Source organism: Vigna unguiculata, chromosome 5 (assembly GCF_037176805.1).
Source record: "Vigna unguiculata cultivar grain cowpea cultivar isolate G323 ecotype 2 chromosome 5, ASM3717680v1, whole genome shotgun sequence".
Lineage (NCBI taxonomy): Eukaryota > Viridiplantae > Streptophyta > Magnoliopsida > Fabales > Fabaceae > Vigna > Vigna unguiculata.
Window position 1 is genome coordinate 39,752,434 of NC_140796.1, and position 72,089 is coordinate 39,824,522.

Below are 72,089 nucleotides of genomic sequence, written 5' to 3' on the forward strand. Positions count from 1 at the left end.
TCATTCCTCAGGTCTGTGGACTTGGATGTCCGCTTAGCTTTCTCTGTGTATCTTCTGAGTGTTCTTAGTTAAATTCTTGCCTTTATCAAGCCTAACCAAGTGATTTTCTGTGTGCCAGTGGACTATGGCACCTCCTCGCCGAGCTTCTCAGTCATCCCAGGGGGACACACCAGATATCGCCAGAGCCATAGAGGCAATGGTGGCAGCTATGGCGCAGCAGAGTGCTGATGCAGCAGCATGAGGCATCTATGCAGCGGCAGGCGGCATCGCTCGAGCAGCAGCAGGCTGTGATGCAGCAGATGGAGGCTGCGAGGGTAGCTGCTGAGGATGCTCATCGGCAGCACATGGAGGCCCTCCGCCAGTTGGAGGAGAACAGGGCGGCTGCCCCTGTGTTTGGTCCTGAACCACGACCTGCAGTTAGGGAGTGGAGTCTAGAGGACTTCCTAAAGCACCACCCGGCGAAGTTCGACGGGAAGACTAGTCCTGACGCCGCAGACCAATGGCTGAAGGACCTGGAGCGCATCTATGATGCGAAGATGTGCCCTGCGGAGAACAGATTGGCGTTCTCAGTTTATATGCTCACGGGAGAGGCGGAGCATTGGTGGAGCAGCACCAGATCCATCCTGGAGGAGAGGGATGAGCCAGTGACGTGGGAGGCTTTCAGGGAGAGATTCCTCTCCGAGTACTTTCCCGACAGCATCCGATACGCCAAGGAGGTGGAGTTCCTCCAGTTGACCCAGGGAGGGAAGACTGTCACTAAGTATGCTGAGAGGTTCAAACACCTCAGCCGTTTCTACACCCTACCACTCGATGAGGAGTGGCGATGCAGGAAGTTTGAGAATGGGCTTCGCGGCGACATCCGCTTAATGGTGGCACCCTTGTCCATCAAGGACTTTGCTGCTCTGGTAGAGAAGGCTAGAGTGATGGAGAAGATGAAGTGTGAGGTGGAAGGTCAGCGTCCACAGCAGCCACAGCCGCCTCAGAGGATCGGTGGACCATCTGGGTCCAAGCCCAGGCATGAGGAGCGGAGGAGACCGTATGATAGGCCCCACCATCAGTCTCAGGGGTCTAGGGGTCTTCCTCCTCAGCAGGGTCGAGTGTAGTGTTACACATGTGAAGGACCCCACCCGAGGTACGCTTGTCCACGTATGGAAGGCTACCGCAGATGCAACAACTGTGGCAAGGAAGGCCACTTTGGGAAGGATTGTCCCACCCTTGCTAGGGCATCAGCACGCCCTCCAGTTCAGACTCCTCACCAGCACCAGCGGAGAGATAGAGGCAACAGGCCTCAGGCGACGGACAGAGTGTATGCGATGTCAAGGGCTGAGGCATCAAGCTCAGGTAACTTGGTTATGGGTAGTTGCATGATAGCTGGTTCTTCTTGTTGTGTGTTATATGATTCTGGAGCGACACACTCTTTTGTGTCAAATGCATGTGTGGAACGGTTGGGTCTGCCGGTGTGCGAGCTGCAGTGTGAGCTCGCGGTGTCTACTCCGGCGTCGGGTTTGGTCAGGACGTTGTCCTTGTGTGCTAGGCTTCCAGTGGAGGTAGAGGGACGCAGGTACAAGGTGAACTTAATCTGCCTACCTCTACAAGAGTTGGAGGTGATCTTAGGGATGGATTGGCTCTCTGCCAATCGTATTCTGATAGATTGTCGGGAGAAGAAGCTGCTTTTTCCCGACGCAGAGGAGCCTGAGTTGGTGTCTTCCCAGTGTGTTATGAGGGAACTACAGGACGGAGCGCAGTGCTACATGATCTTCACGCATATGGAGGTGGAGAAAGGAGAGGCAACGTCAGTGATACCGGTTGTCCAGGACTTTGTGGATGTGTTTCCGGAGGAGGTACCAGGGTTGCCTCCCAGTAGAGAAGTGGAGTTCTCTATAGATCTTGTACCAGCGACAGGTCCGGTATCGATGGCTCCATATCGCATGGCTCCGGCAGAGTTGGTGGAGCTCAAGAAACAGATAGAAGATCTGATGGAGAAACAGTTCATCCGACCCAATACTTCGCCTTGGGGAGCACCAGTGTTGTTGGTGAAGAAGAAGGACGGGAGTTCGCGTCTGTGTGTGGACTACAGGCAGCTGAACAAGATGACGATCAAGAATAAGTATCCGCTCCCGAGAATTGATGACTTGATGGATCAGTTACATGGATCATCAGTGTTCTCGAAGATAGATCTGCGCTCGGGTTATCATCAGATTTTGGTAAAGGCTGATGATGTACAGAAGACAGCCTTCAGATCCAGGTATGGCCACTATGAGTACGTGGTTATGCCGTTTGGTGTGACCAACGCTCCAGCAGTGTTCATGGACTATATGAACAGGATCTTTCGGCCCTTCCTAGATAAGTTTGTCGTGGTCTTCATAGACGACATCCTTATCTACTCCAGGACTCAGGAGGAACATGCAGAACACCTAAGGTTGGTGCTTGGTGTTTTGAAGGAGAAGCAGTTGTATGCCAAGTTATCCAAGTGTGAGTTCTGGATGGATGAAGTTCAGTTTTTGGGGCATGTGATATCTGCTCAGGGGATTGCAGTGGACCCGGCAAAGGTCGAGGCAGTGGTAAAGTGGGAGAGTCCCAAGTCAACTACAGAGATCAGGAGCTTTGTGGGGCTAGCAGGCTACTACCGGAGGTTCATAGAGGGATTCTCCAAGATAGTGGCACCTTTGACTTTGCTTACGCGGAAAGACCAACCTTTCACTTGGATGGACAGGTGTGAGGAGAGCTTTCAGGAACTAAAGAGGAGATTGACGAGTGCTCCTATATTGGTAATTCCGGACGTGGGGAAACCGTTTGAAGTCTACTGTGACGCCTCTCACCTCCGGCTTGGGTGTGTTTTGATGCAGGAAAAGAAGGCAGTGGCATATGCTTCGAGGCAGCTTAAGATACATGAGCGTAACTACCCCACTCATGACTTGGAGTTGGCGGCTATAGTTTTTGCCTTGAAGATCTGGAGGCACTACCTGTATGGTGCTCAGTTTCGGGTGTTCAGCGACCACAAAAGTTTAAAGTACTTGTTTGATCAGAAGGAGTTGAACATGAGACAGAGGAGATGGATGGAATTCCTGAAGGACTACGATTTTGAGCTCCTGTATCATCCAGGAAAGGCGAATGTGGTGGCAGATGCTCTGAGTAGGAAGATAGTACATACTGCACACCTTATGATTAAGGAGGTGGAACTACTAGAGAAGTTCAGAGACATGAGGATACAGGTGGAGTTGGGGTCCGAGTCCATTAGGTGTAGTACCCTTACTATATCTAGTGACTTCTTGGGCTCGATCAGAGAGAGGCAGTTGTCGGATGCTAGCCTGAACAGAGTTAGAGAACAGATTGGGTCGGATGAGGCTAGGGACTTTGCTTTGGGTGATGATGGTATACTACGGTTTCAGGGCAGGGTATGCGTACCTGATGATACTGAGGTGAGAAGGTTGATCCTTGAGGAAGGACATAAGAGTCGTCTTAGCTTGCATCCTGGCATGACTAAGATGTACCAGGACCTCAAGGAAACCTTCTGGTGGCAGGGGATGAAGAAGGATGTGGCACAGTTTGTATCCGCTTGTCTGACGTGTCAGAAGGCGAAGGTGGAGCACCAGAGACCCGGGGGAAATCTACAGCCTTTAGAGATACCGGTGTGGAAATGGGACAGCATCTCCATGGATTTTGTGACTCATCTTCCACGAACTTTCAGAGGGCATGACACCATTTGGGTGATAGTGGACTGATTGACCAAGAGTGCTCATTTCTTGGCGATGAACTTGAGGATGTCCATGGCCAAGTTGGCTCAGCTGTACATTAAAGAGATAGTAAGACTCCATAGAGTGCCCTCGAGTATAGTTTCCGACAGAGACCCGCGGTTCACATCCCGGTTTTGGCAGACGTTGCAGAGTGTTATGGGTAGCAAGCTCACCATGAGTTCGGCTTATCACCCTCAGACCGATGGCCAGTCTGAGAGGACGATCCAGTCATTAGAGGATTTGTTGAGAACTTGCATATTGGATCATCTGGGTGCTTGGGACGAGGTATTGCCTTTGATAGAGTTTACCTACAACAACAGTTTTCATGCGAGCATTGGCATGGCGCCATACGAGGCTCTTTATGGCAGGAGGTGTAGGACTCCTCTTTGCTGGTATCAGGACGGAGAGGCCGTGATGGTTGGACCTGAGTTGTTAGAGCAGACCACCAAGAAGGTGAGGATGGTGAGAGACAGGATGCTGGCTTCTCAGAGTAGGCAGAAGGCCTATGCGGATCGCAGGAGGAGGCCTTTGGAGTTTGCAGCGGGAGACCATGTATTCTTGAGGGTGACCCGAACCACGGGCGTGGGAAGGGCTCTCCGCTCAAGGAAGCTTTCGCCCAAATTCCTTGGCCCGTATCAGATCACGAGGAGGATTGGACCAGTGGCTTATGAGATAGCCTTACCCCCGCAGTTGGCGAACCTTCATCCAGTGTTTCACGTCTCACAGTTGAGGAAGTATGTATTCGACCCGGCTCATGTGTTGGAAGCTGAGGATATACAGATCAGCGAGGATCTCACAGTGGAAGTACCACCCATCGCTCTTGAGGATAGCAAGGTTGAGGAACGACGTGGAAAGACCGTTAGTCTTGTTAAAGTCATCTGGGATCGGAGGACGGGTGACTCGACTTGGGAGTTAGAGGAGGACATGAGAAAATCACATCCACATCTGTTTACCTGGTGAGTCTTTCATTTTCGAGGACGAAAATTTTTGTTGTTGGAGGGAATGTAAGACCCATTTTTATTCCTGCCCTAAAAGTTAGTGGGCTGCCCTACAGTATTGGGCCTAAAGGCCGGCCCATAGGATAAAAACCTGTTTCAGTTGCCCTAACACTCACACTTTCTGCATTCTCAGATTCGTAGCCGCCTCCTTCCCTATTTCCGCACTAGAGCTCTGCTAGGGTTCCAACGTTCTTCAGATTTACGTTTAGCTTGGCCATTGTTCTGCTCACGTAAGTACCCTTAACCCTTACCGCCTCTGTTTTGTATAGCTTTCACAGTAATAGTGGAGACTCTTTTATAACTCGTTTTACCCACTGTTCCAGTTGTGAATTGGGCCCTAGAGCTGCTGCACTCCTTGGTTACGCGTCGAAGGTCCTGTACGAACCTATTTCAAGGTACGGGAAGTTAGGGTTCTAGTTTCGACTCTTTTAGAACTGTTTTTGTGTTGGTTGTTACCTTGTATGGTTGGAATCTGTCGTTTTGATGTGTGAAACGCTTTGTATGTGTTGTTTGGCCGGAAAACATGGCGGTACAGCGAAGAACAGTGGCGAGACCTGTTAATCTCGCCCAAGCGAGTTCATCTCGCCTAGGCGAGATGAAACAGGGAGCTCGCCTAAGTTTTTTTGCGCGAAAAGTCGCCCAGGCGGCTTGCTCAATTTTTGAGCGAGCAGGCAACTCGCCCAAGCGAGAGGGATCTCGCTTAAGCGAGATCCCGTGTTGCCCATGCCCTAGTTTTTGGCGCTCTCGCCTAGGCGAGGACGAGGCTCGCTTGAGCGAGACCCCTCAGCCTGAGCGAGATGCTGGGCGAGACAGTGTTGTGATTTGGATGTTTAATGCTTCTCGAGTGATCCATGTTGGTTGAGTATGATTGTATGATGATGAACATGTATGTAATGGAACATGAAGTATATTTTGGCATGATTCATGAATTGTGGACGAATGGGTTGGTATGAGGCTTCACGTGAAAAATGAATGTGTGGTTTGAAAATTAAAGGAACATGATATTGGCATGAGACTAGGCCCCAGACTCATTGGGGTGGTGATGATCGGAGGTATGGATTTGAGATGTGATTGATATGAGGATTAAACTTCAAGGGTTGCTATGGAATTGAAAAATATAATTCAATATTCTCTTATTGCTGATTTTTGACTGTTAGTCCGTGTCAGCGTGTAAATTCCTTGAGGTCTCTAGGTGAGACCTCTGGGGTTGCGCTTCAGTGGTCGGGACGTAATTCCATGGCCCTTGTTAGTGGGTGCCCATGGTGGTGCCCCATCTGTACAACTAGGTAAGGATTCAAGGTAAGGACTGCATCCTGACACTCTAAGGGGCCAGTTAGTCTCACTTAGAGCAGACTGACTCCTGTGGTGAGAGTAGCAGGAGGCCTGAAAGTCATTAAGGGCTAACCTTGTGGTGAGGGAGATATGATTCATCGTAACACTTGTAACACATAGCTCGGAGATGAGCAGCTCAGAGTCGAGCAGGAGTATTCACCACAAGTGCGAGCGTCCGCTGAATCCGACCAAGTTATACGTATCCGGATGAGTCGAGTCGAGTCGTAGTGTATTGGATGAAGAGTCATAACATGTGTGGTTGCTATGTGGTTATGAGATGAGGAAAAATATATTTGACTGCATGATGAATATGTTGTTGGCTCTAGCTTACCCGTTTTATTGCATGGTTATGATGTATGTGGCTGTTCTCTCTTGCGATGATCATCAATTTGGTAGATGGGAGCAGATGGGCGAGGTTCTCACGGTCAACAGGCGAATGGTGATTCCGCTGCTTAGCCATTTGGACTGGAGTTTTCCTTGTGTTTTATTTAAGGCTATGGCCCATGTATCTCCTTCTGTATTTCTACGCTACACTCTAAGTTGTATTCGTATTCAGCTATCCTGCTTTTTGGCATCGTGGTGTGCCTAGTTTTGTAGGGGTGATGTTGGGAACCCCAGGACTGCGTTGTTATGCTATCTTATGTGTGGCGTTTCCTTTAATTGCATTTATAAATTAAATGGGACGTTACAATAATAATAATAATAATTATTATTATTATAATAATAATAAAACAAAATATTAAAAATAGAAATATTAATAATAAAAATAATAATAAAATAAAATAAAACAGTAATCATAAAACAGTAATATTAATAAAATAAAATAATAATAATAATAATAAAATAATAATAATAGTAAAACAATAATAAAATTATTAATAAAACAAAACAATGATAATAATAACATAAATAATAAAATATTAAAATAAATAATATAATAATAATAATAATAAAGATAACTATAAAATAAAATAAAATGAAAATAAAAATAATAATAATAATAATAAAATAATAATAATACAAATAAAAACAGTAATACAAATAATAAAAATAATATAAATAATTAATATCATAATAATAATAATAAAACGAAATTTTAAAATTAAAAATAATAATGAAAGTAAAAATAATAATAAAATAAAAGAAGCAAAATAATAAAACAGTAATATTAATAAAATAATAATAATAATAATAATAAAATAGTCAATAAAACAAAACAATGATAATAAAAATAATATAATAAAATAATAGTAAAAAAAATATAAAATAATAATACTAATAAATATAATTATAAAATAAAATAAAATAAAATAAATAATAATAATCAAAATAATTATAATAATAAAAATAATGAAAATTTAAAAAATTTAAAAAAATGATAGTAATTATAATAATAATCGTAAAATAAAATATAATAATAATAATAATAATAATAAATAATAAGGATAATAACAATAATAATGGTAAAATAAAATAAAATTTTAGGTTAAATTATACTTTTAGTTCCCATTTTCATAGCAAAATTTGAATTTGGTCCCTCAATTATTTTTTATTTCAATCTGGTCCCTATTTTGGGAAATTTGACCCAATCAAGTCCTTTTCGTTAGTGGTGGATAGGGATGGCAACGGGGCGGGACGGACACGGGTTTCGCTATCCCATACTCATACCCGTAAAAAAAATTCATCTTCATCCCCATACCCAAACCCAACGGGTATTAAACTTTTGACCCATCCCCATCCCACCGGGTAACGGGTATAATCTCGTACCCATACCCATACCCATTTTCTTACTACTTCAATATTAATTTTAATTAATTTTTATAAAATAATAAAAAAATTATGATAAAAGAAACATAATATTATCAAATATTCAATATTAGAATGATGATTGTTTCTTCGATATTAAATACTTTAAAATAAATTATAATTATTTACATTTTATATAATAATACCAAATAAAATTTCATGAGAACTAAAATAATTATTAAATTTGCAAATATTAATGAAACATAATTGATAAAATTTAAAAATATTTTTTAAAAAATATAAAAGAAAAACAAATATTCAAATTAAAATATATTTTAAATGTTTGTTTACTTCAATCTTTTAAATTCTAATAAATATTTTTTTTTATACACTAATAAAAGTTATAGTACATCATTTGATCAAAATGATACAAAGAACATAATTGATATTTTAAATGTTTGTTTACTTCAATCTTTTAAATTCTAATAAATTTCTTTTTTATACATTAATAAAAGTTATAATACATCATTTGATCAAAATGATACAAAGAACAAATAATAATCATAATAAAAGTTTAAAATAAATAATAATTGTTTACATTTTAGATTATAATACCAAATAAAATTTCATGAGAACCAACACATTTATTAAATTTACAAACATTAATGAAACCTAGTTGATAATATTTAAAAATATTTTTCAAAAAATATAAATGAAAAACAAATATTCAAATTAAAATATATTTTAAATGTTTGTTTACTTCAATTTTTTAAATTCTAATGAATTTCTTTTTTATACACTAATAAAAGTTATAATAAATTATTTAATCAAAATGATACAAAGAACAAATAATAATCATAATAATAAAAATATTAAAAAATTAAAAAATGTTTACAAGCAATTTGAGAGACTATTGAAAGAAATCGTATAAAGGAAAACAAATGTATAATTAAGGGTATGATAAGTTGAAAAATATCTTAGAGATCTAAGAAAACTTTTCAAATATCAACATATATACTCAGTAGTTGAGAAATAACAAAAAATGTTTTAGTGAAATAAAAAAGTTATTCAAATGAAACAAAAACTAATAATAAGAATAATAAGTGAATGATTTTTTTTATATTACCTAGTAAACGAAATGTTTGTGTTATTAAATACTTAAATTGAGAGTATTAAACATTTTTATGTGAAATAAAAATATACATTAAATAAAAATATTAAAAAATAATAGAAATATTCAAATGTGAGACATAAAAAATTTTAATTAACATACATATTTTTAACATAATTACATAAAGATTATGATAAGATGAAAAATATAATTGAAATGCAAATGAGTTTCATGACAAACCAAATAATTAGAATAAATAAACAATAATATATATATATATATATATATATATATATATATATATATATATATATATATGTGTGGTTATTTAATTAATTAGGAATATTTTAATAATTTAAACGCGGACGGGTAATATGGCGGGGATATGTACATCCCCATACCCATCCCCATACATGTAAGATCCAGGAAAATTAAATAGTTATCTAATTAATTATTTAATTAGGACGGGTAATGAGAACATTTAAAGCAATAAATGTGAGGAGCTATGATGTGGAAAAGTGCTAGCTCATGTGGTTGGGAGTACCTTATGGTGTGTGAGGACTTGGGTTCAAGTCCTATGTGTGCCACTTGGATGTTATTTAAATTATGTGTTTTTGTGTGTTTATATATTGAATGCGTAGTGTAATGATAAACTCCTAAAATTGTAGGAGTTATCATGAAATATGAATTGGTTGAGTGGTTATGTACTTAAATTGTTAATTGATTGGTTATGGGTTCAATCCTTGCTAAGAACAAAACTAATTTTCTTTTTGGCAATTTTGGGTTGCATGGTATTGAAGGGAGCTAGAAACCTAGCTGCAGATGTAGGCAGTCCAATGGGTAAGAAACCATTCAATAGTGGTTCATGAGTAGTCCTTAGCAATGATACTTAAGGTATTTCCGTTTTAGTATTGAGCACATTTATTTTGGGTGATAAGTGAGAGAGAAAAAGGCCAGTTGGAGAGGCAAAGAGTACCACAGTGGGTGTAAGGGTCGAATAATAGATTTTCAGAAGGGAAAAACTAATCGTAAGAGGGTGGAGTGGCTGGAAAACATTGTGGACGTGCAAGAGAGGGTTAAGGAAGCTTTTTGGATTAGAGATACATCAAGAATTCGTGGTTTAGCAAGAAATTCCAGGTAAGGGGAGTTGTTTTCGATGCTTTAGATACATATACATTGTATTGTGCTTTGGTGATTGAAACTACATGCCTTTCACCTGTTTTTCTGCACTGTTCGATTGGGTTTCTAGGTTTTTGCCAGAAATCGCCTGGCGGTTTGATCCCTACCGCCAGGCGGCTCATCAGAGGTGGGCGTCTGTTCTTGTTTTGGCTTGAACCGCCTGGCGGCGATGAATTCCTGCCAGGCGGCACGACAGCGTTCGCGTTCCTTTTGATGTTTTTGATGCTATTTGTACAAGTGTGTATGTGGTTTCTGTGATTGATGTGTGTGGGTGTGATTGAATACTTTGCTGGACCGAAATTGAATACCAATTTGAAGTATGGCAAGGTTAAGAGACGATTGTGTATGAATCGATTGGGGTTACACATGAGTGTAAACATAGAGACACCTTTATGAATCAAATTGAGAATAGAAACTAGCGCGTAATGTAGGTCTGTTGCGTCTTGATGACTGGAATTGATAGGAATGGAAACTGGAAAATGGATTGGGTACACCATAGGAAATGGGAGTCTGCGCTGCTGCAGAACACTAGTGTACCGCCTGGCGGCGTGCTACTTGCCGCCAGGCGGCGATGGGTGCAGGTCTGGCTTTATGTGTTTAAAAGAGGGAGAAAATGATGGAAAGGAATAGAACTTGGACGAGTCATGTTTTTTTTAGTCAACTATTGATAAAACTGTATGAGATAATTAAGCTGTAGCATATAACTAGGGAAATTGGATTAATCATGAAGGTATGAGCATGGGGTGGAAAGATTGTAAGAAGGTTAGTTTGTAATAATAAGAATAAGATTTTAATGACAAGTCACAGGTCTGAATGAACACACTTGTTGGGGTCGTATCGCTGGAATACGAGATAGTGAGATTAAAATTCGAGGTAATACTATGATTTGCGTACAATGAATTATAAAATTAACTGAGTAGAGAGTGTGGTACTGTGATAATGCCATCTGAGCAGGGAATGTGGTATGAGGAAAGGTACTGTGTGGTTTCATTAGGAATTTGGAGAACTTATGGTATAGAGTTGGAGGGAATTGATGAATCGTAAGAGTGATAGGGAAATTGGGAATGGGAGTTATAGGCAATACGATCAGTCATGAGGCTGGTTAGGAATTCAGAATGAGAGTGGGATTAACCAAGGTTGTTTTGTTACTTTGGAGATATTAGGAGAGTGTGAGTTACTATGAAAGAGAGGTGAAATCAGTGAGTGGTACTGTACTGTCACGGCGCCTGGCGGCTGGATTGGGTGCGCCAGGCGGTGGAAGACCCATTAAGGGGGTCTGTAGAGGCTGGCGCCTAGCGGTGAGGTGAGATCCGCCAGGCAGACGCGAGGCAGCGAGCTTCTGTTTGAGGACATAGCGCCAGGCGCTTATGTGGCAGGTTATAAACTGTGTGTGTTGTTTTAACTGATAATGATGCTTTGCTTGGATCGAGAGATGCTGTGCCATGAGCGGGTAGGTTCATGGATGGCGGTTGACATGTGATGATATGAGCGGGGAGGTTCATATCCAGTTACTCTCACGTAGGGATACGAGCGAGGTAGGTTCGTATGTTCCGTGCTCACGTTGAGAGATGCCACGTGCGGGGAGGTACGGGGGCTGGTGGATCACATGTGTTGGACTACGGGCGGGCAGGTCCGTAGAGTAGGACTACGAGCGGGGAGGTTCGTAGAGGTAGGACCACGAGCGGGCAGGTTCGTGTGAGCATCATGTTCCCGAGTCCAAGGCTAACTAATTGTATGATTAGAAGACTGATAAGTCTTGGGGTTAAGGTCTTGGCCAAGAATTATGTAGAATGGATATGATGGATGTACACTTTATTTTGAATACTGTATATCTCTTATTTTATTTTTCTCAGCTCACCCTTTCTTGTTTGTGTGTTGTGTATGGCGATAATCGTGTGATTCATTACACGGGAGCAGATGTTGATACAGGTGGTGCTGAGGATATTCAGATGGCAGAGTGAGGGCTAGCATGGGATTAGAGCTAGGATTTTCTCTTATATGTATTACTTTATGTTTTATTATAAACACGAATAATGGGAACTTGTAACATTTGACTGATTATGTTATAATTTTTGGCGCATGCGTTCATGAAATTAATTTTCCCGCATTGGGATTTTTATTGAGATGACTATTAATGTAATTATTTCTTTTATTATTTATTTTTAAGTAATATTCCCTAGGGATGTTACAATACACAATTGAAAAAGTCAGAGATTCCCCATACCCATACCCATACCCAGTTAATGCGGGGATTCCCCGTCAAAATGGGGACGGGTTCGGACAATACCCACGGGGACGGATTTATTTGCCATCTCTAGTGGTGGAGTAACGGTGTTAAATGGGGTGTCACGTGTGAGCTTCTGGATTTTTTGAATTTTTTTTTTGATTTTTTTTTGAATTTTTTTTGAATTTTTTTAAAATTTTTTAAAAAATTAAAATTTTGCCACGTGTCAATCTAACATCGTGTCATGTGGCAGTGACAGTGCTACGTGTCATTATTTGGGATGTGTCATTTTCTCATTCTCAATTTGGTCCCTATATTTTATTTTTTGTCTCAATTTAGTCCCAATTTTTGTAAAAATTATGCAATTTCGTCTCCCTCCAAATTGAAACCAAAATTATAAAATGTTATACAAATATTTTTATTAAATTTGATTTTTTTGTTCAAATTGATATTTTTATTATATATTTTCAATAAAACCAAGTTTATTTAAATTTGTTTCACATTAAATTTTACTTAAAATTATTTATAAATTTTAAATTTATTTATTTTTTATTGTTACATAAACTTGTTAATTTTTAAAAAATATTATATAATTGTTATTTTTATACTAACTAAAACATTTGTATAGAAATTATTGAATTTTACACATTTTAAAAATATGCAATTATTTAAAATATAAATTTAAATAAAAAACAATATTAAAGTATAATGTAATAAAATATCAATATAATTTATGAGTTTTTTTATTAGTATTATTTTCTATTAACAACTTTAAAACAATTTTAAATAAAGTTTAATGTAAAATATAAATTAAAATAAACTTAATCTTGTTAAAAATATTTACTTGAAATATCAATTTTGATAGAAATATTTGTGCATATTTATATAGAAATTAAATTTGGTTTCAATTTGGAGAGGGACAAAAGTGCACAATTTTTACAAAAATTGAGATTAAATTGAGACAAAAATTAAAATACAAGGACCAAATTGACAATAACAAAATGACACCTCACATAATAGTGACATGTAGCACTCTCATTGTCACGTGGCACGATGTCAGTTTGACACGTGGCAAAATTTTATTTTTTTAAAAATTTTAAAAAAATTAATAAAAAATAAAAGAAAATTCAAAAAAAAATAAAAAATTCAAAAAATCTAGAAGCTGACACGTGGCACCCCATTTAACACTGTTACTACACCACTAATGGAAAGGACTTGATTGGATCAAATTTCCCAAAATAGGAACCATATTGAGATAAAAAACAATTGAGGGACCAAATTCAAATTTTACTACAAAAATTGGGACTAAAAGTATAATTTAACCAAAATTTTGATAAGAATAATAAGAAGAATATTAAGTGTGTTGTATTTAGAAGAAAAACTTTAAACATCTCGTCAAGTGAAAAAAAAATCATGATAATCATAGTAATGATTGGATCACAAATGCCAAAAAGAAAAATCATGATAATCATAGCATTGATTGGGTCACAAAGAGAACTCAATACAACAGAAACAACAAGCACACACATACTCTCTCTAAAACGACATACGACAAACATCAAGAAGTTAAACGATACAAGAATTTGATTCAGGAGAAAACTTTCATGCATCAATATATAACGCAATTGCATATAATATCATTAAAAGAGGAAATGACAGCTCCCCTAACTTGGTACTCCTTGCTCAAACTTGATGATTTTAGAGTTTCTTCCTTGATCACCAATGTCTTCCTTTGCTCTTCCTCAATTCAGCTCTCCTTCTCACTCGCTAAACACTATTGTTGCTCTGCATTTCCTCTCCTCTTAGTACTCACCAAAAGCATCCTTCAAAACACACTTTATCCCTCTTAATTTTCCCCTTAGCTATCCCTTAATTGTGGTTTATTGCAAGAAAACGAAAATGCATTGAAATTGGGTTTAATTGCCATTCAACAACTATTATGAGATGGTTTTCCAGCCCTTCCATATGCTCTTCAAGATGGCTAGGGTTTTCTGATCCCCTCATTCATGCCAAAAATAATTTTAGCAAGAATAAAACTTCATCCATATCTACCAAGGTTCTAACCCATAACCATGTCAAAGTCAAGTCAATGCACCACCATCAAGCCAATTCATGTTTCTTAACATTTCATGCGCACCATGCCTTATAACCTCTTATCCCACAACCATGCTTGTATGCAAAATAATTAAATAATAAAAATAATCCACAAATGGCATTCACAATACTCAAACCCAAGTCCTCCCCATACCATCAACATACTCTACCCCTTAAGCTACCATTGTTCCTTATTTTCTCTCTGCACATTAAATAACTTAGGGGTTTCCACTATCGCATTTATTAAATAAATAGTTATTAATTTATTTAATTGTCTTGGGTCTTACACTTTGTGTGCAAATTTTTTTGGTAAAATGGCCTACAAAAATTGTGAGTTTCTAAACTTGTTTTTGGCCATTCTTTTGGCATCCGTTGTGCTTGCGAGACACTTCGTTTTAGCACCTACTTTGTGTTCCAAATTTTAGTTTTTTTTCTTCATTGTAATTGTGGCCTACTTAGGTACAAGGTGTTCAATCCCATCTCTTAAGTAGAACCTTTCTCACCTATAGTGAAACGCTTTTAGTGGTAAAAGTGTTGAAAGTTCTAAGTGCTTTCTCACCTTGCCTTAGGCCCCATAGTTTAGATTCATGTTTTCACGTTGCATAGTGCTTGATTTGTGAGACCAAATTCTCTAATATTTTGCCAATTAGGGGTCCATTTTTAATGTTAAATTTTCTTTGTTTTGTTTGTTTGTGTGCTCTGTGTCAAGTGATTCTATCTACTTATTACTTGAAAATTTGTGTGAACTTTGAGTACTTTTGCAAGTGTAACCTTGGCAAGGATTAGCCTTGGTACTTAAGAAGTCCTTGAGAGTCACCTCGCTAACTTGGAGGTACACTTGTGCTAGTCCTCTTCTTTCACCCTTTTATGCAAATGCATAAGTTCCTTAAATCACCATGAGTACATATTCATATAGTCCTAGGTAGCATAAGCATGGTAGTCTCGAGTTGCATCATACATTTCATAGTGACATTCCATTCTTTGGAGAGGATATAGGTCCAATATAATTCATAGATTGGATGTGGGATACAGAGAAGTTGGTGCAATCATTCTTTAATAAATATAGTCAGTCTGACATTCTTAGGTATGTTATTTCTAAATTTGTAGGACGTGCATATGAGTGGCGGCATAAAAGGCAATCTAGAGTAGAAAAGGGAAGAGAATCATGCATTAGAGGTTTTTATGAGTTGAAAACATGCATGTGGACCACATTTGTTCCTTCTTCCTTGGGTGAAATTGAACCGGTGCCAAAAAGGGTTTTCTACTTTGGTTAAAAGTTAAATTAAGGACATAAGTTTTATTAGGGTTCAAAAATGTGAATCAATTTTCTTCTTCTTCTTCTTCTTCTTCTTCTTCCTCGCGCCTACGATTTCTCTCATCCCGCCTTGCTTCTCGCGCCTGTTGCTGTTGTTGCGTTCCAGCCACTCACGCCACCATAGGTCTGCTGCTTCGTCTACCTCACACTACTACGTCACACCGTTGGGTCTCCTTCCCCACCAACGCTGCTACAATCCACGGTGTTGTTGTTCATGGTGCAAATTTAGGGTGAACGTTGGTGGTTCTGTCTTTGGTGACCGTTTCGAGACGATAATGGACTCATTGATGCATGAAGGTGCGAGTGGCTGAGGTTCCTAGGTGGCGTGGTGGTTTTCGGTGAATCGAAGATGGATAGCGGCTTCCATGGTGGTTCGAAGGTGGTGGAAGAACCTAGGGTTGATTTTCTATCGAACCATACTTCGGTTCTCATAAGAACCGGGTAGAATGTGGGGTTTCTACTTTGGTTCACACCCGAGGCCAAAAGCTGACCCTATTTGGCCTCGTCCTAATATGCCTCGATTCTGAAATCAGGGCAGAATGGCAAAAATAATCGCTGCCAAATCCCTTTCCTACACTAATATTAAAAGAATATCAGTAAAATCAGTTATCCCAAGTTGGTTACTTCAATCACCAAACATAATATTTGAAGAATATCTCAAAGATATTGACCTTCGTAAGATTAAAATATATATATATATATATATATATATATATATATATATATATATATATATATATATATATATATATATATATATATATATTCAAGATATTTCAGCACAAAATCAAGTACAAAATTGTAGGCTTAGTCTAATTCAAAAACTCTATAAATAAGAGGTCTGACAGAGGTGAAAGGCACAACCCTTTTGGCAATAAACACTCCTTTTGGGGAAAAACCCCCCTCTAGGAGAGAGGAAGACACACTTTGATAGAAAGAAACTTGATCTAAATTCTTTTGACATTAGAAGGACATTCTGAAGGTTGGAAGCATTCAATTCGATCATCATTCAAAGTTCAGTATGTTTAGGAGTAGCTAACTCTCTCATTCATGGGGTTGGGTGTAATTTATTCTTAATTCTGTATGAATTCTTCATTCAATATATTTATTTTCCATCATCTCTTATATTTTATTCTTGTTTTAACTACATAGTCTATTATTATTTACATTGTGTTAATTTTTGTTTATTATTTACATTTAATTTAAAATTTAGTTTTTTTGTTATATAAACTAAAAATGTTTTGTTCTTTGTACATTTATTAGCAAACAATCCATTAAATTTAAATCACGTCAGTTTATGTGGGACCGATATCTAAAGTTGTCCGTTGTATTAATTTGGTACACTTGCGAATTACACAAGATACTTTAATGGATTAAGTGATATTGATACTGTGAGTCATGAAGACAGAGTTAAGATCATTGACATCTTTTATATATATATATATATATATATATATATATATATAAACATATTATTTTTTGCTGGTAAAAAACATAACAATAATTAGAATTTAGAGTGTTAATGTAATATGACATGACAAGAAATGTCTAAAGCAACGATAAAGATAATAAAGATCATAATATGTGATAGATAATAAAGATCCCATATTATGCATACAAATATTCTTTACATAAACCTATTTTGGATTATCATTAGATAGAACTATGATGTTATTTTAACTTGTCTATTGTTCATACAACCCTTATAACTGGTGCGAATATATCTTCTTTCCTAAATAGGATGCTCTATTCTCATGTTGTCTCTGTTGGACTTTCCTTCAAGTTTTCCACCAAAATAGTCTTTAAAATACCGATTCACTCTGATACTCTTGAACTGTGGTGGGGTATGATGAGTAATCAAACATGGCCAAGGACCAATGACAATTCTCTAGGGCTATAGAATGTTCCAAATGAAATTCTTTCCTTCTCAGAGTTCACTGTTGCTCTCGATGCTCAACACTTCGATATGTTCCATTGGTAATAATCTAGGCCATATAAAACATGCAAAATTGGAAGTAAATCTCTTTAGCAGTAACTTCTGTAGTATAAGTATGAAATACATTTTTTTTTTTGTTTTAGATTACTTTCTACCATGTTTCTGACCCTTGGTTCTGAAGTTTGTAATTTTCATTCATATGATGAATACAATGGCTTTCGCGTACCAACAAAAAACTGGTTAAAAATTGAAATCAATCATTATTTTTTAAAAGCCCAAGTGACCAAAAATTTTTAAATAAAAAATGAAAATAACTTTTCAAAATTTAAAAAGCTATTACGAAATCTTATAATCAAATAAAAGATTATAAATATATGAATATGTTAATATATATATATATATTATAAATGAATGAATAATTTACCTCCTTATGTCACCAACATTGACAACAAAGGCATTAGGTAAGGGTTTAACAGGAATCCACGTGCCATCTTTTCTTATCTGCAATCCTTCTACTTGATTGACATGTAAGAGGATGGTTAGAGCTACTCCATCTGAATGATTTGTTAAACCAATGACCTTTTCTGGTTGAGGAAAAGGCGGATAATAGTTGATCCTCATCATTTGTATCCCATCTTCAAATAATTCTCTCATTTCCCTTTCTTCAATCTCCAAAGCTTTTCCCATTTGCCCAATTATGATCATCGCCAGATCTTTCATTTTTTGTGAGTATAGCTCTAGATTCTCTCTGCATATCAAACATTACTTCTTTTATGTTAGTTTCCAGAATTTTAGAACTTCAAAATATTAATCAATTTAGAATTGTCTTTTAATCTCACATCAGATTTGATCAATTTTGATTTTTATTTGTCTCAGGTTCTGCTAAGGACATTAGACTATTTAATAGCATTTTATTGGAAATGGAGGTTGGTTATGAAAGATAATGGACTATGCAAAGAAATTTTAGAATCCAAGTATGGATTTTGGAGAAACATGAATGATAAGGATAATATTACACATCAATCAAGATGGAGGAATGATTTGAGGTCAGTGTGGGAAAATGGGGCTAATACAAAGTGGTTTGATGAAAATGTGGTGTGGAAATTTAGGACACATTCTAAGATTAGTTTTCAAAATGTTAGATGCTTCGGAGATTCTCCTCTTATGTATAGCTTATAAAAGGTTGTATAGTAGCCAAAGAGAATAATGCTTTGCCATCGGCCTAACATTTAGTTTGAAGCCGACATGAATAAAAAAAATAAAAAAATAATAATGAAGAAATAAATAAAAATAAAAATAAAAATTGTAACGTCCCATTTAATTATTAAGCAAAAATAAAAGAAATGTCACACAATAATAGTACTGTAGCGTAGTCTTGGGGTCCTTAACACAATCCCTACAACCTGGGCACACCACGATGCCAACGGGAAACCAGATACAAGTTTAACAAAAGGGAATAGAGCAACAAAGTGTAAAACAATACATGGGCCATAACCCTAACGAAAACCATGAAGAAAATAAAATCCAGTCTCGATGGCTAAGCAGCGGAATCTCCATTTCCTTGCTGACCACGAGAACCTCGCCCATCTGCTCTCATCAATTAAATTGATGATCATCGCAAGAAAGAAGAGCCACATACAAGACAACCATACAATAAACAGGGTAAGCTAGAGCCAACAACATTTTCATCATACAGTCAAACGTAATTTCACCATCCAATATCCATACAACAACCAAGTATGTTATGACTTTTCAATCAATACACTACGACTCGACTCGACTCATCCGGATATGTATAACTTGGTCGAATTCAGCAGATGCTTGCACTTGTGGTGGATACCTCTACTCACCCCCAAGTTTCTCACCCCCGAGCTATGTGTTACAAGAATACAATGAATCAATTTCCTTCACTACAAGGTTAGCCCTTAATGAATTTCAGGTCTCCTACTACGCTCACCACAGGAGTTAGTCCGCTCTAGGTGAGACTAACTGACCTCTTAGAGCGTCAGGATGCAACCTTCCCTTGAATCCTTACCTAGTTATACAGATGGGGCACCACCATGGACACCTACTAATAGGGGCCATGGAATTACGTCCCGACCACTGAAGCGCGACCCTAAAAGTCTCACCTAGAGACTCCAAGGAATTATGCACTGACACAGATCAACCATATTCATACAGGCAAAGAATATTCACCATGCATAGATATACATTAATCGTACCAACCTTTAAAGCCAATGCCTTTCATGTTTCAGGCCCAACCCATTTCAACTCATCATAAACCATCCATGCATAAAGGATTTTCATCTCATCTCATTATCATGTCACTTTAATAATACCCATCTAATTTAGTTCACATGCCAATACTCATACCAAATCTATCATTTATAATTCATGAATCATGCTATGTATACATCATACTCCATTATATACATGTCCCTCATCATAACATTCATACCCAAACCAAAACCAATCATCCAAGAATAAACAAACATCCAAACACAGCATTGTCTCGCCCAGCACCTCGCTCAGGCTGAAGGGTCTCGCTCAGGCGAGACAGTCTCGCTCAGGCGAGTCCCCCTCTGCCTAGGCGAAGGCTCAAAACAGGAACAGGAAAACAACGCGGGATTTTGCTTAGGCGAGACCCCTCTCGCCTGGGCGAAAAAGCTGGCCGCTTGGGCGACACTTGGCGAAAAAGGCTTGGGCGAGCCTCCGCCAGACTCGCTTAGGCGAGTCCGACTAGCCTAAGCGAGGTTATCAGTCCTCGCTATAGCCTCACCTGCAACAAATGCATCATTCAACCCAGCCAATCACACAAAGCATCTCACAATCCGAGAACAACGATTATTCCATACAAACGATTCACAAGCTCAAGAACAGGCATAAAACACAACTTAGACTCAAACACTAACTTCCCGTACTTGGAAAAAGGGTTAACAGAACCTTGACAACACGACCGCGAGCACTGCCACCCTTGGAACGCACTAATGAGCTGAAAATAGAAGGTACACGGGACAAAGGGGCGGATTAACACGAAACCCTAACTGTGAAATACAAAGGAACAACAATGGAACTCATATGATCTAGAAAGGGGCACTTACGTGGAGTAGGAACTGGTTCCGAGCTAGTTCGAGAAGGCTTGGGGAGAAACCCTAGTAGAGCGTCCTGTGAGAGCAAGGGGATGACAGCTGGTTTCTGAAAGAGTGAAAGTGTACGCATTAGGGCAGACTAGGATCAGATTTATCCTTTGGGTCAGCTCTTAGACCCATTAGATTTGGGGCAGCCCTATAAGTTAAAGGCAGAAAAGAATAGGGCCTTAAAAAAATAAAAATAAGTAAGTTTGTTTTTGGAAATTTTAATTTTCTTTTTCTAAATAATAATAATAATATAATAATATGATAATAATAATGAATAAATAAAAAAAATTGTTTTAATCCTTTGTGTGTTTTCTTTTACATTTTTTTTACCTTTTAGCCCAATATATTTTATCCATCCACACCACATTTTCTTGCAACCAATGACAACCTAATATTTTATATTCGCATCCCCACTCTATGTTTTGCTCCAAATCAAGAAGTTAATAATGTGATTCTAATAATTAGAAGCAGAATTTTGCTAATATTTAGAATCATTCTTGTTGATCATGTCTATCAAGACCCAATTTCGTCCTGATGAATAAATTTATTTAAATTTTTTTTTAATTAATGGAAAAAAAAATGTGAAACAAAATTTTCTTCAAAGATTTTTCAAACTTTAATTTTAGAAAAAAAAAGAGAGATTGAAAAATGGAAAAAAAAAAAAGAAGAAGGAAGAGCCCAATTTGTTATTAATTATCACACTCCTTTTCATGAGCCCAACAACTGAAATATTTTATACCCTTTGTTTTTGATAGAGAAATTAGTCATATGATTCTAATCATTAGAAACAATATCTCTTCAAATGATAAGAATCAATATTACTAAGTGGAATTGATTTTGTGCTCTAATTTGTTAATGATTAGAATCAATATTACCGATCTTGATTGATTTTGTGCTCTGATTTGCTGCAATTTGATCTCCATAATGTGCTGTTATCATGACCAATTTCTTCTTATATTGTTCATTACAATTAAGGTTGAGATTGCAATGATATTGCAATGTGTGGGTATAAATACGCACTTTATCATATGAAAAAGGAGACCGAAAAAAAAAATTCTCTACACTTCTCTAATTCTTTCTCATCACCACTCCTAGATACACAACTACTTTTTTATCTCTCTCTCAAAACAAAAAAAAAAATATTGAAGGAGATAAGAATCAAAAGAAAGAAAGAAAATATTCTCTACACACTCTCTTTCTGTCTCATTACCATCCACACAGACACATCATTTTTATCTCTCTTAGAAAAAACACAAGAAATATTAGAAAAGGAGGTAAGAAAAAGAAAAGAGTAAAGGTGAAGAGATATTGAATTTTTTTCATCTTTTGATTTTGTTTTTTTCAATTTTCATTTATTTTTTTAATCATAAAAAATAATTTTTCCCTTTCTTTAGTGTCTGCCCGACCACTCGTGTCGCATGACATCCAATTTAGACTTTTGTTTTTTCTAAAAAATATACAGATCATCTAAAAAAATAGCTTTCTTTGTTTACTCTTTTATATCTATTTGGTTGCTCACATCGCAATGACATCCACAACCACTTTTAAATAACTTTAAGAAAATATTAAAAATTTATAAATGATAAAAAAACAAAAAAAATAAAAGATAAAAAAAAGAATTTATTTCAAGTGTTTGTCCAGCCACTCGCGTCGCGTGACACGAATTTTAAAATAATTCAAAATACAAAAAATTTAAGTAAAAAGGTTTTTAAAAATATCAAAAAATTCAAACCATTTTCCAAAGAGTTTTCCAAATAGTTTTTTTTTGTAAAAGAACTACGTAACCCTGATTCTCCATTGTAAATGGAAATACTTAGGAGCGAGGATTAATCCTTGTCGGGCCCAAAAGAAAATTGTTTCTTTTGTACATCCTTTTATTTTTACTTTTGGGGAAAATTAAATATTTTGAAAACCACATCTTTTTGCATAATTAATTAAAGGTATCGTATTAGGACGGACGCTATGGGGTGCTAATACCTTTCCCACACGTAACCGACTCCCGGACATAAAATTTGGTTTTTAACATTCTATGTTTGTGTGAGTCCCGTTTTCTAATACTTTTTTGGGTTGACCCATGATATGGTTACAAGTTATAATATATAATTGTATTGCACATGAAGTCATAAGGGCTGATCACATGCCATCTTTTTATATATTAAGTATTTATTTTTAACTTTTTAGTTAACCATTTACAAATAATAAAATAATAAGTTTAATCCTAGACGTTATTTCCTAATATTTTATTTATTCATTTATTTATTTTCCTAATGTTTTATAAATTATGGATATATAATAGTCATACTTTTTTTTATATCCTATCTTATTTTGAAAGTTTTTTTTTAAATAATAATAAATAAATAATTTAAGTACACTTTTAACTTTTAAAAAGTATAAGTGCTTGTATGACCGTTCGTGCCGTCTTAGTACTTAATACATTCAATTTTCTATAAAATTACTAAAAAAAATACAAAATTTATAAAAAAAAAGCAATGTCAACGTCTTTGAACAAATTGTTTTCAAAAAGTTTTTTTCATAAAGAACTACGTGACCCTGATTCTCCATTATGAATGGAGATATGTAGAAGCCATGATTAATCTTTGTCGGGCCCAAAAAAACAAAAATATTTTTTTGTTTCTTTTGAATTTTCTCTTTTTATTATTTCGGAAAATAAATATTTAAAGGAGACTACATTCATTTGTATTTTAATTAAAAGTACCGTCTTAGGACGGACGTTGTAAGGTGCTAACATCTTCTCTACGTGTAACCACTTCCGTACCCAAACTATTTTCGTAGACATTGCTCTTTTTTTTATAGTTTTCCATAGTTTCCTATAATAACTATGGTAACAACTCTAAACCTCTTTTTTTTATTTTATTTTTTTGTTTCTCTTCTTTTCACCATTCCATTGTGCTATTATGAATTGTGGTATTGTTGTTTGTGTCATGAAGGAGGGTTACAAATTTGTGCTCATAGATTTGGTGTTGTTGTTGCTGTTTGTTTGTATTTGGTGTTATTGTTTCTTTTGCAAATTAATTTTGATATTATATCATTCTTTGGCAGATTTCTTGGCGTGAACAAAGCACTGAGTGAGGGTGGTAATTTTGTGGTTGCACCGGTGAGGGAGGTAAGTGGGTATATAAATATATTCATGTGTTGTTTGCAAGAGCCTCAAATTGATGATATGTGTATATTCATGTGTTATTGTTTATATGAATGTTATGAACATATATACCAACAATCTCTCCCACACAATCTGTAATTTGTTTCTGAATTTGTGCTTTGTACAGTTTGGCTTAATGCACTTTATATCTATCATATGGACTGTTATTGAGAATATTGTTGTCCTTTCTTCTCTTAGTATAATTTGACATTTCTGTTTTGTGTGTGTGATCTGTGAAAGTGTGTTTATATCTCCAATGGAGTTTATATCTCCAACATATACTAGATGCACTCAATATCTAGAAAGTACAAAAACTATTTTAGTATAGAAAGTACAAAAACTATTTTAGTTTGCTTTCTATTGTCATTCTCAAGCATTGCCTTTGCTTTGCTTTGCATCAAAGACCTTCTTCATCCTACCTAGATGAATTCAATTTTTTGTGAGGCATTCCTACGTACAGATTCCTAATGCCTAATTGAATGTATGTAGGTGTTTGATAAAAATGCCTAATTGAATGCAAATTGTATAGACTACTAAAGTCAACAAGAAAGAAAATTTGACTCTAAAACCTGAAAATAGACTACTAAAGACAACAAGAAAGAAATTTTAGCTAAAATGGTATGCATAGTCATAGGACTTGCATTCCAATTAGGACATTATAGTTTGGTTAGTATTTGGATATCTTACTTAATCAGTGAGATATATCCCCACAATGTCATGATCATAAGCAATAGATAGGGACATATATGTCTCCACTATCACAAATGTAACACTGTCTATCTTTGCCTTGTCACAGGACATGGGCGAAGTTCCCAGCCACCATCGTTGGGTGTATGACCGTTGTTACAGTTGTAGGAGAGGCTTGAAGGAATCTTTTGTGATTGGAGTTTGAAAAGTTTATCCAGACGGCTCGTCAATATAAATATTATGCTCTTGAGGGAGGGATTCGATGTCCATGCATCAAGTGTGAATATACTCGAATTTTGAAAGACGAAGAAGTTAAAGTTCATCTATACAAAAAAGGATTCATGCTAGATTATTGGATTTGGACATTTCACGGTGAAGAGGTGCCATCTGTTTATTTGGGTGAACATGAAAGACGTCTTCCTAGTTCAAGCATGGTTGTACCTACCTCTGAGATGAATCAAGCAATGTATATGTCAGAGATGTTGAATAATGCTTTTGGCTAACATGCTTCATTTGAACAAGATAACGATAGTTGTTTAGAAGAATCTCTAAATGAACTCACTTAGAGGTTTTACAATTTATTGGCAGAGGCAAATGAACCTGTCTTTGAAGGGGGTAAGGGAGTCAAAGTTGTTTGTATGCATTAAACTTCTGGCCTTCAAATCGAACTGGAACATTCCTAACCAAGCATTGGACCAAATGGCAAAACTAATTTTAGATCTAACACAACCAAATAATCCTTTGCCCAACAATTATTATGAAGCAAAGAAATTAGTTTCAAAGTTAGGATTGGAATATAAGAAGATTAATTGTTGTGTGAATGGATCTATGCTTTTTTACGATAATAATAATGGAAAAAATGATTCATCCTTGCTACAATGCAAATATTGTGGGCAACCACGATACCGCACAAAACATCCAAAACAAAGGCAAAAAAAACCAATACCATTGAAGTCCATGTTTTACTTGCCTATAATTCCAAGACTGCAAAGAATGTTTGCTTCAATACAAACAACACAACATATGACATGACATTATGAGAACAAAATAGAAGGCATGCTATGTCATCCATCTGATGGGGAAGCTTGAAAGCACTTTGATCGAAAGCATCCATCTTTCGCCAGTGATCCCCGTAACATTCGACTTGGTCTACGTATGGATGGATGTAATCCATACATTCAGACATCGTCATCCCCTTATTTTTGTTGGCCAGTGATTGTTACTCCATATAATCTTCCACCTGAGATGTGTATGACTAAGCCTTATATGTTTTTAACATGTCTTATACCAGGTCCATCGAATCCAAAGGCATCTATAGATGTTTATCTAGAGCCCTTGATTGATGATTTGAATAAGCTGCGAAGTGGTATTTGGACGTATAATGTTTCAAGGAAGCAAAATTTTCTAATGAGAGCAGTTTTGATGTGGACTATTAATGATTTCCCTGCATGTGGGATGTTATCCGGTTGGAGCACACACGGTAGATTAGCTTTTTCGCATTGTATGGAGCACATTAAGTCATTCACATTAACTTATGGTCGGAAAAGTTGTTGGTTTGATTGTCATTGTCGATTCTTGCCCATAGAGCATCCGTTTAGGAGAAACAATAAGACATTTCGGAAAGGAGAAGTTGAGAAGGATGGGCCACCTCCAAAGTTGACCCTATCACAACTATGGCGAAGAGTCAAAGATTTTCCAAAAGTGACTGAAAGTGGTGTGACAAGGATGAATGGGTCTGAAGAATGGCATAATTGGACTAAAAGAAACATCTTCTGGGATCTTCCATATTGGAAAGATAACTTGCTAAGACATAATCTTGATGTGATGCACATAGAAAAAAAATTTGTTGACAACATCTTCAACACAGTGACGAATGTAAGTGGCAAGACAAAAGATAATGACAAGGCAAGAAGAGATATAACTTTGTATTGTCGACGGAGAGACTTGGAGTTGCAGTCACATTCTAACGGGAAGTTGCTGAAGCCAAAAGCAAATTACACCTTAACAAAAGATGAAGCTAAAATAGTTTGTCGTTGGATCAAAGAGCTTAGAATGCCAGATGGTTATTCTTCTAACTTGGCAAGATGTGCAGATACTGAAAAAGGTAGTATTCATGGTATGAAAAGTCATGATTGTCATGTCTTCATGGAGACATTACGTACTTCCTATTGCGTTTAGCTCATTACCAATGCATGTGTTAAATCCTCTAATAGAAATTAGTCACTTCTTTAAAGATTTGTGCTCAACGATATTAAAAGGGGATTCAATAAGAAGATTGGAGGAAAATATTTCACTTATTCTTTGTAAATTGGAAAGAATATTCCCTCCAGGATTCTTTGATTAAATGGAGCATCTACCTATTCATCTTCCATACGAAGCATGGCTTGGCAGACCAGTGCAATATAGGTGGATGTATCCGTTTGAAAGGTGATATGATTACTATATTTTGTATATCATGTTCATGTCCTTCCTAATGTATTCCTTTAGTTCATATAGATTTATGGGGAATCAAAACCTTCTATAAAAAACAAAGCTAGAGTAGAAGGATCAATTTGTGCAGCTTACTTGCATCGTGAGACCACGCACTTTTCTTCTCATTATTTTAAAAACTTCATGTTGTTACCAAGCAATCGTAGGAATGACACACAATGGCAAAGTGAAACATCTGAATCAACATTATTAGTGTTTCAACAAGTTGGTCGTCACACAGGCAAGGAGGCCATTCATTGGCTAACTGATGTTGAATTTAACTCTACTCATGTTCATGTGTTGATCAATTGCACTGAAGTTAAATCTTATCTTGAGTATGTTCTAATCTAATTTTTTACAACGTCACCGGTTTTGTAATGATTTTAAGCAACTTGTATATGTATTGTAATGATTCCTCTTAACAGTTCTTTCTTTGTGGCTTAGCAAATACCTCAAGCAAATGTTCCTGCCAACATAAATTCAAAGTTTCCTTACTGGTCCAGAAATCAAGTTAGTATGGTCCTGTTAATTAATGAAACCAACTTGGTTAACTTGATTTAACTCTCTATTGTCAAATATTTGTAGGTTTATAACGAGCCATTAAGTCTTAGAAATCAAGAGCTAAGGGATTTGGCAAATTTGCCCATTGGATGCGTCAAAGAATGGCACACATACTTTGTCAATGGGTACAAGTTCCACACTAAAGCGTGGTCGAACGGAAAGAAAACAATTAATTGTGGTGTGTACGTCCAGGGCCTCACTGAGGGTGGTTATGATGATTTTTATGGGATCATTCTTAAAATATATGAGTTAGAGTACAACACTTGTACTTCTCCAAAGAGAGTTGTTGTTTTTTATTGTGAATGGTTTGATCCTTCAAGAAGACGTACAAGAGTAGATCCTAGGTATAATATTTTTGCACTCCAAATAAGTTCAAGATACCAACCATTTGATCCATTCATTCTTGCAAATAATGTTAGACAAGTGTATTATGTGCCATATCCAGCATTTCACATTGATAAACGTGGGTGGTGTGTTGCAATACAAACCAAACCTAGGTGTCGCATTGATTCAAATGATGTAGAAGAGGATATCGCCTACCAAGTTGATCAAATGTCACATGCCAATGAAATAATTCAAGTAGAAGGTGTGTCTAGGTTGCATGACTTTGATGGTGATCCTGAAGAATTGTAAGGACCTAGACAAGAAGATGAAGACGTATATGATAATGAAGATGGAGAAGAATAAGAAGAAGAAGAGGAAGAAGAAGAAGATGATGATGAAGAAGAAGAAGAAGACAATGATGATGATGAGGGTGATGATTAAAGAAGTGTTTGAAGCCATTTGCATTGAAAATTAGAGTTGTATTATGACTTAATTGAATGACAAGTGTATTAGTTAAATATTTATGATGCTTTTCATTTTCTTGCAAATTTTAGATTATAATTTTATTGATACATGATTAAGATTTCCACTTCTTTAGCATATTCTCATAGTTTAAATTTCACTTAGTTTTCAATGACATCCGGAGGTTCATCTAATCTTGATAAAAGGAAGGAGATAGTAAAATGTAAAGAAAAGAGGGTGCCAAAAAAGGCCCGCTATGTTCTGAGGATTCCTAGCATTGTAGGATCCACATCCATTCCACCCCTTGCCACTGGCACCCATAATGCACCCATATAGTCCCCCTCTCCAGCTGTTGTACCATCACCATCTCCATCCACCCCTCTTGTGGTACCCACACCACCCCCTCTTGTGGTACCCACACCACCCCCTCTAGTGGTACCCACACCACACCCTCTAGTGATACCCATACCACCACCCCTCTTTCATCTACAACAACCTTCTCCCTCATTGTCTGGTGCTTTGCACAATATTGCTATACCTTCCCCATCATCAGTCCCTTCTCCTAATATTGTTGGCACCTCAGATACTATTGATGTTGTTGATGTTGACCCTCCTCTTCATGAGCGACCCATGATTGAACCGTTTAATCGAGGGTAATACTTTCTATCAAGTTAAAAATTTATTCCATTACAACTTGTGTTCTTTTGTATGACTTTTGTTTAATGAATATGCAGGTTTCTTCCTTCTAGAGTTACTTCCCAGGCCATCACACGGTCTATTAAGCAACAATTTATGACAGCTTGGCCGTCATGGGGAGCAATACCTCCAGAAGAAAAAAAAACATTTTTGGCAACGTTTTAAGGTAACACATCATCACTCTTATTCTCTTCTCATTCCTTCTGTAGGTTAACATTGAACTATCTTTTCACTATTATTGGTGATTTGCACTTTATTCATTGTCATAGAGGAAGGTGCAGTGGAAACTTGAGCATGAAGCAAAAATTCATAAAAATTTTCACAGTAAAGCATCTCATAGACTATCTGAGATGTTTAGAGAGGCTAGGAATGCAAGCCAACGACCTTACTGGCTTGGGGATGATGTTTGGAATTATTTGCTGGCACATTGGAATTCTCCTGCGTACCGTAATAAGTGTGTGACAGCCCAAAGGAACCGAGGTTCCGAAAAGGGTGGAATGGGGGTTCCATTACCACCCATGAACATGCCATTCATATGGTAAACAAACCTCCATTCTTAAGTTATTGGAATTGTATCATTTTTAGAATTTTTGTATATGTATTTTTTTGGTTATAGGCAAAAGAGCTAGGATGAGCTGCTCATATTGATGAGGTGTTTCAACAAACTCATATGCGCAAAGGAACTGACCAGTTTGTTGATGAAAGATCTCGGAGGACATATGTAAGCAAACACTTCAAATTTATTATAAGAAAACTTTAATTTTTATCTTCTTTAACTAATTTCTCATTATTTTATTTAATATAGGAATAATTTGAGAATAGACTTTCATAGGTCAAATCTGAACAAGGCTCATGTGCTGGTGGATCACAAGATATCATTGATGATCTTGCTGCAGATGATACGATTAGGACAAAGTGTTGGGTTGAGGTTGTCGGGGCTAAGAATAAAGGAAGAATATATGGGACTGGAGAACTTACAGGTATAAGCAATGGCATGAAGCCCCAATCTACTGCATCCACTTCTAGTGCTGAAGAAGTTACCTTCCTCAAAAAACGACTACAAGAAACTGATGAAAAACTAAAAGCAACTGATCAACGATTGCAAGAAAATGATCAGGCTTATGCAAAATTGAAAGGTCAATTTCAGACGTTATAGAACATACTCCTCACACTTATGCCTCTTGACCAACAAGTCCTTCGACAGGCTGTATCCAACCTAACACAGTCTCAGCAACAGCCTGCACCTGCACAACCTATAACAATCCAACCAAGCACTAAGCAGCCCGACCAAGTGCAGCCCAACCCAATTCTAGACCTTGAAGACCCTACTGATTCTGATGACTATGTAGGTTATTAGAGTTTATGACTTATGACATTTATATTTAAAATTAGTGTACATTTGACACTGTGGTGTGCACCAGAGGTTATGTTTGATTGTTTATATTGAATTTGGAAGTTTCTTGTTAGACATCTTGTATGAATTTATGTAGTCTATATGAGTGATTTGTAAATATGTAGGTCTGTACTGAATTGGCAGGTTTGATTGTGTTGAATTGGTTGGTCTGATTAGTTAAATTGGTGTGGTAAATTAGACGTTACAAATGACTCTACAGTGTTGTGTTTTCTAATTGAAAGATTTACCGATGGATATATCCGTTGGTAATGTGCACAAGATAATATTTTCATGAGTCCATTTCCGAAGGAATTACCTACGGATTATGGTCGTCGACGGCCACAAATCCATCGATAAATATTACAGACTGACCTTTTATCGACGGATATTTGCCCGTCAAAATTCTGTCGGTAAAACTAAATTACCGACGGATATTGTGCTTTACGGACGAAATATGACCGTTGGTAATCAGTGTTATTTTTGTAGTGATATTTCATTTTTAAATTTGAAATATTAGAATTAAATTCTTACATACGAAATAAAAGTATAATTATATGCTTTAGTTTTAAACTATTTTTAAGTTTTTACAATCACCTTTCTTTGTGGTCTTACTACTACTAAATCCATTACCTCAATGAACCATAATATATATCACATAAACAATACCCCCTCAACATATAAAAAAAATCTGAACCATATTATTCTGAATTTTTTGAAATATGATATCACTAACCTGAAATGATAAGTCGGGCATTTTGGATTTGGTAGGAAGGGTGGTCATGTAGAACATATCATTCCAATCAAGCTTTTGATCTTCACTCACAACAAATAATTGCCCAAAACCCTCCATATTTTCTGAAGTCTACCAAAACTTTTTCTTCTCTGACATTGGAAGGTTGAAGAATTCCTTAATCTCCAACTTTATTTTCTCCACCAAAGAAGAGCTCATGCCATGGTTTATAATCTAAAAAATATTAAAATTGAAATCCATTAACTGTTTGAGATTATATGCCTTCCAAATAAATTGAAGAATAAAAAGAGAATATTAAACTAACCTAGAAGAATCCCCATTCTTTGCAAGCAAGGTGAAGCTTGGCCAATTCCGAACTCCAGATTCTTGAGAAAGCAATTTGTGCATGTCAATAACAGGAATTTGAAGGGTGGCATGAGATTGTTGAGAGATGAGGAGCCTTTATTTTTTTATGTTGAGGCTGAAGGTATCTTTGTGGAACGTTAGATACACTTTCTTTAGACAACTCTTGAACTGAGGGTACCAAGAGTGAAGTCCCTGATTTGTTGAACAACTTTTCCATACCCTTTTGCCTCAAATAAACAACACACTTCCACTCTTAATCTCTTCTTCATTATAAGACCCCGCCTTTTTATTATGACTGGCTGGGATGGAGATCTATTAACTCTCCTTGGATTGATATTTCTATGGATTTTGTTTTGGGTCTCCTAAGGTCCAAAGGTGGAAAAAATTCTATTTTTGTTGTGGTTGATAGGTTCTCAAAGATAGCTCACTCCATTCCTTGCCACAAGAGCGATGATGTCAATCATATGGCCAATTTATTTTTCAGATGGGGATGTCAAATTTGTTAACTATTTTTAGAAGGTCTTATGGGGTAAGTTAGGTACAAAGCTTCTCTTCTCTACAACTTGTCATCCTCAAATAGATGGCCAGATAGAAGTGGTAAATAAAACTCTTTCGCAACTCCTTAGATGTTTTGTAAACAAAAATTTGAAAACTTGGGAGGAGTGGTTACCTCATGTGGAGTTTGCTTATAATAGGGTAGTTCATTCTACTACTTAGAGGTATCCTTTTGAGGTAGTATATAGTTTTAATCCTTTAACTCCATTAGATTTGTTACCTTTACGGGATATTGATTCTATGACTAATAACGATGGACTTGCCAAAGCAACCTTTTTCAAGAACTTGCATAAAGAGGAAAAGGCCCAACTAGAAAAAAAAGATGGAGAAGTTAGCCTCTAAGGCTAACAAAGGGAGGAAGCAAATCAAGTTTGAACCTGGCAATTGGGTGTGGGTTCACTTTAGGAAAGAGAGACTTCCTTCTAAAAGGAAATCTAAACTTTTACCAAAAGGAGATGAACCATTTCAAGTTCTTAAAAGAATCAATGACAATGCCTATCTCGTTGATCTACTTGAAGATTATGGGATAAGCTCTAGTTCCAATATTAATGACTTGTCTCCATTTGATGTAGGTTCAAAATTAAGGACAACTTCGATTCAAGAAGGAGGAAATGATAGAGGACTATCCCTACATTCCATACAAGAAGAACTTGAAGATGAACCTTTATAATTCAAAAGACCTATAACAAGGGCGAAGAGCAAGAGATTGAAAAATCACATCTATTCAAGACTCTTAATACTATAAGCAACTGCAAGTGGAAATTCAAAGGATATGAAAATCATGGCTTGGAGCACTTTTGAAGGATAGTTATTAGGAAATTAATTTATATTTTTAAACTTTGGGTTTTCTTTTAGAAAATAAGTTATGTTTTTGGGCTTTGGGCTTTCTTTTATAAATTAGTTTATGTTTTGGTTTGGGTCTTCTTGTAGGGTTCTTAGGTTTTCTTAAACTCATGTGCTTATATATAGAGGTACCAAAAATTATTGTAGACACTTCTAGTCATATATTGAATTTGATTTCATTAAAGAGAGGATTCTCTTTGTTCTTGGCTTAGGCCTCCGATTCTTATCAAATATTAACATCTTTATGGCGAATCTTCACTTGACTTATCAATCTGCTAGATTGTGGCATCCTCCATCTTTGTCTTATTCCACGTTCTTCTCTGATTTATTTGTGTCGTGCCTCTTGAGGATTCAAATTCAGAAATGATCATACTCTTTCCTGGATAGGATCGTATCAGAGAATTTCCAAGTTTCCAGAATAGTTTCGTACTAAAAAGTGATCTTTTTACCTTTCTTTCAAAAATCACAACATTTATAGTCAAATGGTTACGAAATTCGACAGGTTGATTTTCAAATCAATAAGTTGATTTTCAATTAAAAAATAAATCAATTGATTGAATAAGTCATAGTTTAGGACTATTGTAGCTAACCTTTTAACCTGTTAAAAATCTATTCAATAGATTAAACGACACATTTTCACTTGTTGAAAAATATTTCAACAGATTAGAAGACACAATAACGACCTTATACATCTAATAAATGCTTCAAGTTACTTCAACAAAGCATGATTCCAAAGCAATGGCTTCAAGTTACTTCAACAAAGTTTCATCAAATCTTCAAGAAACAAACCATCTAGGCTTCGCATGTCAACAACAACTCTAGATGGAACAAACCTAAAAGTCAAGGAAAATTGTCACAAAATGAAAGAACTTATATAATATAAACAATTATTTTAATTGATTTGAAATATTATCCTCGACCGACAAGTTCAATCATCGGACGGTCATGCAGAGGAGGGTCATGTTCTGCATTTAAATTATAATCAATTGTAGATTGTGGTCCAACTATATCCTATGGAACTGGGATGGTTTAGAGTTGTCACCAGTGACAAAAGATGATCACTAGTGCAAAAAGAGCTTATTATGACAGGTAAAAAGGACTTATTGTGATAGGTATGTTGGCATCATAGTTGCAGGAGTCATAAAAAATACGTTTTTTCTATGACATCGTGAAAATATGTCATAATAAGTCTAACTTACTATGATAGGTATTTCTACACCTAACATAATAAGTGAGTATTTTTTTAATTTTTTTCAATTTTCCTCCATTCATAATAGTATTACCTGAATATAACAATATATAATTTTCAAATAAAAGAATTTCATTGACTTACTTTATCCAAATAATATTATCCAAAACAGACTTACTCTATGAAATTATATATACATAAAGATGTTTTACCTAATAAAACTCTGAAACAAAAGGAAAAAAAAGTAGAGAAGAAACCCTAATGTTGATCCTGTTCGTCGAGAGAAACTTCATCATCATCGTTATTGGCATCTTGGATTTCAAAACCAGCATTGTCATTCTCCAAAGAATCCAAGCATGCAAGTGCCGCTTGAATTAAATTGTAACAAAAACACACTTTTATCACATTCCTCATTAAATTTTATGTTCATACATATTGTTTTAAAAATTTGAAAAACAGAAAAAAAAAATTGATAGGAGATAGTTGCCTGAGTGCGGTTGTCGGCATTGGCAAGTGTGGCAGCCATTTTGGACATAAATGAAGGCGAAGAGGGTCACGACACCATAGCGTTGGAGTCACGTTGCAAACACGACGAGCGGATGGCGCGCAGACGGTATGCGAAAAGCGCGCGGACAGAGGACGAACGATGCGCGAACGACACAATGACGACAATGTGAAACAATAAGGTAATATTACTGTTTGAGAAAGAAAATATACTTCTGGAGAAAGAATTGAGACGAGAAAGAGAAAGAGAAAACAGGGAAGGAAAAAATTAGGGATTTGAAGATATTATTACAGGTTTCTCTAAATCTGTCATAATATATTTTTAACATAATTTCAATTTTGCCACCGCACCCATCTATTATGATAGGTCCTCTGCACTTGTCATAATAAATTTTCCCTTTTCACTTATTATGATAGATCCTTTTTTACTAGTCATAATAATTGTTACTTTTATTACAAAAATGTCACCGGTCAACTTATTATGATAGGTGGCTTATACCTGTCATAATAAGTCGTCATAGATTCCCCTTTTTCCACTAGTGGATGCACTAATCGAGGCTGAGGATGGTGCAACATGAGGTGAAGTCTTCCCTTTTGATATTACGTAACATGTTTAATTTGTAACTGTAAGTGCTTTGATGGCATTGAAGTGCTTGGTACCATTTAGAAAATTATCTAATAATGGATTAGCAATTTTCCTTTAAAAGTAATTTTTTTGTATTGGGAATAATGGATTAGCAATCTAATAACGATCAACTTTTCAAAATAATTAGAAGCCATAAAGATTACAAAATCCATAGGTATTGGGAATAACTTGTAAAATCAACTACTTCTTTTAAAAGGTTTTTTTATCACCATAAATATCAATTAGTTGTTTTTTTGTACATAATTGAAAATATAATGGGGTTAAACCTCAGCTAGTAACGGGGTTTCAAACCTCATGTAGTATAATGAGGTTTAAAACCCTAAACAATAATAGGGTTTTAAATATCGTCTGGGGTTTTAGGCAGTAACGGGATTTCGAATCCCAAGCAGTATCAGGGGTTTTCTAAACCGTTGACAAGGTATGCTTATTTCAGGAGTTGCTAAAAATCTCAGGTAATCTATTAGCGACGCTGACTCTTTTAGAAAAATGACAAATCACGAGAAACGCAGTTGGTGGGGGTTAAAACCCCATAAACGCTGAAAATAACCACAACTAAATACATTTATTTTTGTAGTGTGTTAATGTTGTGATGCATGAAAAGAAACATCAAAGGAACTAGAAATCAGACATAAAGTAAAGATCGGATGGTATGCACTACAAACTGTTGTTACATAAACTTTTTTGGATTATCAATACAACTTCGATGTTATTCTAACTTTTGTATTGTGCATACCACCCTTAGAACTGGTGCAAATAATTTTTTGATTCCTAATTTTGATAACTTCAATTAGGGTGCTCTATTTTCATGTTGTCTCTGTTAGACTTTCCTTCAAGTTTCCGAGCAAAAAAATCTTTAAAATACTGGTTCGCGCTAGTGCTCTTGAACTGTGGTGGTGTTTGATGAGTTATCAAACATGGTGAAGGACCTAAGACAGCATCTTCTCTAGGGCTATAAAATGTTGCAAATGAAAGTCTTTCCTTTTCAGAGTTCACTGTTGCTCGATGTTCAACACTTCGATATGTTCCATTGGTAATAATCTATGCCATATAAAACATGCAAAATTGGAAGTAAATATTATTAGGATATATAAACCACATAGAAAAGAAAAACAATATAATTATGAAATAACTTTTTTTTTTACTGGTTGACATTATGTTTTACCATGTGTTCATGACTCTAATTCAAAGAATAGTTGAACTTTGTAATTTTCTTGCATATGATGAATACAATGCTTTTCGTACATGGAATGAATAAAGAAATGGTTCAAAGTTGAAAACAGTCATTCATTTTTTAAAAATAAAGTGAGAAAATTAAAAAAAAAAATCAAAAGATAAAAAAGATGGTAAGAAATCATAAAAATTGAATAAAAGATTACAAATATAATTTCTCCCAAATGTACCCTAAAAAGATCACCAAAACGTTGATTAATAAATTGCATTAAGTTTAATAGGTGAATTAGATTCTTAACATTTTAAAAGTCTGCTTCCTAACAGTAAATATAAATCCAGAATCTTAAAGTATTGTAAGACAAAGTATTTGGAAGAAATTACTAATTTAAAACTGAAAAATTAAGAAAATCAAGCAAAAGACCACCTAAAAGAACAAAAATGTCCTTGCATATATATTACCTCCATTATGTCACCAACATTGACAACAAAGGCATTAGGCAAGGGCTTAACAGGAACCCACATGCCATCTTTTCTTATCTGCAGCCCTTCGATCTCATTGAGTTGTAAGAGGATGGTGAGAGCATCTCCATCAGAATGATTTGAGAAACCAATGACCTTTTCTGGTTGAGGAAAAGGAGGGTAATAGTTCATCCTCATCCTTTGTATCCCATCTTCAAATAATTCTATCATTTCCCTTTCTTTTACCTCCAAAGCTTTTTCCATTTGCCCAATTATGATCATGGCTACATCTTTCATTTTCTGTGAGTATAGCTCTAGATTGTCTCTGTATAACACAGACCAACACGGCTGTAAAATGCATTTTTTTATGACATAAATAAATGATTACTTCTCTTCTAGTTTCCTAAATTTCATTTAATTAAAATATTAATCAATTTACTTAATCATGTTTTTATTTTAACATAACACCTAAACAATTTTGGTTTTGATTTTTTTTTTGAATCCCATTGACTTTCGATGGAACCATAAACGCCACCGCAGGTGGATTCATTGATTATCATAAAAAGAGATGTGTAGTCTTTTTTTCATAGTTTGAATTTTTTTCCTAAATTGGACTTTTGTTGACAAAGGTTTTAACATATATATTCCTCAATGGAATTCCTTGCTTCAATTATATAACAACCATCTTCTCACATCCAAGTCATCTAAATAATGACTAAATAAACGTTAAATCAAACTCAATTACCTTGTGTTTGGATGGAGCATTTCAACAATGCTTAGAAATTGAAATGTTTTGTATTTGAATTGCTTGTAATTAAATTCCATTCATTTTTTAAATAACTTGTTTGGATAAGGAAATTAAAATACCTGACATTTCAATTTCTTGTTTGAAAAAAAATTGAATTTATTGTGAGATAAAATTTAATTTTAACAATATTTATTTTACGCTTAATTATGTTTTGAGTTCATGATAAATTCGGAAACATGCTCGACAACCCAGATGGGACGGGCAGACCTAACTACGCAACCAGATTGGTTAGACCCGATGACCAACCCGAGCTGGACCAACTAGGAAGCCCAGACAAGCTGGCTGGCCCAATGATCTAGAGGCCTGACGGCTGCACGATTGTGCCGTCAAGTTCGTCAATATGGCCTGGTCCAACCCGTCTAGGTCATTGGCCCAATGCTCCAAACGGGTCCGACGATCAAGACGGGTCCAACGACCTTGACGAGCCCGAAGATATGGACGAGCCCGACAATCCGTCCGGGCCGTCGGGACCGTTTGGATAGTCTAGCCCATACGAGTCGTCGGGCCCGTTTGGATCGTCGGGATCGTTCGGGTCATCGGGCTCGTTCGGTTCATCGTTCCCGTCCGGGTCGTTGGGCCCGTCCAAATCATTGGGCTCGTTCGGGTCGTCGGGCCTGTCCGAGTCATCGGGCCCATCCAGGTTGTCGGGCTCGTTCGGGTCGTCGAGCTTGTCCATGTTGTCCCACACTTCCGGGTCGTAAGGCATGTCCAAGTCGTTGGGCTCGTCCAGGTTGTCAGGCCCAATGATTTGGAAGGGCTAGTTTGGGTCGTCAGGCTCGTTTGGGGGTCGGGTCCGTCCAGGTCGTCGGGCTCGTCAGGGTTGTCTGGCCCGTCTAGGTCAGGCCCGTCCGGGTCATCGAGCCCGTCTGGATCATCGGGCCCGTTTGGGTCGTTAGGCCCTTCTGGGTCGTCGAGCATGTCCGAGTTGTCGGGCCCATCGGATCATCGGCCCGTCCGGGTCATCGGGCCCGTCTGGGTCGTCGGGCACGTTCGGGTTTCGGGCCCGTCCGGGTCGTCGGGTACGTCTGAGTTGTCTTGCCCGTCCGGATCATCTAGAATGTGAGGTTGAGTGGGAATAATTTCAAATTCCACCTATTTTGAGGGTATTTGAATTTGTACTAATTTAGCTAATTGAAATCCTTCAAAAAAATGCTTGCGTTTGAAATTATTTTTAATTTCTCTATCCAAACAAAGCATTTCATTACAAAGAAATTTAAATTCTTCCAAAAAATGAATTGCTTCATTAAAATACTCTATCGAAACACACTCTTAGCTTATTCCGTTAAGCTTGGATCCCTTCATATCTCGTTAAATCTCAGACCTTCAAATATTCACAAGCTGCATGAATTAAATTGGATCCCCATACATTAACATGTTATTCTTTCAAGCTTGGATCCTCGTACATATGCAAATAATTAAACTAAAATCATTGATTAATGTTGAATCTCCATATATATAAAGGTTAGATCTCCATACATTCACAAGCTATTTAAATAAAAACCATTCATTAATCTCGGGTCTTGGGTAGCTACTCATTAAAGCTCAAATCCTAGATATCCATAAGTTACTTACCCCATAAAATTCACTAAAAGTTCAAATCCAAGTCATCTAATGTCTACTTAGAAGACATTAATTTAAAGTTATTTAATGTATTCTATTAACGATATTAAAGAATTTTGAGTTGAATATGTGAAATTCATTTTAAAATAAAGAAGAGAGAGATTAAAATAGCACACATGGCCAAAAGGCCCACATATGAAAAAGACCTCAAGGCAAAAATAGCCTCAAAAGCCTAATGGGATAGGGCCAACCCATGCCCCAACCTATGTGAGTTGGTATAAGATCAAGATAGACTAGGTTGGATTAGACCTAGGTTGATTTGACTATATCCTCGATATGAACTAACATAGTTGGACTTTTTGAGTCGAGGTAGCTCGGATTGAATCTTGGCTCGAGCCAATTTAACTTGACCTTGGACCTATGTTGACTTGCCTTGAACTTCAAGTCGAGCTGACTCGTCTTGACTTTGGACTCAGGGCCGACTTGTTTAGACCTTCAACAAGGGTCGACTTGTCTTGACCTTCATCCCAAGCTTACACAGATCGAATATTGGCATAGTTCGAGTTAGCTTGACTTTGGGTTAGGCCGACTTGGCTCAACCTTCAACTTGGGCCAACTTGATTCGACCTTCGACCTATGTTGACTTAGCCTGAACTTTGGCCATGACAAGCTCAACTCAACCTTCGACTAGTTTGAATTCACTAAACTTTCAACCTGAGTTGCCTAGGCTCATCCTTTGTCCTAGATAGCTTAGGCTAGTCTCCACCTTCGACCCATGCCGACTCAAATTGAATATGGACCTAGGTTGACTTGGCTTAGTTATGACACCCGATTCACTCGGTCGAGTCCATCTATGTCGGTCTTTGGCCTAGGTCGACCTCCAGCTTGCATCAACCTTTGTTGCCCTTTGGCTAGAGCTGGCTCATCTCAACCTTTTACTCATTTCGGCCTGTCTTGACCTTTAACTTGAGCCGAAAAATCTTGAACTTTGGTCTAGAACAGGGAATTTTGTTCTTCGGTCCAGGTTTATCTGTCTTAACTTTCGGCGAAGACCAATCCATCTTGACCTTCGTCACTTGCATTTTCTCTCAACCTTTGGTTCAGACCAAACCGTCTCTACGTTTAATGTCAATTGTTGACATGGGTCACTAGTCTCAATCTTAGACCTGACCAACTCATCTCGACCTTCAATTTAGACCAACTTTATATTGTATTATCACTATACAAATAAAAATGCACATATAAATTCGTAAAAAAAAATTGACAAAATATAAACATATATAGAACCTGAAAGGATGGGGAAGTTGTGGAAATAAGTGGGGCATTCTGGATTTTCTAGGAAGGCTGTTCATATAGAACATATCATTCCAATCAAGTTTTTGATCTTCACTCACAACAAATAATTGCCCAAAACCCTCCATATTCTCTGAAGTCTGCCAAAACTTTTTCTTCTCTGACATTGGAAGGTTGAAGAATTCCTTAATCTCCAACTTAATTTTCTCCACCAAAGAAGAGCTCACGCCATGGTTTATAATCTAAAAAATATTAAAATTGAAATCCATTAACTGTTTGAGATTATATGCGTTCCAAATAAATTGAAGAATAAAAAGAGAATATGAAACTAACCTGGAAGAATCCCCATTCTTTGCAAGCAAGGTGGAGCTTGGCCAATTCCGAACTCCCAGATTCTTGAGAAAGCAAATTGTGCATGTCAATAACAGGAATCTGAAGGGTGGCATGAGATTGTTGAGAGATGAGGAGCCTTTGTTGTTGATGTTGAGGCTGAAAGTATCTCTGTGGAACATTAGATACACTCTCTTTAGACAACTCTTGAACTGATGGTACCAAGACCGAAGTCCCTGATTCCTTGAACAACTTTTCCATACCCTCTTGGCTCATCTTTATCTCTTCTTCAACTATAAGCCCTGTCTTTTATAATATTATGACTGCCTGACATTGAGATCTATGCGTTGCCTAATTTTGATGTAATTTGATACACGTGGTATCAAATGCTTACAAAAAAATTTAATGTGATATAACCCTCACTTCAACTTTTCTATTAGTCAACATCACTATTCATAAATATCACTTTTGTATGATGAAACTGATACGCCTTGTGGGAATGATAAGTATAATATAAGTTAAGAAGATTAGGTGAGAATTTTTTTAGAAAATTTTGTTACAATCTTATATTATATGTAATTAAATGGTATCCTATGGTCCTGCTTACAGTTATATAGAATTTTTTTTGTACCAGTTCTATTTTTTAAACTTTATTTATAGAAGTAATTTTATTCAGAGCTCACTGTCAGAATTTGGCTTCATGCGGACCCAATTTTGATTGCATCTTTGCCTGCAGACGTCAATTGCGTAATTTAATTCTCAATATAAATTTTTATTATTAAGTGCAAACATTTCGCGTATTTATATGTCTTATAAAAAAACGAATTATGTGAATAATTATTGAAATAAAAAATATTATTAAATATAAAAAAATCATCATTGTAAAATGCCAATTATGAAAATAAATCAGTATTGTTTACTTTAGTCATTTATTATGGATAGTTAATTAAGTTAAAAAAAAGAAGATGTAATATATAAAAAAATACTTACCAAACTGAAAGGTAGAATTACAAGGATTTGTATAAAAGATGTAGTTAAAAGTAGAACTTATTATATTAATTTAATTTTTATAATTTTATTATAAGTTTATTTATGGAAAGTAATTAATTCAGTTTAATATATATTGTTCCTGCAGAGAACAAATAAGATGAGTTAGGCACAAGCGTCACCTTATCATGTAGTCCGCTATCTCCTCAGTTGACTTCTCCTTGGTTGATACATGTCAGCTTGGACCTAGGAGGGGTTACCTTTAGTACCCGTTTTTCTCTGAAGATGGTTTCCACCCGCAGCAAAGCTGGAGTGAACAAGCAGGCGAATGCTGGTCCCACAGGACCTGCTGGCATCACCCCTGACCTGGCCGCGATCCTAGACGGCCAAGCGAAGATGCAACAACCCACATCCCCCCTCACAACCTCACCTCCACCTTCCCTATGATCAACCATCCCATCCCACCTCACCTGCTCCCTCCCCACCAGCCCAGACGCCGCCACCCCTTCACTGGCTTTATCGCCAACACCCTTCTTCCAGCCCAGTGGGAACCTTTCACCCTGGATCGCTATACTGGCGAAACTGACCCTGACGAACACCTTAAAGTCTACATCACCCATGTCGCCCTATACACATCCCAATACGCAGTCTTTTGCAAAGCCTTCCCCACCACCCTCAAGGGCCCTGCCTTAGAATGGTTCACAACCCTTCCACCTTACTCAATCGACAGTTTCGACGTCCTCTCCCACATGTTCTCTACCCATTTCGCTGGCAGCCGCCCACACTAAACTACCACCATATCCCTCCTAGGCATCCGACAAGAACAAAACGAACCACTCAGAGCGTTCATAGATCGCTTCAACAAGGCAACCCTTCGTACACCACACCTAAACCAGGAAATGATCCTCCACTACATGGCCCTTACCTTACAACCCGGCCCCTTTGCCAACAACGTCTATCTCCACCCACCTGCCTCCATGCACGAACTCAAGTTACGTGCAGCTGACTATGTTCGCATGGAGGAAATGCAAACCCTCCACACCAAATTTTACAACGACTATGCAGCCACCACCGCCAACCCCACCCCACAGCCTAACCCACGTCCTGATACCTGCCCACGCGAACCCCGCCAACCTCGCTTCACCAGATACGCCCCTCTTACCGTAGCCCGCTCCTGCATCCTCGACGAAGCCCTACAAGCCGATCTAATCCCTCCACCACGCAAGACAACCACACCTCCCAATGCCGATATGACCAAATATTGCCGCTATCACCGCAACCATGGCCACACTATAGAAGAATGCAAAGCACTCCAGGATAAAATAGAAGAACTGGTCCGTGCTGGCCACTTTCGCTGCTTCATCCGAAGAGACGACCACTCCTCCTCTCGAACCTGCCACCCCCCGATCCGATCACAGACGTCCTTCACATGACGCTCGTCATGACAGACACCCACCCAACCCACCAGTCAAGAACTGGAGCCGGCCCACACCGACATCACCCCGACCAATCCTCCCCTACGTGGCACCATTAACACCATCTCTGGTGGCTTCGCAAGCGGAGGATCCACCTCTTTTGCCAGGAAAAGACACCTCTGCCATATACAATCCATCAACCACATCACCCATTCCCACTACAGACGCCGTATGCCTCCTATCGTCTTCACAGATGATGACTTCCACGGCCTCGACCACCAACAAGATGACCCCATGGTCATCATTGCTGAAATCGAAAATTACACTGTCAAGAAAGTCCTAGTTGATCAGGGCAGCTCTGTTGATATCCTCTACTGGGCCACCTACCAAAAACTTCAACTTCCTGATACCGCCATTGTCCCATATGACAAGCCAATATATGGCTTTTCTGGTGAACAAGTATCCACCCGGGGCTACATTGACCTCCACACCGTCTTTCGGGAGGGAACGCAAACTAAAACCATCCCAATCCGCTTCCTCATCGTCGACGCGCCAACATCCTATAACATCCTCCTGGGCCGTCCTTCCCTCAATACCCTTGGCGTCGTCATTTCCACTCCTCACTTAGCCATGAAGTTCCCTGCCCCGTCCGGCGACATCCTTACCATCCACTACGATATAGCTTGCGACCACAACTCCCAATCCAACAAACCAACCATATCGAGAGACCCCTTGGCTCCAGCATAGCTCTATTCGGCGAAGACCTTGACCCCAGAATAGGTCGGGATGTTCACCTCGAACCAGTTGAGGACACCTCACCTCTAGAGCTTCCCAATGGTCAGTCTATTAACCAAGGCACCAGTTTAAACTCTGACGAGCGTGCCACCATCACACCCATCCTTATCAACAACACCGATCTTTTCGCCTGGTCAGCCGCTGACCTCCCTGGAGTGGACCCCCAAATAGCATCCCACAAACTATCCATATATAAAGAAGGCCGCTATGTATCCCAGAAAAAATGCAAGCTTGGCGAAGAACGCCAGCAAGCAGCCAATGTTGAAGCCGACAAGCTACTAAACGCAGGATTTATAGAAGAAGCTCAGTACACCACTTGGCTTTCTAACGTTGTCTTGGTGAAGAAAGCCAATGGCAAATGGCGGATGTGCGTAGACTACACAGACTTGAACAAGGCTTGCCCTCGCGACGCTTACCCCTTACCCAACATCGATCGACTCGTGGACGGTGTGGCAGGGAACAAGGTGCTTAGTTTTTTGGATGCATATTCAGGATATAACCAAATCCCCATGGCCGCATCAGACATGCACAAAACCGCCTTCATCACGGACGATGCCAACTACTTCTATAGGGGCATGCCATTTGGCCTCAAAAACGCCGGAGCAACTTACCAACGACTAATGGACAAGGTGTTCAGCCACCTAATGGGACATTGTGTCGAAGTATACGTCGACGATATGGTTGTCAAGTCCCCAAGTCATCACCAACATGTTGAAGACCTGTCAGCAGTTTTCTCCGCGCTACACCAATACAACCTTCGACTCAACCCCGACAAATGTGTATTCGGCGTTGACCGGGGTAAATTCCTTGGTTTTATGTTAACCCAACGCGGCATAGAGGCCAACCTTGAAAAATGCAAGGCTATCATCGAAATGCGCAGCCCCACTACTGTTAAAGAGGTCCAACGTCTCATTGGCCGTCTCACAGCCATTTCCCGTTTCCTACCCAAACTAGCCGAACAAACCCAACCCATAATCCAACTCCTAAAGAAATCCACCCGGTTCACGTGGACTGATGATTGTGAACAAATATTCCAAAAACTAAAAACAACCCTAACCTCCCCACCTATCCTCCACAAGTCGTACACTCATCAACCCCTGCTTGTATACATCACAGCCACTGATTATATCGTCAGCGCCGCGCTGGTCCAAGAAATAGAAGGCACACAGCATCCTGTGTATTTTGTGAGCGAAACGTTGCAAGATCCTGAAACCAGATATCAAATGGTAGAAAAGCTAGCCCTATCTTTTGTCCACGCAGCACGCCGCCTACGCCCATATTTCCAAAACCACACCATAACCGTTAAGACCGACTACCCAATCCAAAAAATATTACAAAAACCAGATCTGGCCGGACGCATGTCATCATGGGCCGTGGAACTATCAGAATTCAACATACGCTATGAACCCCACGGCCCCATCAAAGCCCAGTGTCTCTTAGACTTCGTCAATGACCTACAACAAACACCCATAGAGGACTAGTGGACGCTTCATGTAGATGGTTCGTCAAATTCAAGGGGTGTCGGCGCCGGCATCGTCTTAGAAGGCCCCAACGACATCCTCATTGAAAAATCCCTTCACTTTGCTTTCAAAACGTCAAATAACCAAGCCGAATACGAAGCCATCCTCGCCGGCCTTTCCCTACCCCGCGAGGTAGGCGTCAAAAGATTAACTTGCAAAACCGACTCCAAACTTACTATAGGTCATCTAAATGACGAGTTTCAGATCAAAGTCCCCATCCTTCTATAGTATTACCATCTGGTCCGCGCAGTCATTCAATCCGCCTTCGAACAAGTTCGCGTCGAACACATCCCAAGAACCGACAACGTCAGGGTCGATATCCTTTCCAAATTAGCCAGCACCAAGCTAAAAAACCGTCACCGATCCTTACTACAACAAACACTATCCACACCTTCCATCACACACACTTGTCAAAACTTAACCCACATCCCAGCTAACAGCGTCACCCCCTCCCAAAGCCAAAACTGGACCACCCCCTACATCCAGTACCTCAAAACCGGCAACCCCCCTAGACGCTGACAAAACTTGGCTGGCTAAGGCCGCCAGGTACACCATGATAGGCGATGACCTCTATAAACGCGGATATGGCCAGCCCCTCCTTAAATGTGTCACGGCAAAGCAAGCCCAATATATTATCAAAGAGCTACACGAAGGTATTTGTGGTTATCATTCCGGCGCACGCACCATGGCTACTAGAGTTCTTAGAGTCGGATATTTCTGGCCGACCATAGAAGCAGACTGCCAGGATTATGTCAGGAAATGCAAACCATGTCAAAAACATGGCAACCTTATTCACCAGAAACAAGAACAACTACACCACATACTATCCCCATGGCCATTCGCTAAGTGGGGAAAGGACATTCTCGGCCCCTTTTCACCCGACAAGGGGCAGGTAAAATTCCTAATTGTAGGCGTCGATTACTTCACTAAATGGATAGAAGCTAAGCCGCTAACTACCATCACGGCCCAGCAAGTTCAACAATTTGTGTGGAAGGACATAATATGCAGATATGGCGTGCCACATACTATCATAACAGACAATGGCCGACAATTTATTGACAAAGAGTTAGCCAAATTTTACACTAGTCTAGCCATCATGCACATCACAAGTTCTGTAGAACATCCACAAACCAATGAACAAGCAGAGGTGGCAAATAAAGTTATCCTCGTAGAGCTGCACAAGAGATTGGATACCGCCAAAGGCCGATGGCCCGAAGAATTAATAGAAATACTGTGGGCTTACAAATGCACCCCTCAATCATCAACAAACGAATCCCCATTCAGTTTAGTCAACGGCGCAGACGCCATGATACCAGTAGAAATTGGCGAACCATCCCTGCGCCGAGAACTGTACGACCCAACCCACAATCACCAAAACATGGCCTTACATCTCGACCTTCTACCTGAACTCAGAGAAAAAGCCCAGATACACAATTTAGCTGCCAAACAACGAGCTGCCAGGAAATATAATGCAAATCTATGTCCACGATCGTTCGTCATCGGGGACCTAGTATGGAGAATGGCCAGCAGTGCTAGAAAGAAGGATGGCAAGTTCTCCGCCAATTGGGACGGCCCGTACCGTATACACGAAGATGCAGGAGGAGGAGCATATCGCCTAGAACACTTATCTGGGGAAGAGATTCCCAACACCTGGAATGTATCCCACCTCAAGTTCTACTTCAGCTAAACGTATACTGTAATCGAACCAATACTTGTAACCCCGGGTGTACTCTTTTTCCTCACCTGGTCTTTTTTCCCTAAGGAGGGTTTTGGCCAGGGAGGTTTTAACGAGGCACCCCTATTCAATAAATAAAAAGAAGGGTTCCCAACTATACAACTTTTCCATGTGTTTCCTTCATACTCGCTTTACCCCAAGTAAGCGGCCTGGGTCGAACACCCCTATATTATGATTAATTTGCTTAAGTTCCCCACTCTTACCCCAAGTAAGCGGCCTGGGTCGAACACCCCTATATTATAATTGATTCGCTTAAGTTCCCCACTCTTACCCCAAGTAAGCGGCCTGGGTCGAACACCCCTATATTATGATTGATTCGTTTAAGTTCCCCACCCTTACCCCAAGTAAGCGGCCTGGGTCGAACACCCCTATATTATGATTGATTCGTTTAAGTTCTCCACCCTTACCCCAAGTAAGCGGCCTGGGTCGACCACCCTTATATTATGATTGATTCGTTTAAGTTCCCCACCCTTACCCCAAGTAAGCGGCCTGGGTCGAACATCCTTATACTATGATTGATTCGCTTAAGTTCCCCACCCTTACCCCATGTAAGCGGCCTGGGTCGAACACCCCTATATTATGATTGATTCGTTTAAGTTCCCCACCCTTACCCCAAGTAAGCGGCCTGGGTCAAACACCCTTAACATATAACTTATCGCGACGCACATACACCACATATTATCACAACTCGGCATACACAATAACACAGAACGTTAATCGCATTAAACTTAAACGCAAAGTATACCAACATAACACAATGTACCGGTTATTACAGACATAGGCTCAAATATATTCAGAAGAATAAAAGTTAAAGTCCTATTCTACCGCGTCAGCCCTCACTTCTCCAGCATCAACCGCCTCGATAACTTTTTCAGCCACTTTCTCCTCCACCCTCACATTCGCTTCCTCACCAACACTACCGTCATCCTCATTCACAAGCCTCTCGTCGACAACATCCTTATTAACATCAAACTTGACGTCCGTAACATCCACCTCCCTGTGGAAAAATGCCGCTTGACGCAACCCCTTTTCAAAACCATTGATGTGTTCCTGTATAATGCTATTCTTCAAATCATCGAGCTCACCCACAACTCCATCATACTTATCCTTCAAGTCCTCATAGTCCTCTTCAAATTCCCCTATCCTTTTATTTAACTTTTCTTCAGAATCCAAGCAACGAACCCTCCATGACGCCAACCTCTTTCTCTCCGCATCCTAACTCTCCTTTGCCTTCTCCAATGCAACCTTTTCCTCCTCCAGCTTATCCACCTTCCCCTACAACTCCTCTAGTTTTTCCCGGCCCCCCTCCTTCACTTCCCTCTTATAAAGGGACCCCACGCGCCGGCTCAAAACTAAAGCCTTGCTTCCAAACTCCACCATTGTCCTCACAAGGTGGTCCGCATCCATGTCGTTAATAGAATTCACAATGGTATCTGGGAGGGTAATTGAAATGTCCTTCCTCACAGATATTTCCGGCAACTCGATCAACCCAGATTCTGGCCCTTTCTCGCCACTGGCCGATCCTGCTCCACTAGCCGACCCCGTTCTGAGCAGGGCCGCCCTTACTTTCTTCACGTCTTTTCCCTTCCCGGGTCGAGGCGGTAACTCAGCCTTCCTCTTAGTCCCGCCGTGCACATGCACCTCCACCACAAACTCTTGCAAGTTGGGAACATCAGTCTTCCCAGCTGCCTTGGCCTTAGCGGCCATCTCCTTCCTCAGCGTTTGGAAAAGAGCTAAGTTCTTCTTTCCAGACTGCGCCATATGCCCTATAATAATACATTACAATTCGGATCAAAACAACTTAGAATTATTAACACAGTTTCAATAATAAACAGATACGTTCGATATCTATTATCGGATGAACCGAATTATAAACTCTAACTAGGCCCTTAATGGGCACCTTATCAACAAACTTCAACAGAATCTCCACCACCTCCTTATCACCAGCCGACAACTCATCCATCCCCATGTCTTTATACCGAGAAGGATTACTTGTCCAACTAAAAGGAAATTTAGTGCTCCCATCTGCGTTCAAAAAATGAGCTTTTCCTCCTTTTTTAACGACAACCTTGAAGTACTCATCCTTGAAATGCTTGAAAGACTGGGAAAACGCATTCATTAATCACTGATTTGACCTTCTGAGAGTTTTGACTTACTTGAGCTTCGGAGACTCTTCTGCAGGTAACCCCTCCTGGGTCCAAGCTAACATATATCAACCAGGGAAAAGCCAACTAAGAAGATAGCGGACTACATGGTAAGGTGACGCTTGTGCCTAACTTATCTTATTTGTTCTCTGCAGGAACATATATATATATATATACATATATATACATATATATATATATATATGTATATACATATATATGTATACATATATGTATATATATGTATACATATATATATATATATGTATATACATATATATGTATACATACATATACATATACATATATACATATATATATATATATATATATATATATATATGTATATATGTATATATGTATATATGTATACATATATACATATATACATATATACATATATACATATATACATATATACATATATATATATATATATATATATATATATATATATATATATATATATATGTATATATGTATATATGTATATGTATATGTATGTATATATATATATATATGTATAACATATTTGTTTAGATGGGTGTGGTGACATTCCATTTAATATTATAGTCTAATAAATAAAACATTACATAATTAAAAAATATAGAGCAACAAGATGGAAGTTTAGATTAACTATTACAGTTATCTATGAGTTTACTGTAGTACTCAAAAGCAACTAAGGGCACCAAAAAGCCCAAGATCAAAATGTAAACATAATCGTATCAAGTTTTTCAAAAAGGAAGACAAGAGTAAAGACCAACTAAAGCAATCTATTCTAGACTGCAACATCTTTGTTCGCCTGCTCCACCTCAACATGCACTTCCTCTTATGTTTCCACTAGTATTGGTGATAATCGCAAAAAGAAAAGCCAAACAAAAAACAGACATAAAGAGAAAGGGTAAGCTAGTAAAAATATTTTTAAAAGATAACTGAGTAATTATAAAACACAGATAACATAAAATCTCCCCGTGAGACTCATGGTATTACATCAAACTATGTATACATTTCCAAAACCCTTTATCATTATATACCAAGCACAACAAATTTTAGCCTTGTTCCATCACATAAAACATACATGGCGTCATATTTCACGCTTTAAGGAGTAAATCAATCAATCATGGAACAAATAAAGGAATTAAACACTTCCCTGCATGAATCTTGCTTAAGATAGACATCCTCACTTAGGCGAAAGGGATTCTTTCGCTCAAGTAAACCCTTCTCACTTGAGTGAGAGTTAGAATAGTGGCATTGTGAGGTTTCTACGAGTTCTCGCTTAAGCGAGACCTTCTTGCCTAGGCGAGATTACTCTTGCTCAAAAGTTGAAACTCCTCGTCTGAACGACAACTCGAGCATGATTATGGGTGAGTTTCTACAAAGGGACATAACATTCTATTTGCCTTGAAAGGGTTTCTACAAAGGTCTCGAATCCAAGTTCTGCTATAAGAAGAATTTAGAATATAAGAATGAGAAATAGAAAGGGAAGCTGTTTAAGAATGGACAAACGTAGAGAGAAAATGGTAATGAGAAAGTTGAGAGTGTTTCAAGAGGAAACGAGCTTGGGCCTTTTCCTTTTAATTGACGTCAACTAAACAAAAGAAAGAAATGGGTTTTACTGGTGTAATAGTTGCATATAGGTTCGCCCTTAGTGATGGAGACATGGTTCGGGACCGTCAAAGGATTAGAAAACAGATGATGGAATCATGCACAATATCTTCAAAGAGATCTCAAATTAGCTTCGGATAGTGGAATAAAAACCTTTTTGTAATTTTTGAAATATTTTCTTTGGGCTTTATCAGACTTTTAGTGGTATTGGGCTTTTTGGTGTTTTGGCCTATAGTATATAAGCCCTTATGACACACATTTGTATTCAGATTTGAGTTAAATGAAAATTTGAGTTTTCTCTCAAGTCTTGAGGTTCTCCTTAGAACCACCGATCCTTATCTTTGAATCTCTAATTCAAAGTGGCGGATCTTCCTCACTTATCTTGGAATCTCCTCCAAGTGGCGTAGTTTCCTCCCGTTCCGAGACGATCCTTCATCATATGGTATTTAGAGCTTGGTTTGGATGAATTTATGCTTGTCTGAAATTGGGCGTTTCATTCTGGTTTCATTTCATATTTTTTTCCCGTGGAAGTTTCGAGATTGGTTTGTCGTCGTCTTTCATTCGGTGGTTTCTTTCTCATCTTCGATTGTGCACGTCTCTAAAAGTCAAAGAAGGGGATTTCACGAGCTGTGTGCTTCGCTAGTCCTTGGCAAATTCAATTTCCACCTCATTCCTTGGCAAATTCGAAGAGTTCAACACCGAGAAAGTTCTATCACGAGCAATTGCAAAAGCGACAATGATAAAAGATGTTTCAATTTCAATGGCTTTGTTTAATCCATGGAATTCGTAATCGTAAAATTGCGTAGCTTACCACTTGAACATAATAGCATAAGGAAGTTTCGTTACTTCCAACTACACTAGCTCGTGCCTTTAGTCTGAAGCAGCTTTAGTGTTTGTGAAAATGACTCAATGAAGGGTCCTTTAACAAAAGTCAGTAGAACTAATGGAAACGGAGTTGTAGTTGCCCTTTATTCAATTATGAGTTACTTGTAGGTTGGTCCACTCCCCCTTTTGTGAGCTAGCAAAGTGTAGCAAACGTCAAGCTTGAGGTGTTGTTACTTGAAGTGGTGGAACACATCTTCACAACCACGCATCGTTGGTGCACTTTGGATGATTTGTCCTGTGTTTTTGGTTCAGCTTTGATCAAATTTTCTGGTGCACTAGTTTGTTGTTTTTATAGGTGCAATTTGCTGGTTTAATGGTTCAGCAACGTCCTATGAATTAAGTTTGACAATAGCTTGCTTACATCCATTAGGTGCAATTAAAATTTTCTTGCAAGATTTGAATGGTGGTGGCAACTATTTTAGGTATCTTGGTGCAGAATTTGAGGCAGAAAATTCGAAGCTTGCGATGTGGTCCTATTTAGCACGTTCTAATAGTGACGTTTGAGTTTTGCAATCTGAAAGCAAGCTACTTCTGATTTGGTGATTGGTTCACTAGATTTTCCATTCGCTATATAGATATACTACAGCAACTACTTTTTGAGGTGCAAGCTTGACCTTTCATATGTTGGCAATGGTGACTTTGATTGGCTCGTTGCTTGCTTAATTGGTGTAGGGAAAATTTTAGGTAGCAACTAAAGACCTCTTTCAGAGATGTAAAGGTGCCAAGCGGTGCAGCAAGAAGGGAAACCCATTTCCTTTTGACAACAAGTGTTCTGGTCCAAGCAGTGGACAAGTCTTGCCAGTTTATTTTAGTGAAGTTGGTGTAGTAGATTTTTGGTTATAGCGGTGGCATCTTTCTAGTTTCACTGGTGCAACCTTTGTTTCAAGCATGTTTTGGCAGCCACCACACTCCCCAAGAAATATGTGAAATAGTGGATGAAGGGAAAAGTGGTTCACTCATTTAGCTTAGTGGTGTGCAAAATTTGTGCAAATTGGAAGGTCAAATTTCCAGCATGGTTCGTGTGGTACTGTGAACGTGAAAATGGATTGTTTATAGTGAATTTGGTTAGTCCATTCAAAGGAAGTAAACAATTCAGTTGGAATAACAGGCAATTTTTTTTTCTCAAGCAGTGGTAGCTATCACACAAAATCTGGAATAACACGTGGTGCAAAATTTCTTTTTGGTGCATCAGATGTCAATTCGAAATTGCGGTAGTTTGGCCTATCTATTTAGCTATGTCAGTGCTTGGAATTATTCAAAGGTAAACCAATCAAAAGAAGCAAGCGGTGCATAGACAAAATCTTTTCTCTACTTCATTTGATGCCAATTTGAATTGGTGTAGTGAGAAATTTTGAGCAATTGGCCTTTGCCTTTTTTAGGCTGTGTTGTGCAGCACCATTTCTGACTTGGTGGTAGTACAGCAAGCAACTTGGTGAAACAGGCTGGTCCAAAGAAAAGGGAAAGTAGCGGTATGCGTGATAAGTTCGTTGGTATAGTGGCAATATTGGCAAATGGGTGCAGCAGGATCCTTCAGACAATGGTTGGTGTAGTGAATTTATGCAGCAAGGTTGTTTGAAGAATTGCCAAGTGGTGCAACAATGTTTTGGCCTTGAATTAAGGAATCCAACAATGTGGTGGGATTTGGCCTTGAATTAAGGAATCCAACAATGTTTTGAAGGTTGAAGTAGTGGACATGTGGAGACTTGCATCTGATGCAATCAGTAACACCTAGTAAATTATGGAAATCAATTTGTGTAGTAGAAATATGTTAGGCAACAGCTGAACGGGAACATGTTTGGTTTGAATTAATCAAAATGCTGCAAAATTGATGCTTCATGCTTTGTAAGTGTGCCTTAGTCCTTTTAATGTAGAAATTTCACTTGAGTATCTAGTTCAGGCGGTAATTCTATGATTGGCTCCTTTTCGGTGCAAAATTGGCAATGGTGATGCAGTAGTCTGATCCATTCAGTGACAACCTTTCTAGGGAATCTGGTGCAGTAGTTTGTGGTAGAATAAGTGGCGTTTGGAAAATTTTTGGTGCACGTTTATGAAATTAAGGGAAAGCGTGAGTTTTACATGTGGCTACGTGAATATTAGACCTTGGATGCATTATTAACAGTTTCCTTAACGTGATTTAGAATTGGATAGAAAGAGCTTAGTTTTGCACAACTTGTTCTTTCAGAAGCTAGTCCATCCGATATGTGCATTTACTAAGCTGCAAGTTTGGAACGTGTTAGTGCAGCCACGAGTCTGTTTTGAGTGGCAGCGCATTTGTTGATTCAATGGAAGTTGGAGACGTGTTTGTGCAGATTGCTTGAATAACTTGAATAACAACCAATTATTTCCCTTTACAACCACTAGATTTAATTGATGGTAGCCATCTTTGATTTAAGCATTTTGGCAGCAACTGGCCCGCTTTTGGCAGCAGCCAGCCCACTTTTGGTAGTAGCCAAACCTGTTTCAGTGTGTTGTTATGCTACTGTTTTGGGACATGTTTTGGCTGGTTTTGATAGCACACGTAAGACGGTCTTTGTTGATGTTTTACTATTGATAGAGGTGCCTTAAGGGTTGCTATGGATGTTGTTATGATTACTCTCCATGGAAAATATGGTACTTATTCTTGTCAATATAAGTCCTTTTCTTGAATTTCTAACTTTATTTGAGTCTTTTGTCCATGATTTCTCTTTGAGTTGATTTTCCTTTGGATTGTTGTGTTATAGGACAATGTGCCTTGAGCTAAATTGTTGGAAGTATTGCTTATGGAAGTTTGAATTAATCATCAAAGTTTAGCTTGAGTAATTTGTTTCACATTTCCAGTAGTAATTCTAAATACACTATTTAGATTACTTGGGTCTTTTAAAGTGTTTTTAGTTTATCTTTAAATTTCCTTGGTGTTGTCTTAGAGTTTTCCTTTCTTTGGCCTCCTGAGTTGAGCTTAGATTTGTTACATCTTTCACTTTGATGTTGAATTCTTGATGGGTTGATTGGAGGTTCTTTGAAGAACTAAATAGGAACTTAAGAGCGAATGAATACACTTTGAGAGGGAAACACGAGTGGAATTGAGTGTAAACACGTAAAGAGTGGTGAAGCCCATTTGATAATTTTATCAACAATACTTTTGCTAACCAATTATTGTGTTTTGTGTTAATTCTTGTTTCCTCTCTTTCACTGCAGGAATTAGCATTTTTTAGCACTCAACAATGTTCCGTACACGTTCGACCTTGATAGAAGATATAAACTTCATTGTGTTCAGAATTATGAGGTTGAATAGCAAACTTGGGAATCTTAGAAAGGAGCACCAAGATGATAGAAGATCATTGCCAAAAGACAAAACAAGTGTTATTAGGTGCACCAAGTGTGAAGGTTATGGACACGAATGTAACATCCTAGTAGGATATTACTTATAATAAAATAAAACAAAATAAAATAAACAGGCATGATGAAATACCTCATTTATTAAATAGTCCATTTTCCAAAAAACATGGAAAATTTAAAACTTTAAAACATTAATGGTCTATAAATTCTAAAATCCATATGTACAACTTCAAGATTAATATCCAAAACCGTAAAAATTGTAATCAAATTACAAGGAAATCAAATAAAAATAGTATAAAATCCCCTCCTGCTCCTAGCCCACTCTCCGTCACTAAGTAACTCCTGGCTCACCTGTAACATCATCTGCTCCCGGATAACAAATTACCCGATCATCGCCATACACACACAGATAGGGTGAGCTATGCACATACACATAAATATATATGAAATAAACCCCTAGTCAATTCATAATTATATATATTTATTTACAGCATCACCCACTTTCCCCCACTCTAATTTTGGGATTTCATGTGCTTCCACAACCCTCCTCGCTCGTGGTCCAACCTACAAGCCTATCTTGCTTGTAGTCCTGTTTCACGGACTCTCACGCTCGTTCATCCGAACTCCTTGCTTGGACCCAGACACGCATACCCGCCTTTCCTACTATGAACTCCCTCGCTCACAGCATGCCCAAGTAGAGCATGAAATGAACTCCCTCGCTCATTCATCCCAACAAGGGTACCTCTAGTGAACTAAACTGTTCACGTTCTGCATATGATCCACCCATCACGAACTCCTCGTTCACGACTCAATCCAAGCACATCCCAAAATCCTATGGACTTAGTCCTTCAAGCCCAAACACCCCAAACCATGTAAAAACTTCCCACAACTTAGGGAACGTCAACCAAAACAGCTTAAATAGTGCACACACAAGCATAGATTCACAACATTCTCGCCTAAGCCAAGGGTCTACGCCCAGGCTAGTCCATCAGCCTCACTTAAGCTAGCCCAACTCGCTTGAGCGAGCATGAAACAATGACTACACCCTCTTGTCCCACTTAGGCAAACCTCACTCGCCTGAGCGACTGTATGGTTCTCTCAGACTATCCATCTGTCTGAGGGTGATAAGCTGAGCTCATTCTCAATTGTGTGCCCAATGCTGCCTGCAAGGATTGTAAGAACCTCGATGTAAATTTGAGATCTCTATCTGATATGATAGTCACAGGCACCCCATGTAACCTGACTATCTCCCTGACATAGAACTCTGCTAGTTTATCTAGAGACATCTTGTGATTAATTGGTAGAAAGTGTGCGCACTTCGCCAATCTATCCACATTACCCATATGGAATCATGCCCCCTCACTGACCTTGGCATATGTGTAACAAAATCCATGAAAATGTTGTCCCATTTCCACTAGGGAATATCAAGAGGCTCCAACATACCACCCGACCTCTAATGTTCTATCTTCACTTTTTGGCACACTAAGCAAGATGCTACATAATCTGCCACATCAGTTGTCATGCCAGTCCACCAGAAGGTCGCCTTCAAGTCTTTATACATCTTAGTCATACCTGGGTGTATGCTAAGATCACTCTTATGCCCTTCATCCAAGAGCATCTTCCTCAATACCCGACTCTTGGGTACACACACCCTATCTCTAAATTGCAGGATGTCGTGTTTACCCATCCTGAAATCTTTTCTCTTATCTGTACCCAACTCACCTATTATCTGCTGCAACTCCTGATCATTACCCTACTCCACCCGAACCACATCTAAAAACTCATTGGTAATTTTCAACATGTTGCACCATATATGACTTTCCCCCATATCCAATCCTAGATTCATGTCTCGCAACCTCTCTATCAATTCCAAATTCTTAATCATCATGGCTGACACATGGATCCTCTTCCTACTCAGGGCATCTGCTACGACATTAGCTTTACCAAGATGGTATAACAGCTCAAAGTCGTAATCCTTTAAGTACTCCATCCATCGCCTCTGCCTCATATTCAACTCTTTCTGGTCGAACAAGTACTTCATACTCTTGTGATCGCTTAATACTTGGAGTTGTGCTCCATACAAATAATGTCTCCAAGTCTTAAGGGCAAAGACTACTACTGCTAATTCCAAATCATGTGTAGGGTAGTTCTTCTCATGCACCTTCAACTTACGAGATGCATATGCGACTAGTCGTTTCTCTTGCATTAGCACGCAACCCAGCCCAAATATGAGGCATCAAAATATACCTCAAACATCTTAGTCGGATCTGGATAACTAACACCGGTGCAGTTGTCAACCTTCTCTTCATGTCCTCAAAACAAGCTTCACATTCATCTGTCCAAGCGAAAAGATGATCCTTTCTAGTGAGCTGAGTTAATGGGTTCACCCTCTTGGAGAAACCCTCCACAAATCTCATGTAGTAGCCTGCCAGACCCAAGAAGCTCATCACCTTTGTAATGGTCTGCGGTCTCTCCCATTTCACCATCGTTTCAATCTTGGTCGGATCCACTGCTATCCCCTGGACTGATATTACATGACCCAAGAACTGTACCTCCTCCAGCCAAAATTCACACTTCGACAATTTCCTATACAGTTGATGTTCTATGAGAATTTCCAGCACCACTCTCAGGTGCTCTACGTGTTCCTCCCGGCTCTCAGAATATATGAGTATGTCGTCAATAAACACAACGACAAACTGATCCAAGTACGGCTGGAAAATTTTGTTCATGTAATCCATGAAGATCGCAGGAGCATTTGTCACCCCAAACGGCATCACCGTCTTCTGCACATCCTCTGGCTTGACCAAAATCTGATGATACCCATACCTCAAGTTAATCTTTGAGAACACAGCGGTTCCCTACAACTGATCCAATAAGTCATCAATCCTCGGCAATGGGTACTTATTCTTTATGGTCAACTTATTCAGTTGCCAATAGTCAACACACAATCTGGAATTGCCATCCTTTTTCTTCACTAATAATACCGGTGCTCACCATGGTGATGCACTCGGTTTGATGAACTTCTTTTCAAGCAGGTCTTCATTCTGCTTCTTCAGTTCAACTAACTCGGCTGGCGCCATCCTGTATGATGCCATAGAAACTGGTCCCGCTCCAAGGATGAGATCAATAGAGAAATCCACATCCCTACTCGGTGGCAATTCTGGAATCTCGTCTAGGAAGACATCAACATACTCATCCACTACTGGTATGCTTCTGATCTGCTGAGTTGTGCTCTTCTTCTCTCCTTGAGCCACTATCATGAAGCAAGTAGCTCCAACTTCTACCTCCCTAATCGCCTTTTGAGCTGATATCAACTCCAGCCCCAAAGTCTCTAGGAAAATCACACTACGTCGTCCGCAATCAATAACGTGATTGCCTGACAACCAATTCATTCCCAGAATTACGTCCAAGCCCTCCATTACCAATCAGATGAGATTCACTTTGAACCTACGGCCCGCCACTTCCAATAAACAACCTACATAGATGAACTGGTAGCCACCTGACCCGAAGATGGAGTTGAAACCAGTAACTCACAATCCAAGTCATGTTTCTCCAAGCTCAGTTTTGACACACATGCATTAGAAATAAAGGAATGTGTTGCTCTGAAATCAAACAACACCAGTACTACTTTACCAAATAATACATAAGGTTAAAGAATAAGATTACCCGATTGTGTAGCCTCGGTGGTGGTCAGGGCAAAAACTCTCCCACCAGCTCTAGGTCTCTCATATACTATAGCTGGTGGTTTCCTAGTTGTACTGGTCTTCTTCTCGGGGCACTGGTTAGAAAAATGCCCGAGTTGATCGCAGATGAAACATTTGCGACTGCTCCCTTGTCCACTGGGTGAACTCTTCAACTGCGGGCAATTCCTCTTCAGGTGTGCGCCCCCACATTGGAAACATTTAAAGTCTCCGAAGGTGGTAAGGGGACGGCTATAAGGCTTCTTCATTTGCCTAGCCTCTGCGACATTCCTCTGATGTCGAACAACTAGACCAGGACCCTTCTCCAGGTGCTCAACACTCTTAGCCTGTTCCACCAGAACTGGGAACCTTCTCTCTTAGAGGTGTTACCACCTTCTTCAACTCATGTTTGAGTCCTCGCTCAAACTTTTGACACCTCCACTCCTCGGTGATATCCTGCGAGTAATACCTCGCTAGATGCTTAAACTTGTTGACATACTCCTGCACGGTCATGTCCCCTTGCTGTAATGCAAGGAATTTAGCCTCCCTGTCCTGTCTAGCTGTATCTGGAAAATATTTCTCCAGGAAGCGAGTCCTGAAGTTGGCCCAACTCACCGGCTCTTCCCTGGTCTCCATTTGTTGTTGCATGCCTGCCCACCAATATTCAGCATCCTCATTCAGCAGATAGGTGGCGAACAACAGCTTCTGCTCATCTTCGCAGTTCATCACCTTGAAGATCTTCTCGCATTTGTGGAGCCATGCATCTGCTTCATCAGGAGAGACTTTGCCAGTGAACTCCGCTGGCTTGTGGCGCAAGAAATCCTCCACAGTCGGCACTCTGACTGGTGCAATGGTCGTTCTAGGCTGCGCCGCTACAGGTGTTTGCATTGCATCCACCATCCGGTGAATAGCCTTCGCGATGTCATCAGCGCCACTATTCCTTCTCCTCTTGTTAGCAGCCATAGCCTGGATACGCCACATTACAACTGTTAAAACCAATTCACTTAGTTAAACAAAGCCACTCATCTCTTACCAACATTCAACACAAACACAAAACAATCAAGCGATAAGCTCACTCCCCAAAAGCCCCAAAATATTTTTTTAAAATATTTTCAAAACTTTTGCTCTGATACCAATTGTAACATCCCAGTAGGATATTACTTATAATAAAATAAAACAAAATAAAATCAACAGGCATGATGAAATACTTAATTTATTAAATAATCTATTTCCCAAAAGACATGGGAAATTTAAAACTTTAAAACATTAATGGTCTATAAATTCTAAAATCCATATGTACAACTTTAAGATTAATATTCAAAACCGTAAAAAACTATAATCAAATTACAAGGAAATCAAATAAAAACAATATAAAATCCCCTTCTGCTCCGAGCCCACTCTCTGTCACTAAGCAGCTCCTGGCTCACCTGTAACATCAACTGCTCCTAGATAACCCTACTCGCTTGAGCGAGACCTCATTCGCTTAACTACTCAAAACTTCTCGCCTGAACGAGAATTCAACATAAACAATACCAATGCCTCATCGAGACCTTGCTTAGGAGAGCCATTCTTGCCTAAGCGAGAGTATCAGTCGCTCAACATCTCAAAAACCCCTTGCTTGGACGAGAAGTCGCGCTCAACACGCGGAAGCTTCGTCGCGACCTCGCTTAGGCAAACCTCTCTCGCCTAAGCAAGAGCATCAGTCACTCAACCCCAAAACAAGTCGACCAAGCGAGAAGCACGAATCAGCACCAGAAACAAGGTTCTGCAACTCTCGCTTAGATGATATGGACTCGCCTGGGCGAGACTTGTAGAGTTCCCTCTCTGTTCACGCACACAATTCACCCAAAACAATGCCAAACCAGTCCGAAATCATACCAAAAAAGCATTCAATCATTACCCAGCATAAAACAATGGCTAGCAAACATCAAACATGTTATTTCATTCATTTATATTACCCCAACTCGAGATTGAATCATCTCTACGCAATTCCATACCAAAACCCTCATTCAATTCATATTCCATTACCACAAAAACTTTATGCACATTATCAATTCCATAATTCTCAATCACAGTGCCTATAATATGAAATTCATACCATATAGAATCAATATGAGAATAAAACAAACCCAGAACCACAACCATAATTCTTATGCAAAAATGCACAGCTCCCCTAACTTGGAATTATTGATCAAAAATTGGAAGGAAAGAATACTTCTCCTCAAGCCTCCTTCCAATTCACCTTTTGTGCACCCAAACTCACCACTCACAGCCCAATTTTCGTTCTTCTCTCATAGTCAAAGATCAACACTGCCAAAACGCAAAAGGGCTTAATGGGGGTTTTTCATCCCCTCTTAGGGGCCCCTGCTGTTGGGGTTCCCTCTACCTCTTCACATTCACTCCAAACTAAATTTAGTTTCAAAAATAAAGTCTACCTTATGTCCATCAAGGTTTGAACCTGTGACCCTCCACTCATAAGGCCAACGCACAACCATTAGGCCAATTCATATTAGGTGATAACTATTATAATCCTATGATTATAATATCACTCACTAGTCACAATTATATTATCAAAAATACTAATAAATCAAATAACACACCATAGGCATACATAGGACTCGAACCTAAGTCCTCTCACACAATCAAGTACTCTCAACCATTTGTGCCAATACTTTTGCACATCACATCAAACAATATGTAATGCCTCTTCTTACCTGCATTTTTTAATTAATTAATTATTTAATTAATTATTTTTCATGGGTCTTACAACGAAAATTATCAATGTCCTAATTGGAACGCAAAGTACATGACTCTTCACGAACTCCAAGATTACATTGTATACTTGAAAGAGGTGAAAAGAAGTGGTAGGAAAAAGCTCGAAGTCAAACAAGGACGACAAGGACAAAGGGAGAGAGAAAATGCGAAAAGAGTACTAAAGGATATGTGGGAAAAAGCCAGACAAGAGAAAGAGCTAAAAAAGCGAGAAGAGGAAGAGTGACGAGAAAAGGAAGAAGACGAACAAAGAGAGGAACACGAGAAAGAGTCTTTCCTCACACCCTTGACATGCATGGTTGAGATGAAAACCTTAAAGGGAGATGATAATGCATTAAATTTTTGTTCCCATTCACATCATGATTTTGCATTTTCATTAGGAACACTTACTAACCCATTTTTTTGTCTTAATTCCTAGGGAAGACTTATATATTAAGGAGCAATAGCATAAGTAATGAGGTGAGGAAAAGATGATAGAAAAGGCAGCAACAACATGGGCCAAACATGAACCCGACTTTAATCATCTGATTGTGTGTTTGACCTATCATGAAAATCCTAAAGGATTTCAGGGACACTTTTTTTCTATTTTGATTACTATGGGTTGTTCTCCTTTTTGTTTCACAATGAATAGTATAGTTGTCTTGAAACTCTTTGATGTGTTCTGCAGGTTTATCTTTGATCCTGGAGGACAATCTCTAAGCACCTTCATAATAAGAGATTGACCTCTCCCATGATCCTAATCTTATTTTTTAGATAACATTTTATTTCTATTTTTTAGAATATTATGGTTTTGCGTGCTTTTCAGCACTTATGTTTGTGTGTTTGTTTGTAGGTAATGAAGCGCTAAAATTCGAGGTCGAATTTTCTCCAACCCAGACAAACAATGATGGAGGCGTGGTTCAGGACCGTCAAAGGATTAGAAAACACATGATGGAATCATGCCTAGGATCTTCAAAGAGATCTCAAATTAGCTTCAGATAGTGGAATAAAAACTTTTCTGTAATTTTTGTAATGTTTTTGTTTGGGCTTTATCGGACCTTTAGTGGTATTGGGCTTTTTGGTGTTTTGGTCCATAGTATATAAACCCTTGTGAGATACATTTGTATTCAAATTTGAGTTATATGAAAATTTGAGTTTTCTCTCAAGTCTTGAGGTTCTCCTTAGAACCACCAATCTTTTTCTTTGAATCTCCGATTCAAAGTGGCAGATCTTCCTCACTAATCTCCTCCAAGTGGCGTGGTTTCCTCCCATTCCACAGAACCCCCAATCGATATCCTCCATTTTCTCTCATTTTCGTTATAGGGTTTATTCCCATTTTCTTTCGAGACGTTTTCCACTCCAAATCCGAAAGGATCTTTCATCACTTAGGAGATATAAAGCAAGTACAAAATGAGAACTTTTATTTATTAATGAAATAATTTGTTAAAATATACTATAATTTCATTTAAAAATTATTTTTTGAAAAGTATATATTAAATTTTAAAATTAATATTTTTTTAATAGATAATAAGGTCAATCCGTTTAATATTTGTTGAACATTATTGATTTTGAATAGGTTTTTATTATCTTGAACTATGAAAAACTTATTTTGATTGAAACAACACTCATACTTAAATTATTAACATTACATTATTCTATAACTTATATATGAATTTAGAAAAAAATGATTATTTTAATATAATTAAGATTGTTAATTGGCTTATCATTTTCTAATCTTATAATTTTTATTAAGATAATTCTAAAAATAAATCTAATCTAACAAATTATCATTTTCAAATATTTTTCATGAATTTAACATTTTTCTTTCAAAAGTATACAATTTAGTGACTTTAATTTTTTAACACTAAATAAAAAATCAAATATATCTTCATATATTTTAAAATTTTTAAACTAATTGAAGCAAGGTAATTACTTTTTCTACAATGTCTAGAAAGTAATAAATTATAAATGATTATTCAAGAGATTTTACAATTTCATTCTCAACACACTAAAAAAAAAGTAAATTTGACGATTTTATTATGACAATCATAATTAACTTCTATAATTTGCTTTATAATACACAATGTTACAAATGCCACAATTTGCATTTTGCATTCAAAATATATTATTTATTAGTGTCATATAATAACAATGGCAATTTTCATTGCCCTTTGCTTGGCTTCTAATTCTCTATTTTATTACTAAGAAAAATTTCCTTTTTCTAAATATCTTTTTCCCATAGAAACCAAAACATTTTCATTTCAACCCTTAAGTTTTTCCTCATTTCTCCCCGAAACCCTCATTTCAATATCATTTCGAAAACCCTTCTCCCTCATTTCAAGAAGTAGTCAAGCCTTCAAATGTTATCCATTAAGCGTCACGCATTTTTGTGGTTTGTTATTTTTTTTTTCGTGCTTCTCTCTTTTGGCCCTTTCTTCTAGCTTATTGCTCTTTAGTTTTAAATTTTAGGTTCCTTCTCATCTTCAATCTCCCTTCAAATTTTAGGTATGTTTTCAATCATACTTTTATTTTTCTTATTCTATTGATTTCCATATTTTGCCACTGAAACCCTAACTCCTTTTAGTTTGAATTTTTTGTTGGATTGTGTTTATGGCTTTTGTTTCTTTCCTAATGTTATAGAAAGGAAATTTTATTATAGAAAGAGCTATGTTGCATTTTTCGAACCAAGTGCTTATACTATTGTAGTCATTACAAGAAAAATTGATGGAAATCCTGTTCCATTGGTAATTATCGACGAAAAAAATTTGCCAGTAAAACTCTCGTTTGTAAATTTTACTGATGGAAATCCTGTTCCATTGGTAATTATCGACGAAAAAAATTTGTCGGTAACTAACAATGAAATATTTTGTTAGTAAAATATGTTAAAAATTATCGAATAAAAATCCGTCAGTAATTACAGACCGAAAAATTTGTCAGTAATTATCAACTGACAAATCCATTGGTAATTACCAAAAAATAAGTCGATAAATAGCATGCACCAGTTCATCTTCTTCCTTCTCCTTTTTCTTCTTTTTTCCTTTTAAGGTTTATCTTTTAATTATTTTTCTTCCAGTACTTCCTCCATCGTCGTCGTAACTATTGCCACCGCCATGCCACTGTCTTTATGAGACCATTGCCGTCGTAACCCAAGACAATCTGGTAAGATCTAGTTGCAAGCATAAAGACTCTCACTACTCGCATTTATTAAAGAATTATTTATTTAATTATTTAAATTTCTCGGGTCTTACAATTTGCAATTCATGTTAATGTTTCAGATCCAAACATATCCTTAATGACTTGTTCTCTAAACCAAGTCATGAAAGTTTTGTTATGCTCCATCAACACCCACCTCTTTGATTGTCTTGGGTTTTATCTTTGATAATGTCTTTGTGTCTAGTTAAATATGGTATGACTTCATATGTGTTATTATATATATATATATATATATATATATATATATATATATATATATATATGTGTGTGTGTGTGTGTGTGTGTGTGTGTGTGTGCTTGCACAATATCTTTTCTAGATTTACTTTCCACATGTACACCTCTTGAGGAATTTTGCATTGTTCTACGTGAGTGCCAACCATTGTCAAGCACTCCTATAGAATTTGCTTTTGACATGTACTCTAAACAAAACTCAATAACTTCCTCTACAATGTATCTTTCAAATATTGAAGCTTTTGAACGATATTGATTCTTCACATATTTCAAAATCTTCATATATCGTTCCACTGGTACTGTAAGACCTGGAAAAAGAAAAATTAAAATAAAGAGAAGCAGATGAAAATAGAATTGATAGCTTGTTTGACATTATGGATTTATTTAAATTAAGTATTTTATTTAATTTTGATATATGATGAAATAATTAATTGATTGATTGAAGTTAAGTGTTGTTTATTTATTCTAATTATTTACTTAATTATGAAATATGAAATAATTATTATTTGAGTGATTTAAGTTATTGTTGTATTTATAATAATTATTTAAGTGATGTAAGTTATTGTTTTATTTATTTTAATTATTAATATTATATTTAATGTTGATATATTGGTTTATAAATCTGGGGTGCATGATATATTGTTGCAGCCACATACTTTTTCCTTTAACTTTTTGGTTCTCTCTCTTTTCACGTAACAAAGTTTGTAAAAATGTGGGATCATATGCTTTTGTTCCATTCTTTAATATTTGAATGGGTCACACCTTTAGCTTAATGTTAGTACATTCCTTAATATTGGTGGGACCCGTAATTTAGCTTTTTGCATGGTATCATGGGTGTGCATTGAGTTGATTTCATTTATGTAGACCAAACTCACGTTTAAATAGAGGTTGGTGCATTCTCTTTCACTCTTTAAATTTTGTTATTTCTCATTCTTCACACAACATTTACGTAAATACATGGTTTTATTTTAAATGGGTACAACTTTTAGTTTCATTAATATTTCATACTAGATGCTTATTTCTCTCTCATCACATGTGCTTAGAATAAAACCAGGGGAGCCCACATATGCATGCCTTTTGTTTCTGTAAGACCCGTGAAAATTAATTAATTAATTAATTAATGCGGGTAGAAAGTGTCTTTATGACATTAATTGTTGTTTAATGTGATGTGGAAAAGTACTAGCTTAAATGGTTAAGAGTACTTGGTTTGTGTGAGAGGACTTGGGTTCAAGTCCTATGTATGTCAATTATGTGTTGGTGTTTTATTATTGATTTTTAATAATATGTATGAGTATGAATATGGTATTGTAAGCTTATCATGACTGAAGTGTATCACTAACATGACTTGGTTGAATTGGTTATGCACTTGAATGGTGACTAAGTAGAAGGGGAAGCCAAGATGGGCTGGTAAACATCCTATTATCTCGATTGTAATCTCGTGGTTCTCGCCTAGGCGACCAGGAAAAAGGGTTGAGCGACATGGTCTCTCGCCCAGGCGAGAGGTTTTGGAATTTTGAGCAACAGAATGCTCGCTTAGGCGAGAATGGATCGCCTAAGCGAGGTCGCAATGAGAATTCACGTTGGTTTGCTTGAATCCTCGTTTAGGCGAGGAGTGGGTTATTTTTTAGCGATGGTATGGCTCGCTCAGGCGAGATGATCTCGCCTAAGCGAGGTAACGTGATGCGGCCACTATTTTAAGCTCGCTCAGGCAAGGTGAGCTAGCCCAAGCGAGACTAAGGGTTTAGCTTAGGCGAGAGTCCCTGGCTTAAGCGAGTTTATGCGAATTACTATGGTTGTTGTGCTTGTGTGTGTTGATTTGCTACTTTTTCCTAAGTATAGGAAGTATATGCATGTGGTGTGGTGTTTGGGCTTGAAAGACTAAGTCCAATAGGGGTCTGGGATGTGCTTGATGGTTGGACACATTATGGGCATGAAACTGGGTGAGTTCCCGTCGGCTACTAATGGGCGAGGAGTCCTTAGTATGGTAATTACATGTGTCGGGTGCACGATGGGCAAGGAACAATTATGTTCTTGTCGGCTACTATTGGGCGAGAAGTTCATAGTATGGTGATTGTGTGCGTGTCAGGGTCCAAGTTGTGAGGGTTGGATGATTTACTACAGGCGAAGAGTCTGTAGGGCAGGACTATGAGCGGGATAGGCTTATAGGGTTGGACCACGAATGAGTTAGTTTTGTGGGAGCACAATGGAGACCCAAGACCTAGTTAATGTATATGACTCATGAAGGACTATGAGGTCATGGTTGGGTAATTTGAAAAGCATGAAATTTTAGTATGTTATTTTGGGATGGGTGACATATTTATTTAATGTATTTGTTTTATATATTGTGCATAGCTCACCCTTTGTGTGTGTGTGTGTGGCGATGATCGGATAACTCGTTATCCGGAAGCAGATGATGTGACAGGTGGGCCAGGAGATGCATAGACTCGAAGCGAGGGATAACATGGGAATTTTGTATATAATTATTATTTTGGTTTTTGAGATAACTTTGTAATTTCTTTTGGGAGCCATTTGAATATTACTTCAGTTTTATAATTATGGACTCCTGTTTTTATTACATTGTATTAAAGTTTTAAATTTCCCGTGTTGTTTGGGAAATGGTATTATATTAAATGATGCATTTATTTTTATTTTTCTTATTTTATATATTAAATATTAGTAATATTCCTTAGGAATGTTACAGTTTCTATTCTTGATGCTTGCAAATTTTATTTGTTGCAACTTTGATGTGCCAACCATGGCTCACTTTGACTTTATAGTTTTGTTTATTTTCTTGGATATGTGTGACCCACTTGTGGCTTTTATGAATTCATATTGCATGTTCAAAAGTTGATGGCAACTTTTGGTTCTCTTTAAATTAGCATATTTTTGGTTGGTGCTTTTCATTTGGCTTTGCTAATTATTTTATAGGTTAACATGTTGGTGGACTGTGATGAGATCAGAGTGTACCTTAATTGTACTTTATGCCTTATTTTATGTGATGATTATTTTGTTGAACGCAAGTTATAAAGCCACGGTTGCAATGTCAATATTATGTCTTTTGCTTGGTTATATGTAATATTCTAGTTGCATGGTTGTACAAGTAAAATTGTGGCTTGGTACTTTAGCTGGTTGTTGTTTCTTTTGGTTCGGAAATCTCTTGTTGGGTTCGTTGTATGAATGTATTATTTGATAAGTTGATGGGTTTATGTTATGAAACTTTATTTCCCATGCATGATGTGGTCGTGAGTACTTTGTTGGCAATATGTAATTCTCTTGTGTTGGGTGTTAGGAGTGTTTTCCCTTGTTTGAAGAATCTTGTTGGAACCAAGAGTCGCCTGTGTGAAGCAGTGGAAAGGGGTCCTTTTCGCCTGTGTGAAGCATTGGTAGAGGATTGGTTCGAGTGTTGTATTCTCTCGCCTGTGTGAAGCAGTGGGGAGGGGAAAGATGTTTCACCTTATTTCGGCTCGTTGCGAGTATAGTGCTCGATGTGCGATGCATCGACGTTTTTACTCATAATTCCTTAATGAATAAGGGAGACAATCTGGTTGCGTTAAGTGGGACACATCGAACCATCTGTTCTAGGAAACTAGATGTTGTTGTGGGGTAAGAGGCTACAAAAGACCAAACCTTGATTATGATCACTATGTTTGAAGATTTTTTATGAATGTGATGCTATGTTTGGTTTAGTATGATTGTTTGGATTTGGGGTTTGTGTGTTCAAACCAAGGATGGATTGTGAACATAATGTTTTTGTGTTACTTGTGTGCGACGTTAAGTATTATTGGACATGTTTTATTTATGAATTGTTTTTATAAATATCATTCTTTATGGTTAGCTTACCCGTATTTGTTTGTTTGTGTGTTTGTTGTATGTGCGATGATCGTATAACGTGTGTGTTATACGAGAGTAGATGATATTGCAAATAATCTTGCATGGAGTAGATTGATGAGAGGCTGGGGTGGACTCGGGAGGTTTTATAATATATTTAGTTGTTTTAAATTAGATACGAAAAATTATGTAATATTCTTTTGGTCGCAAATGTTATTGGAAGTTTTTGACAAAGTGACGGTTTGAACTATGTAATTTAAATTAAATTAAAAGTTTTTATTAGTACATTTTCAATGTTAATTTCTTTTCTGTTAAACGCAAAAAAAAAAATTCTAATGTTCCGTGACGTCCCACAATTTGGGGTGTTACAGGTACATCCATCATAGATAAAATGGTCCACACAATCTGATTTATCTTACAAGATGAACGATCAAATGCACCATGATGTGAAAAAAAAGTGGTGGAAAAAACATCTCTAGTTAACACAAAAAATAACAATCTCTTGTTCAAGTTCCTCCAAGTTTTGTGGGTCAATAACTTTTTTACATATGGAATTCAAAAATAAACACAATCGAGTTAAAGTAAGTCTCAGATTATTTGTAGGATACCACGTATAGCCACAAGCAATAATTGTTGCATTAAATACATGAAAATCATGACTTTTTAAGCCAATTATTTTCATATGTTGCATGGATACAAGACACTTTACATTTGAAGATTTTCTTTATGGTACCTTAACTCCTTGAATACATCAACATAAAATTGCTCTCTCCTTTTTCGACAAAGTGTAACATGCATCGGGCAAATAAGTTCACTTACCAACTTCTTTTGGTGTTAACTTCTCTCGTATGTTCATTTCAATCATATCCAAACAAAAATTGACGCCATCCTTCGTCCTCCCTTTTATATTTAAAAGTGTTCTAATTAAACTATCACAAACATTATTTTCAACATGCATCACATCTATATAGTGTCGCACATATAACTTGCACCAATATAGAAGATAAAAGAATATTGACCTCTTATTCCATATGTTAGTTATAGTTGTCTTTCTTTGTTTTTCTAAAATCTCTGTGAAGACCTTTGACCTTCTCGTAAACCTGAGCACTAGTTAATGGAATTAGAGAAATGTAATTTTCTTAGTGTCCATTGAAGCCTTCTTCAATCTACGATACGGATAAATGAATTTAAAAATCTACGATGCCGAAGATGAACTATTTTCCTCCCATGCTTTACTTGTTCATATGATGTGTTTTCTTCACATATCGAACATGCTCTATGACCTTTCATACTATAACTTGACAAATTTCCATATGCAGAAAAGTCATTGATAGTACAAAATAACATGGCATGCACTACCACCATGACATTGAGCAAATTCTATAAACTCTTCGACTCCTCTCTCATAATCATCACTTATATGTGATAAATTAATCTAGCTTTGATTCATCATTATTTTGTAATGAGAAAGAATTCTATAGTACATACAAATAATAAGTGTCTAGGGTCGGACACCTCCAAACTCAATCCCAACACATTGTCGAGGGTCGGACACCTCAAAACTCAATCCCAACACATTGTCGGGGGTCGGACACACCAGACTCAATCCTAACTTAATTGACAATATGCATATACCACAATCATTCAACAAATACTCAAATTTAAAAACAAAATAAGCCACATTCTTGTTGTATATGGACCCAATAATAACAACAAATATTGCAATGTAAAAATAAAAGTTCATAAATATAAACATATAACTGCATAAAAACAAAATGAATCAAATTTAAAACACTAACAACATACATAATTAAAAAAAGTTGATGCACTGGCGTTGGACTAACTCTTGTGCAAAGGGTAGCGGGAACGGAGACGCAATGGCAGGGCACATTGGAAGTCGTCTAGACTTCGCACGAGCAACAATGACACGAGCAACAACGACTTTGAACGGCCAACACCGACGACTTTGTAAGAGCAACGACAAGATTCAACGGTAATGGTCGCAATGGCTAGAGGTTCAAGCAACGGCGTAGTGGTTGGAGGTGCGAGTAATAGCGGAGTGGCTGGAGTGTCGATTAGCGTTTCATGGGTTTCATGGTGGAAGTGACAACTTCAATAGTGGTTGTCGCGGAGGAATGTGCAAATGGTGGAGGGTGACACAAAGGAAGGAAAAGTGAAAAGTGTGTGCGAGGGGAGAGTGAAAAGTTATTTTTTTTAACCCTCGTCCAACTAATCCACGAAGGTTATTATCATTATTTTTTACGTTATTATTAATAAAAATTTTAGTGTCTCGAAGCTTTAAATTATACCTTATTTTAAGTATGTAAATTGATGTAGAAATGTCAAGAAAACAACTACGTTCTTTTTTTTTCATAAGTTAATAGTTTTTTATGAGACACATTTATAGTAACCAAGCTCAGGTCATCCAGCATTGTATCATGAACATTGCTAATATTCAGGGGAATTCATTGTATACTTAAAGGAATTATGCATAGTATTCGAGGTCCATGTCATCGATTTCAGACTCGTCAAGTTCCTCCATGACCCAGGTGCCTCTCAGTCTATGTCCTCAATCGTAGGCTCCTAAAGCTAAATTGCTTTAGTTCAATTAATTCTCTTTTTCTCTTCATATTCATATAATGTTTTATGATTTGATATATAATAATCACAATAACAATGACTGAGTGATTTATTTAAGGATATGTGATTGACGTTGATTTACATTATTGGATTTACATGACTTCCCGTTGGGCTCACCATGAGGGAAGTCGTTCATATGTAGTCCAATCCTCCTCACTCCACCACTCAAAGTCACACTCACAACCACACTAATCTCTAAACTCGTATTTATGATGTTTGCTCATCCATATTCATTTCTCTTTCAGAATAAATTAACAGAGAGGAATATTGTACAGTAACTTCATTTGTTGTTTGTTGGAAGTGTAACAACAAATCAAATATGTTATAGTACTAT

At 37.7% G+C, this 72,089-nt stretch overlaps 3 protein-coding genes and 1 pseudogene across 4 annotated transcripts; all 4 read right to left on the reverse strand.

The window, feature by feature from the left end:
• Positions 1 to 17,517: 17,517 nt before the first annotated feature.
• Positions 17,518 to 31,871, reverse strand: LOC114184630 (protein SRG1-like; annotated as a pseudogene). Its single transcript, XR_014994855.1, has 6 exons — positions 31,614 to 31,871; positions 31,292 to 31,522; positions 26,622 to 26,630; positions 22,766 to 22,776; positions 18,094 to 18,417; positions 17,518 to 17,718 (listed from the first exon to the last, which is right to left on the reverse strand). The product of XR_014994855.1 is annotated as a protein SRG1-like (transcript).
• A 4,063-nt stretch (positions 31,872 to 35,934) lies between these two features.
• LOC114184944 (protein SRG1-like) lies at positions 35,935 to 41,317 on the reverse strand. Its single transcript, XM_028072366.2, has 4 exons — positions 41,015 to 41,317; positions 40,676 to 40,923; positions 37,021 to 37,345; positions 35,935 to 36,429 (listed from the first exon to the last, which is right to left on the reverse strand). Exons 1-4 carry the CDS (start codon positions 41,285 to 41,287, stop codon positions 36,175 to 36,177), a joined length of 1,101 nt encoding a protein of 366 aa, XP_027928167.1. The 5' UTR covers positions 41,288 to 41,317; the 3' UTR covers positions 35,935 to 36,174.
• Positions 41,318 to 58,402: 17,085 nt separating this feature from the next.
• LOC114184632 (uncharacterized) lies at positions 58,403 to 58,831 on the reverse strand. Its single transcript, XM_028071949.1, has one exon. It carries the CDS (start codon positions 58,829 to 58,831, stop codon positions 58,403 to 58,405), a length of 429 nt encoding a protein of 142 aa, XP_027927750.1.
• Positions 58,832 to 58,887: 56 nt separating this feature from the next.
• On the reverse strand, positions 58,888 to 60,055 carry LOC114184633 (uncharacterized). Its single transcript, XM_028071950.2, has 3 exons — positions 59,483 to 60,055; positions 59,079 to 59,439; positions 58,888 to 59,036 (listed from the first exon to the last, which is right to left on the reverse strand). The coding sequence occupies exons 1-3, from the start codon at positions 60,053 to 60,055 to the stop codon at positions 58,888 to 58,890; spliced, it is 1,083 nt and encodes a 360-aa protein (XP_027927751.2).
• Positions 60,056 to 72,089: the final 12,034 nt, after the last annotated feature.

Bases quoted from the DNA above. Each gene is read 5' to 3' on its own strand.
- LOC114184944 (XM_028072366.2), bottom strand. From the start codon at position 41,287: ATGAGCCAAGAGGGTATGGAAAAGTTGTTCAAGGAATCAGGGACTTCG. The intron at 40,924-41,014 runs GTTAGTTTCATA...AATATTTTTTAG, and splicing joins AAGAATGGGGATTCTTCCAG to ATTATAAACCATGGCGTGAG. The intron at 36,430-37,020 runs GTAATATATATG...TATATGGCATAG, and splicing joins ATGTTGGTGACATAATGGAG to ATTATTACCAATGGAACATA.
- LOC114184633 (XM_028071950.2), bottom strand. From the start codon at position 60,055: ATGGCTGCTAACAAGAGGAGAAGGAATAGTGGCGCTGATGACATCGCG. The intron at 59,440-59,482 runs GTAACACCTCTA...CTGGTGGAACAG, and splicing joins AACATGAGTTGAAGAAGGTG to GCTAAGAGTGTTGAGCACCT. The intron at 59,037-59,078 runs GTAATCTTATTC...TTGGTAAAGTAG, and splicing joins CACCGAGGCTACACAATCGG to TACTGGTGTTGTTTGATTTC.
- LOC114184632 (XM_028071949.1), bottom strand. From the start codon at position 58,831: ATGGAGGGCTTGGACGTAATTCTGGGAATGAATTGGTTGTCAGGCAAT.